This window comes from Symsagittifera roscoffensis, chromosome 4 (genome assembly GCF_963678635.1).
Source record: "Symsagittifera roscoffensis chromosome 4, txSymRosc1.1, whole genome shotgun sequence".
NCBI lineage: Eukaryota > Metazoa > Xenacoelomorpha > Acoela > Convolutidae > Symsagittifera > Symsagittifera roscoffensis.
This window is the reverse complement of record NC_087065.1, coordinates 77972237-78044325: the sequence shown is the minus strand read 5'-3', so window position 1 is coordinate 78044325 and position 72089 is coordinate 77972237. Positions and strand designations below refer to the sequence as shown.

The window sequence follows — 72089 nt, the reverse complement described above, 5'->3', positions numbered from 1 at the left end:
TGACTTCCGCGTACCAAAAGTTTAATAATCTGGAGCCACAGACCCCTGTTTTTCAAATTGAGTTTTGAGTTGGTTATTTCAAAAAGATTTTAAAATTTGTTAAATATAATTAATTTTCTCTGATTGAACACAATGAGCTGACAATGAAAAGGACTTCCTCGTAACGAAAGCTTAATAATCTGGAGCCACAGACCCCTGTTTTTCAAGTTAATTCAAAAGATTTTAAAATTTTGTTCAACATTAATAAATTTTCCGAATGAACACAATGAGCGGACAATGAGTATGATTCCGCGTATCAAAATTTTTTTAATCTAGAGCCACAAACACCTATTTTTAAATTGAGTTAATAAAGTCAAAAAGATTTTAAATTTGCAAAAACTGAAAAACGAACTTCATCCTAAAACGATGTTTTTTAGATTATATATAATCTATTATAATTGCGGAAAACATCGAGGTTTTTGGACTGCTTGAGAAACAAAAAATGCTCAATTTTTGAATGCTATTTATTTACCACAACCAGCAAACAACTCATTTCTCAAATTTTTCAAAAGCCTACATTTCACTATACAAATGCTTTAAATTACAAATAGAGGCAGGTAACTACAGACCAATTTAATTCACAAATACTTGCCCTGAATGATTAGAACGATTTTCTTAAAACCAAATTTTAGCTAGCTAGAATAAATTGCCTCAGTTGTATTTCTATCGAAGAATTAAAATCAAGTCTCATTGCTATGTTTCTCTTCCTTGCGAAAACATTCACTGCAGTTTTTCATGTTTTTCATCAAATGATTCGGGATCGTAAAATTCGGTTGATATAACGAATTGAAAATTACAAAGCTTATAAAAGAATTGATTACCGTAAAGTTATGAACTTATGGACTATTTCCAACTAAATAAAGTTAGCCGGTTACGGTGCATTCCGTCTTAAAACAATACGTCAAATTTTTTTTTCCAATTTTTTTTTTCGGCGTGGTATAATAAAAAGAGCTGAACAAAAAACTGGAGATTAGTTATATTCGACATTTATAATAAAATAAGCAAATTTAAAAACATTTTTCCGGAAAAGTTACTTGAAACAAAAAATTTTTTTAAAAAAGTTTTGCAGTTTTTTGAATTTTTGAAAATTTTGATTTCAAATAGGCGCTAAATAACTCGAGGTAAACTAACTTTTCTCAAGTAAAACTAATATTTTACGTTTTAATTTAAGCTTTTAAAAACTTTTAAGCAGTTAAAATAAGACTGCTCGCTCGTTTCATTTCCGGTTTTTTTTCGATACGGGTAAAACTTTTTTGAATTTTTTGAATGTGGTTCGAATCACGGCTGTAAGGGCGTTAATAGGATAAATCACTTAAACAGCCCTATGATTGTTTGTGGTACTTGATTTTGTACCAGTTCAAAGTTCTTCCCCTCTTTCAATGGCCGGCACAAAAAGTAATTGTTGGTGTTATAATGCGAGTTCTTTTTTTGACCTAATTTGGGCTCAACTCTTGCGCTCTAGTCCATTAGCAAGCCATATATTAGCAATTTTTATTCGCTGCTAAACTGTTTCGGGATTTGCCGTGAGATGATATGTAAAATCGACTTAATAGCGTAGACAGCTACTTTAATTATGATGACAATTGCTTCTGAATCCGAAGGTTCGTGTTTGAAACCCTGTTGCCAGCTTATTTTTTTCCGAAGCTTCTTGTTAGTTTGTTTCATAGTTTTTTTCTTGGTTTGGTAAGTCTCTGTTTGCCATTTAATTTTGCTTGTGTTTGTGAAGTGTAGGTTTGCTTATCTAAATGTAACTATGCAAAACAAAGGACAAGTCAATTTAATCTTTTTCCTTTTTTTTCTGTTTGTTTGTCGGAAAATATCAATTGACTTTATGTAATCTATGCTTCGATATTTTTCGGTATAATTTATTTTTAAAGCAAGTAAACTCAATTGAGTGTTTAATTTTCTATCTTCTATGTACTAATAAGCTCCCGTGGCTGAGTGGTAAGTGTTTGTTACCCTACATCTCGAGGTCGCAGTTTTGAATTACAGACGTAGCCGAATTTTTGTTAATTCGAGACTTATTTATACTTTTTGTTGATGCATCGTATGAAACTGCTTTTTGTCGTGTTCTCGCTAGTGTTTACAAAACGAAACTTCGCTGCTGTGTATAAACTACAATTTTGCAAAATCCGCTGAAAATTGCGGATTTCACCTACAATTTGCTGAATTGCTTTTAGTTACACAATCTTGAACATTAGCTATCTTCGCTCGTTTCGGAATCCGTAAAGAACTAATATGCCGACAAATTTTACGCTGCAAGCTTTTGCAGGCGGAATCCACGGAAAATTTCTAAGTGGATTCCACTTGCAATTAGGAACATGTTTAAAGACTTGTCTCTGGATTGCAGTGACCTACAGACACGACTTTTTGCCACTATAAGTAATAAATGATTCTATGCATTAGGGATCAGATTTGCTTGGAAATGTAAACGTCAAACTTTTGATTTGATTTTTTAAATAGAAACCCAAGATAGTGTAATCAAATCAAATGTGGTTTTGTAGTGCCGATTAAAAAGTATAAATTATTGATAGTCGGTTTTGATAATAAAGCTTTAGCACTGCCGGGGTATCAACAAAATGGTGAAGGCCGGCAGTTAATTATGGAGAACAGTTTTCAGTTTTAGAGATTAGTTCATTTTATCCATTTTACTAAGAAGATTTGATTTTGAAAACTTTCAGGAAAAGGATTTATTTCTCAATTTACGTCACAAAATTACATGATGGCTCTATTGAAGTTAAAAGTGGTTTTGCTTTTCGATTGACTTTTGAAGTATCAAAATATGAGGGAAATCTGTTAATTTTGTCAAATCCCGATGTAATCCGACGTAGCATTGTGTTGGCATGAAATGTGATTGTAAAGGGAGGAAGCCGTTTGATAGATTGCGCCCTGCTAGTTGTTGATTTAATCTGTTAAGTAGATCTAATAACTTTGCGTCTCTCAATCCTCTTTCCTGTTCCCCTTCCTTTCAGTCCAGTCTGCTTCCCACCAAATGCACCCACCTGTCCGCCGCCACCGCCAACCCCGCCCTTTTTGTCTGCTCTCCATTCATCCGCATCACAAGCAAACCGCCTGAGACGTCAAAGCTGCCTTGAACACATTCAATTTTGCAATGATAGTGATCGAGTTTAAGAAGCGGTTTTAAGCAGTTCTATAAACACAGGAAAAAAGTTTTAATTACTTGATTTTATAAGCCAGATTGTTCAAAGAAATGAACAACCAGAGCTCATTGTCTCAAAAAATAATTCCAGAGCAAAAAAAAATTTGCACAGAACGTTGCGCTGTTAAGTTTGCAAACAAAATATTCCATGAAATGAATAACCATTATCATTTGCACAAGTTTCCAATAGTAATGACCACTACAAAAAAACCTCTGGAAAAATTCATAAATAATTCGAGAATGATCAGAATAGTTTTTAAATGAATTTTAAGGGGTAGACGCTGAAGTAAAAAACGTGTGTCTTGTCTTCATAGAAGGGCGTAGAAGCAGGGGCGGATTAGGAAGGGGGGGGTAGGGTGGACGCTTTCCTTAAGAAATTCGACCCCCTGCCGACCAAAAGAATCCCCCTTTGTACTATTTTGAGATGTCAAATTTTGGCTGACTGACCCTAAACTTTTTCTAAAGACACACTCGGCACCAAAATATTCTTAATTTGTAAGGGGACCGCGCGCCGAAAAAATGCAAAATTTTTTTGTCAAAGTTATGCGAAAAATGCCTAAAAACATCTCTTTTGGACAGTTTTTTCAAAATAAGGAATTATTTGTTATTTGACAGAGCTCAGAAACTCAAAATTAAGGTCCACAAAAACGTTTAATTTTTTTTTTGAAGATCCGCCCTCATTTTTAAGCCGCTTTCAGTCACAATTTTGTCGAAAATGAAACATTGCTAACAGTTTTTCCGGTCAGTACGTTTTTTGCTATTGGACTGACTTAAGATTTTCAGATTCTTACTACATGTCAAAAATTTACGTCGCTTGAAGCTCAAAAGAAAAAATTAATGTTAAGTCAGTCCAATAGCAAAAAACGTACTGACCGGAAAAACTTCAAGCGACATAAATTTTTGACATGTAGTACGAGTCTGAAAATCTTATTTCTAAAATAATTAATGCATGATTGTGTTTGTTGAAACTGATGTATTATCTCCCTCCCTTGCAATTTTTGAATAAAAATTGAATTATTTGAAAATTTTATTAATTTTTCGAAAGTTCCTTTTCATTTTTTTTGTGTTATTTATATATTTTCAAAAATCCTTCTCTAACTTAACTTCAAAAAATGCGCAAAATTGTTGGATGTGAAATGGCAGCTTTTAGACTCCCATAGTTTTGAGAAAACGCATGCACTTATTTCGACTTTAAAAGGATATGACGCAATATTTGTTTTCGGGTTATTTGTTCCAATGTTTTCGTGGTCTGACATTTAGACTTGCAGTTTATTATGATTCAATGTGAAATAATTAACGCGCGATATGCTTCGTCCTATAAAAGCGCAGACTACTTAATTTATTCCAAATTGGCATCAAACAAGCAATTTGCTCCTATTAATACATAACCAGACGCAGATGCTCATTTCAGGAGTTCATTTGAATTCAATCTCAAAATCAGTTCTATTCAACTTCAAAAGTTCACTTTGAACGAATCAAAGTAGGTAAACTGGTTGAATTTAAATGTTTTTTTTTGAATTTTTCTCAATTTTCGAGCGTGTTTAGAGAGTTTTTCACTCCAAAAATTCTTTGAACAGTCTGAGAAGACAGTCAGAACTTTTAAAGTTTTGGCCTCATACAAGCATTCTTGCGAACTCTGTAATGTTAAAATTGCTGTCAAGATCATTCTCAAAGAGCAAGAAAAATTATGACTGTTCAAAACAAGCAATTGTTAAAACTGTTATTTAGTTAGACTTGAGTTATCATAGTAAAACGGATGCGTCAAATCACATTCTTTCTAACGATTTCAAAAAATCAGGATTAAGATTGTTCTATTCAAACTCAAAATAAGCAAAAAATGACTGGTAAAGCTGCTTGTTCAAAATTTGCTGCATATAATTTGTTGCCAAGCAAATTTTGAAGCGTTTTATTATCTTCCGGCCTATCAATTCACTTAGAAAAAAATCAAAAAATTTGCAGCTGGTGTCTGGCTTGTTTTGACTTTTTTTTCCAATGAGAACTGGTCAAAACAGACTTTTTTCCAACGAGAACTCCTCAGATGTGCATTTTGCAAACCTTTTACAAAGATAAGCACAAAAACGGCAAACATAATTTTTAAAAAAGTTTAAAATTTGGGGAAAAAATTATAAGAAGACCTGAAACACTTTTCGATAAAAAACTAAATTTCAAAATTTGATTTTTTGGAGGTAATCAAAGAAAATTATAAATCAGAAGATACTATTACGCTTCGAAAATTGCTTGACAGCCATTTATGTCCAGCTATTTTTCATTGGAGAGATGAAAAGTTACTGAGGTTCAATTGTTTTTTGCTAACTTGAATCTGAATTGCAAAATCTTTATCCGATTCTTCGAAGTTTTTGAAGAATTATAAATTTTTAGCAATAGCATTTTTTGTGCTATTGTCCTTTCTACGTTGTCCTTTTGTTCCGACTTTCGATACGAAAGTAACGGAATATTTGTGCTCGGGGTGGGCTTATTTTTCTTCAGACAAATTTTGACTTTTTAACTAGCCATTTTTGACGGAATTTTTTTATATCATTCGAAAAGTATTGTTGTCCTGAGCTCAAATTTGAAAAGATATTTCACCTCTGATCTTTTTTCGTAAAGTTACGGGGGTTTAAAGATTGGCATTTTGGCCAATTTGGGACAATTAACGCGCGAAATATTTCGCGCTATTAACGCGTAAGCGGAGAGTTAATCCGTCTTAGAAATCGTTCCAAATTGGTTAAAAGATGTTTATTTGCCATAATTGCTTTGTTACAAAGAGCGAAATCTATCCTTTTGTACTTTATATGGCGTGGGGGTGATGATTTTCATTTAAAAAAATTAAATTTTAGAAAGCAAAAATTTTCATTTTGTTTTATTTCATTGAATTTTTAATGTTATTACTGCTCCATAAACCTTAAAAGGCAGTCGGAACATGCAGAGCTTTGCCCTGATACGAGCAGTCTTGTTATCGTTTGAGAATGTTTTCTAAATCATTCGTAAAAATGTAGAGCAAACAAAGCTACTCGTATTAGGTTGACGCCCGGTGTGTTCCAAGTGTCTTTTAAAGCCGATCAAAAAACTTGATAGAGAAAAGCTTCGAAAATGCTTCAAATAAAAACTTAAATTTCACCCCCCCCCCCCCCCCCCGCACGCTATGTTGATTTAAAAGTGAATAGTTTTCAGTCTGTTAAGGTAACAGTCAGAGAAAACTTCCAGACGTCTGCTTACTGGAATTCACTTAGGAATAATTTAATTCGCCGTTTTTGATTCCATTGAGCAAAGCATATTGCATGTTACTTATCCCAATTCGAAACATAGTTGCCAAAGTAGTTTCAAACTCAATATCATAACTTTTCAAAAACGGATAGTCAAAAGTATTTTTCTTTATTTTGAGCCCTGGATTTTAATATTTTTTAATCTTTAGTAAACTTTTTTCTCAAAAATTGCGAATTAAAAGGTCAAAATGTGTCTGGAGAATAAAACACGCCTATCGAATGAATCCGTCATTTTCAAAAGCCGTTTAACAGCAACACAAATTTGAGGAACCATGTTGCCCCTTCTATCAAGTTTTTAAATATTTACTGCGTGCGTGCTTTCTTCCCAAATTTAGGGGCGTTGAAAGTATGCTTTTCAGAGTTTTTCAATTGGCCTAGTATATAAAGGTAGATTGGGGCAATTTTTGAAATTGCTCAAATTATGTTTTTTTTGGTGCATATACAAAACAATCCCATAAAAAACAGTCCAATACTAAACAGTCCGGTTTAAGGCCGCCGGTGGGCGCGCTATGCGCGCGTCGCCGCTTTGCGGCGATAACTGGCTCTTAATTTTGTATTAAGTCCTACCTCTTGTGGTACATCACATAGTGCGTGTGCAGTAATATTGTTGACCTCGCTGCACACTAACCTTGGGACTCATATTGTTATCTGTAATTATATTGTTAGTAACTTAGTATCAAGGTAATTTGGGTGTTGAACATCAAATCGACTTATTTCAGTTGTTATTGAGCTCTGCGTACAAAGATACGGAACCATGAGCTGGTTCAAGGAACCGATGAAAGTAGAAAAGACAAGAACTTAGTTTCAAAGACTAAATTCACTCTTTCAACTACATCTGTTTTCAACTGAGTGTACAGCATTAGTTACCTTACCACATTGCACAATCAGTAGGATTCACGGCACAGGATAAGCAAACGGATATAGGTATCCCAGTTTTCTGGACATCAGCTAGTTCGGATCCACCGTGGAATTTTAAAATTTGGTTGGACCAATTTATGCTAGCGGTGACAGTGAAGGAAAATATGAATCCTGAGATATTACTAGAAGATCCGAAAGAAAATATTGATGAAATAATGCCTCGCCCAGAAACTCCGGGATCGACCGAAGATGCACAGGCAGTATGGGACCGGGAAGCGAGAGATAGACTAGCAAGAGACAAAGTTATACTCGAAAACCAAGAAAGAAGGGAACGCGGATCTGAAGTCGGACACATTGTGTTCTACAATGAAGTCCAAAAATGTCTTACGTCTCGTCTACTTCTGGCGCTGGGCACGGAGGGAAAAAGGAAATTCGTGCAGAAAAATCTACACATGGAAGTATCAAAACTTGAGTCTAGAGAAATGGTGAATTTGGCCAAAGTATCATTTGAAGAAAAAAAAACGAAAAACATCACGTACGATAGATTATTCACCAGAGTCCACGAAACTGTAGAGACGTTAGAATCGCTCCACGCGGCACTAACTGCACAGGCTGCCACGGCTGAATTGGGCGGATTGGAAGAGGAATTGGTACGAGACTTGTTCATATCCAGAATGAAAAAAATAGCACTACAAGATACCCTAACGTTCGAAAAGTTTACGAAAAACGAAGTACTCAAACGAATTATTAAATTTGAGCAGAGTAAACAAACGACACAAGCGTTTCAGCAATCAGTGACTGGAAACACAAGCGTGGGACAGTTTCCTGGGCCGCAAATTAAAATAAAACAAGAACTGATAATGGCAGTTGGGAATAGAAACTCAAACTACAAAAGACCGAATAGAGATCTATCCAAAAGGAAGTGGAATGACAACAGAAACGAAAATTCTTGAACAGATCAGAAACCATGCACACGATGTGATAGAAAATTCGAAGAAGGTCACTTGAAAAGTTGCCCAGCAATGGGGAAGACCTGCAAGAGCTGTAATAAACAAAACCATTTCGCAAAAATGTGCCGCTCGAATCAAGTAAACGAGATTGCGGAAGAAAACTCTTGCTCAGAGAAAGAATGTAATTTAATTCACAGCTTTGATTCCTGCGACGAGTTCGACATTATGGTTGTTGAACCAAAGTCGAGGAAACCACTCGACAAAAGTTTTGGGAAAAAACATCAGGAATAGACGACAAAAACGAAAATAACGTTACTCAAGATATCAGAAAAATTGATATACGAAGAGACCCAAAATTGCATCAAATAAAAGCATTGAAAGCGCTGGTCAGAGTAAATAATCAAATCATCAATATGACGATAGATACAGGAAGCCCAGTATCGTTTCTGAATTGGACAACAGCAAAGCAATTACTGGAGGGATCATCCGAAATCAATTTCATCCCAGCTGAAAAATTGAACTTGACAACGCAGTTTTTAGACTTCAACAAACATCCAAATCACATATTAGGCGCAGTAGGTGCAAATATCCGTTCAGCGGGATTGGAGGTTCGAGACGTATCCTTGCTTGTCACAGAACGTCGAGCAAGATGTATTCTGGGTCTGGATTTACAAGGGAAAATGGGGATTCTTACATCTCAGAAATCAGCACCCACAAATAGAAAGTAAATATGTAAAGGTGCAAATAGAAGGCAAAATTACCTATTTGTACCTATAGATAGATATTCGAAATTTCCGTCGGTAAAGGTCACAAAGTCGACTGGGGGTAAATCTTCTGTGAAATTTCTACGTACTTACATTGACACACATGAAACCCCAGAATCAATAAGAACTAATCCATTCTCGGGCTTTAAAGGTAAAACGATGAAAAAATTCTGTACCGAGCATAACATCGAACAAAAATTCTGTCCAGGTCTGGTCGAAAGTGGTCGAAAGAACAACACAAACTATCAAACGAAGATTGGGAGATATGTTATTGGACGAAAATTTCAGATCAATAAAACTTGCTCTGAGCTAAATAATTCAGGATCTTAGAGGAGCAAACAAAAGACGATCCAATGTTTGCCATTTGAAGCTCATTTCGGACGCCTTCCAAAAACTGAGTTCAAAATCCTAAGAGATTCGTTTTTTAAAATTTCGTTTAGATAAAGAACATCTGGAGCGTTCAGCATTAACTGCCTCTCAGCTCAAGAAAAAGATTGACCAGTCAAGAGACAACGTAAAGATTGTCAGAAAAGAACAAAGCAGTCGAGAGGTCAGCCCACTATTTAAATCCGAAGTGGAGTCTGCGAAAGATAGGGACCGAGCAAAAGCGGTGGTCACTATTTTGTTCTTTATGTTCGTTGAACAAAGGACAATTCTCGGGCTACCGGCTTGTTAAAACAATTATTGCTTGAGACTGTTTTTCGGCCTGTTTTGTATTGGACTGTTTTTTCTTTCAATTTCTTACTTTTTTGGATTGTTTTGTATCGGTTTGTTTTTTTTCTTCAATTTCTTACTTTTTCGGACTGTTTTGTATCTGACTGTTTTTTCGTTCAATTTCTGACTTTTTGGACCGTTTTGTATTGGACTGTTTTGTATGGGACTGTTTTGCACAGACACAGTTTTTTTTCCGCCCGAATTTTAATTCACACCGGCTGTGATCAAAATAATTCAGAAAAAATTGATAGGTTATCGGAGCAACAACTTTTTAAAAAAGAATGGACATAATAAAAGCACAGTGCGTTTTTTTAGCCTAGTAGCAGGTTTGAGTTACCCGACTAATTTTGTTTGCACATAGCAGTTCTTTTTTAATGGACCTTTATTTCAATGTGAAAAATAAACAATGTGACCTTTATTTCTAAAAAGCTCTATCACACTGTTTTTTTTTCGCTGAAAAAGACTTGAATAGTTTATCTTTTCTCTCTTTTCTGAAAAAATGTACATGGAAAAGGGACATTGAGCCGAGTGACAATGGCTGTGAACATGTTTTAAAATAACTTATTGGTCTTTTTCAGGAATAAGCTCACTTAAATTTTGTCAATTTATCTTTCATGAAATGACTTGAAGCATTAATTACTCAATTTCTAAAAGGGTTCAGGTCTGATGATTGTTAATTTATGATTTAGGGCCAAACTTAGTTTCTGGGTTTCTGGGCGACTATTTATGCCGTAAATGGGGCCATCGTTTTATCCTGATCGACACATTAGCACTCGGTTAATTGGAAGGCGACAGAGTGGCGTCTGAAAGCCTGGGCTAATATCACTAACTAGTTCACCAGGTGTACCAATCTAGCCTCCTGTCAATCAGTGAGGGGAGATCACAAGTGCCAATATCTTTCCCGTGGGCTAATCCCAATTGGGCTAAGTTGAACCAACTACAAAGAGATAAATACGGAATTAAGCCTGCATCTTTCAAACAACCTACAGATCAGATAGTCGATCTTCCATAAATTTAAGTTCAATATTAGTAAGATGAAAGCTTTCGTTTAACACGTATAACTGAGTATAGTTTTCGCAACATGTTTACCTACGAGTTTATTTAGATAGTCTGCTACAAGTTTTTTTTCATCTACTCATTTTATTTGGTTGCTTTTGACTTTTTAAAAGTTTATATGAGCATAAAACTTATCTATAAATCAATTGAAAGAAAATGAAAACCACAAATGAAAATTAGTTTTTGAAAAGAACATAAATCTGTTTCTTTTAAAATTGAAATTTTCTTCCTTTGTTGATTCGGCCTTTTGAGCGTGACGGCTTAGTGAGCTGTGACAGGTGGCTTTGATTGCCATTGAGTAAGTGATCCAAATCCCCTAACTAACCAGTCCTCGTTGCACTTTCTTGCCGGCCAAAATCCCCCCGAGAGGATCTGGTTTTGCGCCACATGGAAGGAATTGATCAATTGATTAAAACAATAAAAATATTGTCGCCGTTAATCCGCAACCTGCCCAAAAAACGTCAAACAATCCCGCCGATACTTCCCCAAACTGGATCCCAGGCTACCGGATCCCTATCCCAATATCCGCAACCCCCCAGACCCAACGGGATCCCCGGACTTACCTGGACTTAATTGACAGCGCTACTAGTAGTGCTCTTTGGCAAATGCCCGCCTAAATTATACCAGCAGTTATACCAGTTTCATTATTAGATTACAGTACATAGGATTAGTGTCATTTGTCATTGGGGTATAATATATCTATAGAACTATCTGTTATAACTTGACAACTGATGAGAAACAGACGCCGATTTAGATTCGCAGCTGCAGGTCGGATTTGGCCGAAATTTGTCTTCCTCTTATGTCATTATACCAAGTGCAAGCCTTAGCTGGCTAGTACCAACGGAAAAAGCCAGCGGTGCCAGACTCTGATTAGCCGAGACTTAATCCAATCGACTTGCTTGTTTATTTTCTGTCCAATTTCAACTTGCGGAGTCAACAATTTTTCGAAACATATTTTGAACTCATATCAAGAATTGTCCTTTTTATTTTCTGTTTTCGGCTTTTTTTTGGCTTCACCTTTAATTATTTTTAATAAAAAATCAAAAAATTGCTCTGAAAACACGAGTTTTTTTCGAAGTTTCAATTGATCGAGTTCCATAAAATTATGGACTTCTATCACGCAACTACCAATTCCATGATAAATTATTCAAAACTTGCCCCGTATGATTGCTTACATCCGAGTTTTTATCTGAACCCTTACGACAATTCGAAGAATATATGTCTGAATAAGCAAACTTACGAGGATAACTTGAGATTATTTCTAGGAAACAATTCAATAAGTTCGATGCTTTGTCAGAAGAAAAACCAGACTGCGATCAGTAACAACATTTACCAATCTGGTAAGTATGCGCATTAGCATATTTTGGTGAAAGTTAAGCCTGTAAGTTTCTATAACCATTTTTGAATTCATTATTTTCTGTTTCAATCGTTTTTTTTTGCTGAGGTTTCTTATGGGTTTTCTAAAAGTTTAGGTTATTTATGTCTTCGGGAAAAAACCAACTTATGACCAGTTGAGTTTTTCACGTGGTCCTGTTTAAGAATTCAAAATAAATGTTAGGCAATTTTTCTGGTTTGAGAATTGTTGCCTCACCCGATATTTCGATTGAAAATAGCTGGATGTTTCTATTTTCTATTGTCTTTGGCCTCTAGAAAAAACGAGTTGTAGAAAAACGGTTAAAATTTTCATTTTTTTTTGTTTTCAAACAAAATATCTACCTTTTACTCGCAGTTGTCTTTTTGTCACTTTCAGGAACTGCATTGCTTTCATCTCCTTTCAGCAGCCAATTTCATAGACATCAATCTAATCCAAACAGCCTACAAAACATACACCACCGTGATCCACTTTTGAACCCACCCCTGGACAAACTCCAGCCAACCACCCTTCACCAGGCCATGCACTTGACCTCTCCCACGGGCTCATTTGCTTCTCTCCCTGCATGGGCATACAAAGCAGAGAGTTGTCCAGGGTCGCGTCAGATTCAACTGTGGCACTTTCTACTGGAACTGCTAAACAACTCCACACCTTCCTCGAGTAGTGAAAAAAGCTACAAACATGTAATCAGGTAAGAAAAAAATTTGTTCCTACTTTCAGTAAAATTTAAGATCTAGCATTTCTCATATAGGGTTAAATTTATAAGAAAAGAATGGGGGAGGGTGGACGCTTTTTCTGAGAAATTTAGCCACTCATCAGCAAAGTGTCGATTGAAAATCCACCCCCCCCCCCCACTCCCCCACTCTTGCAAGCGTCCTAGATCCGACACAGTTTTTTGTTCTAGGATCGGATTGACCCCACGCAAGCAATTGAGACTCTTTTTTATGGTTGATTCCTAAGTTGAAGACACCACTCGATAGCTAATTGGCCTTTTTGATGTTCTTCCAAGAGGTCTTTTTATTTTCATGAGTTGTGTAATTCATAATCGAGTCTGTTTCCTTCTTGAAAATGAAAACAGTATGATTGGTAATTAAAATTTTTGGCAGATGGCAGGGTGACATGGGGGAGTTTGTGATCAAGGACCCTGACGAAGTGGCCCGTCTGTGGGGGGAGAGGAAATGCAAGCCACAGATGAACTACGACAAACTCAGTCGCGCACTCAGGCAAGACAACAGCTCCAAATCCTGTAATTATAAAAGCGGGGCTTCTTTTCTGATTTCGGGATGAGGGAAAGTATTTGGAAAACTTCAGTGACAATTTTAAACAGTACCCACAGTAGGTTTTTCAGAAAAGTACATGAAGTACTATTGAAAAAAATGTTTGTAAAAGTTTGATTATCTTTGAGCCAATATTTCCCCAATTTTGGAGGGTTTTAACAAAAAGAGCTTCTAATTTGACAACAAAAACGTAGCACTTTTGCTATAAATGAATAGAAAAATGAGCTGCAAAAACACCAACACGGGTCTTTTGAATGGGTTTGGTCCTCCATTCCAGAAATTCGTAGTGTTCCAAAACTGAAGATATGACATATTGTGATAAAAAAGCGATGCAAATTTATTTCTGACTAATTCAAATGAAATCGGAGCGAATAAACTGTGTAGAGAAATGAAGTCGGAGCAGTAAAAGTGTTTTTTATTCTAGGTACTACTACAACAAGCAGATTCTCAAGAAAATCAAAGGCAAACGCTTCACTTACAAGTTCAATTTCACGAAAATGGTGCTTTTAACGCAACAACTACCTCATCCATTCACAAACGCCGCATTATTAAAGCCACGTAGCAACCAGCCGATTAACATAACTCGAATGCCGCCGCCTTCCGACTTTCATACGAACATTCCGACAGGGATGCATCTAAACAAGACATTGAACAATTTCTCCAATCACACTATCAATTACTCAATATTGGAGAAACATCCTCACAAATATCAACCGAATGCATCCCAAAAACAGACGTCAATGAACCTAGATGGAAAAGTAGATGATATCAAATTATGTCCGAGCCTAGTACAGACTGTTCCGATGAATGCACCGAAAGTAGCTCCGAAACGCACAATGATGATGAGAGATATTTTGGATCTAAACTGAAACCTGACAATACAACACATCGCTTATAATTATTTGTCGCTCTGTTATTTGTTTGGTCAGGGAAAAGTATTTACAGCACATAATTTCTAGAAAAATAGATAAAAGTTAAAGAAATAAACATCAAAAAGTTAGCTGTTTATTAGAAGTTTTTCCATATAAAATCAAATTCCACAAGTAAAATGTCAGCTGTGTTTGACTGATACGTCAGACAATTAATTCTGCTTCAGTCGTATTTCGGATTCCAAAATGCAGAGACGGGAAATTAATTTCAATAAATCAGTCACATCAAATTTTTAATTTAGAAGACTTTTGAAGTTAAATTCAGGTCAGTTTTTGTTCCGCCTTTCGATATGAAAGTAACGGAATATTTGTGCTCGGGGTGGGTTTTTTTTTCTTCAGACAAATTTTGATTTTTTAACTAGCCATTTTTGACGGATTTTTTTAAATATCATTCAAAAGATATTGTTGTCCTGAGCTTAAATTTGAAGAATTTAATCCGTCTTTGAAATCGTTCCAAAATGCTTGAAAGAAGCATAACTGCCATAATTGATATGTTACAATGAGCAAAATGTATTCTTTTGTACTTTATATGGCGTGTGGGGGGATGATTTCATAAAAAAGTTCAAATTTTAGATTTTTTTAAAAAATTTATTACATTTAACTTTTTGATGTTACTACTGCTCCATAAACCTGAAAAGGCAGTCGGAACATTCAGGGATTCGCCCTGATACGAGCATTCTTACATCTATTTGGTAGCTAATCTCAGTTCAATTTGACTAGCCGAGAAAAGAGCTCAAGATAAGTTTTTGTAAGAAAAAATGCAACAGTTTTTGGAAAAAGCTGAAGGCTGCCGGATACTCTTTAATTGTTCTGAAAAAAACAAAGAATACATACAAATTCATTACTCAAATCAAATTTACTTTTTTTAATCGAAGATTAAGGCAGCCGTTAAAGATCTGCTTTATTGTTCCGACTTTCGATACGAAAGTAACGGAATATTTGTGCTCGGGGTGGGTTTTTTATTTCTTCAGACAAATTTCGACTTTTTAACTAGCCATTTTTGACGGAATTTTTTTACATCATTCGAAAGGTATTGTTGTTCTGAGTTGAAAAGATATTTCACCTGTTATCATTTTTCGTAAAGTTATGGGGGTTTAAAGATTGCCATTTTGGCCAATTTGGGACAATTAACGCGCGATATATTTAGCGCTATTAACGCGTGAGCGGAGAGTTGATCGGTCTAAAAATCGTTCCAAATTGGTTGAAAGAAGCTTATTTGCCATAATTGATTTGATGCAAGGAGCAAAATCTATCGTTTTATTCTTTGTATGGCGTGTGGGGCAATGATTTTCACAAAAAAAATTCAATTTTTGGAAAAAAAAATTTCATTTTATTTTTTCTTACATTTAATTTTTTAATGTTATTACTGCTCCATAAAACCTTAAAAGGCAGTCGGAACATTGAGGGCTTTGCCCTCATACGAGTAGTCTTGTTGAACTTGTTGCTAATCTTTATTTTGATAACACACACAAAAAAAAACGAAATTACTCGGGTTTTTCAAAATCGACCGGGTTTTTGTGCTATAAGAAATCTAAAACGCAAAAATATTGTTCCGCAGTTTCTGCCTTAGTTCAAAAGCCTTTTTTAACGGAAAATATTTGAGTTTGGTACTTTTTTCTGTAAACCAGTTTTGGTAATTACAGTTGCATTTTTGCTAGCATAGATCATTTTTTGAACATAAACCGTACATCTTAGTGCCATGTTTTGCGCAAAATTCGTGAGTTAATTGCGTAGTTTTCTATATAGCTATCTGAACTATGCTACCTGGTTTGTAAAAATGATGATTTTTTAATAGTTTAAGTCAAGAAACCACGGCCAAGGAGTTAAGACAATGACTAAAATGTATTGAAAAAACATGACCAAATTTCGAGCGCACAATTAATTATTCTGAAAAATCTCGCAAAATTGTCAAGGAACTAAAAGCAGGGTTCTAAAAAGCAGAAGTGGAACTAAAATAGAACTAAAAAGCAGAAATTTTGCCTAGGGTTCTAATTATCGCTCATGCTTGTTTTTGTAAAACAAAAATTTGCTTTTTCGTCAAAAAAAAGTTCTTTTTTGCTGGATTATTTGAAGTGTCTTGAATAGTGAATGCTTTGAGCTCAAGATCGAAACAATTTTTCATCTACAAGTCTGCTGTAATCTTTTTTTGTTTGTAAATTGCAAATTTCTTATCTGTTTTTCACAGTTTTGTTTTACCAATAATCTGCTATTGAACACGCACTCATTACTACTACACCCCTATAAACTGTTTATATCAATTTGTAAAAATTCAATGCTACAAACTGGGTGCTGAACATCAAGCCGACGGAATTTCAAGCCGAATTGTAAAAATCGCGATTTCAAACCAAACTCTTCCTCAAAAAATCATAAACTTTCTATACAATTTCTAAATTTCATGATCTTTTTCCACCGTTTTTGGCTTTTTAACAAAATTTCAGCCTCTAATTGATTTTAAGCAATGTTATAAATTTAAAACATTTTTGAAGGCATTTTGCTCATTAATAATGAATGCATTTCAAAGTCCGGCTGGTGTTAAAATCGGATATTATTCGTAATTGGTGGATAGACATGAATAACTCTTATTTTGGACTGAAATTGCCTAATTATTTGAAACAAAAATATGTTACAGAAGAAAATAGAGAGCTTGTAAAAATTAAATTTCGGCCTGAAGTCTCTTCTTCTTGAAGTCCCGTCTGAGTTTTGTCCTAGACTTTTATAAAGGATATAATCATAATTGTTTTAAAACTACAGGCTCAACCCAAAACCTTGCTTTGATTGCGAGGGCTTAAGCTATCAAAAGCACAACATAATACCCAGTAAGAAATTAAAAATTTTTACAGGAACATCAAAAATATTCAAACTTCAACCATTTAAATACTTAGCAAACACAACTGACTCAATGCTTTGTGCTTGAATATGCCAACTCATTGAACAAAGAAACAAGATCAATGGTTTTTCAGCTTTTTAAAATTATTTTCTTAAGTAATTGTACAAATTCAAAATTTCAGCTGTACAAATTCAAATTTTCAGCCTTTTGGACAATATCCAGATTTTGGACAATAACAAAGTGAAAAATGTTGAGTCGCTGGATCTTAATACGAGCAATTAGTTGGCCTCAGTTCAATTTGGAACGATTTTGTTGCGCGGGAGGATTCGCCACGCATAAATAATTCGCGAAATAGACTGAATAAAAAAACCACACCGAGCATAAATATTTGATTTTTTTTCGAAAGTCCGAACAACAACACAAGATTTGAGACCGCCGAGAATATGAAAAGATTGGACAGAGTCAGCAAAACAATTGTCAATGGAAAGTTTCATCTGTGAATCTCAAAAACAAAAATCTGCTTGTTTCAAGGCAAAACCTTGATTTCTCCGGCTGTCCTTTAGCTTGTCTCGAATAACTTTTGGTAAAAAATTTTTGACAAATTATGAACTTTACGCTAATAATTTTTAACTTAAGGTGGAAAAACTTGAGTTGAAACAGTTAGCTTGCTCAATTCCATCCGGAACGGTTTTTGCGGTAAAAGATAATTAGCCACGCGTAAATAATTTGCGTTATCTTTTTAGCGGGTCTAGAAATCTGAATCAACAAGCCGACAGAAATTTGTGCCGAAGAGACTTCAGCCCGAAATTAAATTGTGTTCCAGTGTTTTAAAGACACTAAAACTCACTCGTTGCAATGGATGAATTCATCAAAGCTAAGTTAAATTTATTTCAATTAAGTGGTTTTCCATTTTTTTTTGCTTGAAGTCGCTAATTTTACGAACTCGGCTTACAGTCCCGTCGGCCTGGTGCCCGGCACTAGCTCTCAGCAGTGAAAAAATAAAACAAACAACTTGACCTCATAGCCAGGATAATTTCGAGGTGTGAGCGCCCGGCCCCACCAAGATGGAAGAACGGATACTCAAGCGACCAAATTTACTTTTAGATTTTGGTCTGAATAAAAATACCCCGCATTGGAAATCCATGAATAAAAATTGATTATAATTGAGTTTCATTTTCATTGCCCACTAAAGTGAAAAAAAATTGATCATAATCAATTGAAAATGGACTATAATGTTACCATTTTTTGAGGCAACAAAATCAATTTTTACTCCATTAGGATCGATTTTTTCATTTTTGTTAATTTTTGTTTCTCTCTAAAAATAATTTACGCTTAATCAATCAAAATCCATTATATTTCTCAGTTCATTATATCGATGGTGGTGCAGCTTTTAGTATTATCTTGATAATTTTTTGTTTTTGTAAGCTGGTGAAAAAACTTTTTAAACTTTTTTTTACAACTTTTCGAAAATAGAACCTTGAAAACATTCGATCTCAAAAAAGGCTTAAAATGCAGAAACATGATAATAAATGTCTTGTTATTATTGTTAACTAGGTTGAATCAGCGTCTGTCCAGGGTACCAGCCGTCTAGCCGACAAAACATAGGCCGAATCAAAAACAAGGCCAGGCCGAATTTATGTTACTTAACTGAACTGAAATTTACTCAGGCTCCTAATTTAAATATAATATCCTCCTTACTCAAAATATTTACTCAATATTTGTTTACTCAGAAATATTTACAAGCTTAAACATTAACAGCGTACCCCAAGCATATATATTCTTCAATTTTTTTAAAGTCTACAAAAGCTTAGAAAACGGATGAAAATCTTAACCTGTCACTGGCTTACACTTTTTTTACTTTGACGCAAAATAAATTGTTAAATTGCAATAAAAATCATTCGAAAAAGTATATATTTTGTCTTTTGGGTGTATAGTTTATGTTGCGGAAAATTTACTCGAGATATCAAATTAAAAGTATCGAAAGCTCTAGTTCTTTGTGGATGTAGTTACTCAAATCTTCACTATAAATTTTTTCGTTGATTATAAAGCAACTTTCTATGCTGCTTCTCGCGTTTGGACAAGTTTTTTTTACTAACTTTTCAAGAAAATTGTTGTGCGGGATCTTTTTCTTTTAAAACCTTAGTTTATTCATCCCTATCAATCTCATTTTTTTTTCAAAGTGCTTTGTTAGTCAATTTCAGTGGTACAAAGTATCAATTATAAATCCTTGAACTCAATAAAACTGCATCTCGACTTGGTAAAACAATTAGAAAAACTGAAAAGGCACTGTGTGAACAATGTCTGATTCTTCCTTCACACGTGACCGCCAAATGTGGTTTCAGGAGAACAATTTAAATCAATGGGCAACATTTACAAAGGAGAGTTAGCTTCTTTTTTGAAGTGGTTGCCACCTTACGGAATTCATGTCGCAGTGTTTATACTATTGGACAAAATTACGCGCATACTCAGTTTTTACACTCTGAATGCATTTTTTCATATCCATTTTCTTTTTGGGCGACATTTTCTGCGAATATCAGCGACAGTTTTACATCGACCAAGAGCCAATGCTCAGAGTTATGCTCAAAAACACTATCCAAAATTGGTTTTAAAAAACTTACCAGTGGAATCCGGGACTGAAAATGCCAGATTTTCTCATCTGCACAAATTTTGCAGCCTAGCGAACTCTTTCTCAAATAAGAGGAGTAAAAACGTTTTTCATGCCTTGCGAAACATCCTGAGCTAGAAAATTGAAATAAAATTTATGAAATTTTTACTAAAATTGGCTGTTACAATTTTGGTCAAAACTAAACGCAAGTTCTTGTCTTTTTTCTAAAATTACAGTTTTCATGGCTGATTTTGGACAACTTTCTCGTAGAATTTAAACAAACTTTTACCTAGATCAAGAGCAAGTAATCAAAGCAGCCCCTTATGAAATTATCAAAAATTAGAAATTTGGTTTTAGAAAACTGCCAGTTATTTCCGGGTCTGAAAAAGCCAGTTTTCGCCACCTGCACTAAGTTTTGCGTCGATGTGAAGTCTTTCTCAAAATACAGAGAAAAATGTTGTTCATGCTGCGTGAAACGTTTTGAGCAATTTTATTGAAATGTTCGAGCTGATAACTTTACTAAACTTGGCTGGTTATTACAATTTCACGCGCTTTGAACAACTAAGTGCACATGAAGAAGACAGGCATTTTCAGACCCGGGTAGCCTTTGAAGCCAAATTTTGATAGTTTCATAGAGGATAGCTCTGATTATTGGCTCTTGGTCTATATAAAAGTTTTACTGAAAATCGTTTTAAACGTTGTCCAAAATGATCGACATTGAAAACAGGCTTTGCACAGTAAGAAAAAAGAATTTGCGCTTAGTTTTGTCTGTACTTTGTAGTCTTAATGTACTAAGGGGTGGATTTTTAATTCAAAAAATTGTTTTCTAGACCGACCACATTGACTTTTGTCACTCAAAAAATGAAGAAAAAAACGACTTCGCACGTTCTAGGAAACTTTTCAGACGGTTTTGACAAAAGATATAAGTTTTCGGCGCACTTCACCCCCACAAAATCACCGTAAATTTAGGTTGATCAAAATGGGTTCCAGGGGGAAGTTTTTCCTTTGTGTGGTGATAGGGTTGAATCTTCTGATCCCATCGCCCAAATCAAATCCTTCGTATAACGGCAGCTTAGATAAACAGCTCTTTGTGCTTAACAATTTTCAGAACTGATGTTTACTTGAAACCTTTCAATCAATTGCTCAAACAGCTTTTATTATGTCGTCAAATGGACATCGTGTTGATTCTTCCGATATGATAACCGAGTCTTCTTACACAATCGACGAACCAGCCGAAAGCGTAAACTTCGGCCTTACTTTCTCGGATTCCGACAGCGGGAATGTTCGGGATCCTGAGGCGCTGTTGGACCTCTTGGCGCGCAGATACCGAGCAAAGAAAAACATGTTCAGAAGAGCTTCGAGAATTTATTTCAGACTCAATAGTTATTTGTTTTTCCTTCCCATTCTGATTCTTACAGGTAAATACATTCAATTTTTTGCTCACGTGAAGTAGAAAAATGAATTTCATTTCAGGTACTTCATCCTTAAATCCGTTTTTCTCTTTACAGCTTTTTCAAAACTCGACCTTAACTTTATTATTTTTGTATCGAAAAAGCGAGGGCAATTGCCTTTTCTTTTTTAAGTGATCTTCAAATAAGACTGTAGAAGGGCTAGCATAATCTATTCAGAAATTCATGGTTTTTATCGTCTTTAATTATATACAAAATCTGTAGTGATGGCATCGTGTTTTCAGGAGTTGCTTCTGTTCTGACACACCTGTACGCATTGGACTCCAGTGGCGAAGAAAGGAGTGGGAGTCGATCTAGAATGGCCGCTGCAGTTTCCTTCATAGAGGCATTTTGCATCATATGGCAGAGCGCACAGCTCAAGTTCGGGTGTGTTGAACACCACTTTCATAAGTTTCAAGATCCATGTGCTCCAGTTTAGCTTAAAATTATCTAGCTTTGAAGTTTTAAATCACCCCATAAGGAAAGAATTGAACCCCCAGTAATTTTAATTTAATGCTGTTCCGAAGGAGCATTTAAAGGGCTTTTAGTGGGAGCATAGGTCAAAACTTATGATACCAAGCAGGGGCGGATCTAGGATTTTCTCGAGGGGGGGGGGGCGGATTTTCAAAAAAAATTCGAAAATTTTGACGACCTTTTTTTAGGTCGACCAAATTGATTTTTCGAGCTCTCCCAAAGCACTGTTTTGCCCCTATTTTGGCTAAAATTTCTGCGCCGCAAGCAAATATTTGAAAAAACAGTCAAAAAAGCCGTTTTTGGGCACTTTTTGAAAAATTATGACAAAAATTTTGACAGTTTTTTTGGCGCGCGCTACCCCTCCAAGTTAGTATATATTGGCGCCAAAGGCGCCTGTTAATTGTAAACAATTAAGGTCACCTTTCTCTCAACTTGACTTTTGACATTACAGCCAAGCTGACTCACTCGTTTCTCTCAACTTTTCAAAAACAGCATGACTTACAAGGAAATGACAAACTTTCAGGTAAAATAATGTTTCAATTTATACGAAAACTCGGGATTAATATCAACTTTTCTGAATAACCCCCTTATTAACAGTTCCCCTTTTTCTAACGTTCGCCTTTTAGTATTCCCCGTACCATGTAATATAATATCCCTATTTATGATATTATATTTACCTTAGTTTTATCCCTGATTTACTATTGTATTATTTTTCATGTACTTACTCAACTGATGCCCAACTGCATGGAACTCCTTTGACTCAACCCTTAAAACTACCCTTACTAACAATTGGTGTACTACTCTCCTAAGGTATTTTACCCAATTATTATATTGGCGCCCCGAAAAAGTTTTGATTAGCTCGTTACACTGTGTTTTTTATTCCCCCACAACCAAGAATTTATGGTTAGTTACTGTTTTTCCTCCCCAGTTTTTACGTCTGCGGTTTATTATATCTTGTTATAATACTTCCCCATTACAATATTATTTCATTTATTTTCAGTTAATCGCAGTTTATTTGATTTACATTTTTAAAAAAAAAAAAGATCAATTATTGCTCTTGATTTCTAACCCATGTAAACTTTAAACGTTTCAATTGTTCATAGCTTCATTTACTTTGAATAATGTATTAAGTTATTTTCATCAATTTTCCCCTTTCAATTCGTTTTTTGTTGCTTTGCTATTCCGAGTCTTTTGTGACTCATTTATGAAAAAACTTCAGTTTTCCCGACTCATTTTTCATTCCGTTCAGAGTCTTTATTGCCTTTTGCGTTCCTTTCCGAGTCTTTTCTGACTCAATGTTTCATTCCTTTCCGAGTCTTTCTCGACCCATTTGTTGTTCGTTTCCGAGTCTTTCCCTACTCATTCATTCATTCCTTCCGAGTCTTATCTGACGCCTTGTATATTCCTTCCGAGCCTTTCTTGGCCCTTTGCTTCCTTCATTGCTTCCTTCCTTCAAGTGTTTTCTGACACTTTTGCTTTCTTATTGCCCGACTCCTTGGTTACCTGATTCGAGTTCTTTTTGGACTCTCAATTTTCGTCATTGTTCTTCGACATGACATTTGTTTGAGCTTTATCTGAGCTCACTTATTCCGCTTGCTTCGAGCCTCACTGGGTTCGTGGCTACATTCGAGCTTCGTCTTAGCTCACCTTATTTTCTGCTTTGAGCCTCTCGGTTCTTGGCTGCTTCCTGTCGAGCTTTACCTGAGCTCATTTCCTCTGCTGCTTCGAGCCTCACTGGGTTCGTGGCTACATTCCAGCTTCGTCTTAGCTCACCTTATTTTCTGCTTTGAGCCTCTCGGTTCTTGGCTGCTTCCTGTCGAGCTTTACCTGAGCTCATTTCCTCTGCTGCTTCGAGCCTCACTGGGTTCGTGGCTACATTCCAGCTTCGTCTTAGCTCACCTTATTTTCTGCTTTGAGCCTCTCGGTTCTTGGCTGCTTCCTGTCGAGCTTTACCTGAGCTCATTTCCTCTGCTGCTTCGAGCCTCACTGGGTTCGTGGCTACATTCGAGCTTCGTCTTAGCTCACCTTATTTTCTGCTTTGAGCCTCTCGGTTCTTGGCTGCTTCCTGTCGAGCTTTACCTGAGCTCATTCCTCTGCTGCTTCGAGCCTCACTGGGTTCGTGGCTACATTCGAGCTTCGTCTTAGCTCACCTTATTTTCTGCTTTGAGCCTCTCGGTTCTTGGCTGCTTCCTGTCGAGCTTTACCTGAGCTCATTTCCTCTGCTGCTTCGAGCCTCACTGGGTTCGTGGCTACATTCGAGCTTCGTTTAGCTCATCAACTGCTTCGAACAACTCTAGTTCGTCTCATTCGCTACGCTACAGCGATAAAGGCAAGTTGTCCTCTGGGAGGTCAACTGGTAAAAGTGCAAATTTTATTGCACAGGGATAAATCTACGGTATTAGGACAGGTAGGTAAACAGGTACATCAACTTTAGTTGTCCTCTGGGAGGTCAGCAATCACAATTCGGTCGTCTGCTAAATAGCGACAGGTAGGTAGGTAAATACGTCATCCTCAGTTGTCCTCTGGGAGGTCAACACTCATTGGTGCTAATCTTTGCACCCGGTTTTTTTTTGCCGTTTATACTGGTAATTGGTAGGTAGGTAGGGTCGGTAGGCTGGTAGGACCAGGTAGGTTCTTGGACTAGCTTTAAAATCGCAGTTAATTGTTAATACCGAGGACACTTTGAACGACCGCTCAATTTTCCCTCGGAGGTAGGTACAAGTGGTAAGGTACAGTGGTAATTGGTTAAACTTTATCCATTATTTCGCTCCTTCTTACGAGCATCGGTGGTATTCGGTATAAGTTGGTAGGTTGGTAAAGGTAAATTCATATACTGGTATAAGTTGGTAGGTATTGGTTTACGTCTCCTGGTTCAAGGTATGGCCCTAAACCTAAAACGACGCAAAACAATGACAGCGATCCTTCGGAACAAAATGGTACCCAAACGCAAGATACCAATCAAAACGTTCAAGAGACTGGCGTTCGAAAACTGGTTTTGCTTCGACGTCATCACGAAATGGAGATCAATACTTTGATCGACATGCTCGAAAACAACATCTACGAGGAAGAAGATGATCTTGAACTCATCAATGAAACGTTCACTGAATTGTCTCAATTCCAACAAAAACTTGATACCCTGAACGATCAAATGTTACAGGCTGGTTCTGAACACGATTTTGAAGAACATTCTCACTGGACAGTACAGTTGAAACAGAAAATCCGAGTATTTTCAATGAAAGTGAAAAAATATTTGAAAAAACAAGTATCAAATCCTGCTACTTCTACAATTCCAAATAACAGCGCTCAAGAAAATGCTACTTCAATTTTCCCACAGGAAACCGCAACCTCCATGCCGACTGCAAACATAATGGATATACCAAACAACAACCTTATAACCATGAGCAACAATACTCAAGGCAATGCAAGAACAGCTGCCGCTGACGACAACCTTTCGGCGCCATTTCAAGGCGACCAATCATTTTCAAATCCATTTGCTAGTGATGTTCCTAACCACAGCTCACAACAAGCTAGTGCTGCAAACCCTCCTAACAACAACAATCGAGCTTTGGCAACTAATTCAAGCGACACTTCTACTACATTCAGTCGATCAGTGCCAAAACTGAAGCCTACAATTTTCAATGGCAATCCCAACTATTGGTTGCACTGGTATGGGGTATTCGTATCATCGATTCATAATTCTAAAATGTCTCCAACTGAAAAGATGATCCATCTTCAATCATTGGTAACTGGCCCAGCTAAACTAATGATAGCTGGTTATGGTGCAAACGGCGACACATACGAACTAGCACTACAACGTCTTCGTGAAAACTTTGGCAATACCAATAGAATTGTCAACTCTTTTTTGCAACGTCTTGCAAATTTCAAACCTCCAAATCTGGCTCAACCAGAATCTTACATGCAGTTTTCTGCTTTTCTCCTAACTTTAGTGGACACTTTTGAGCAACTTGGTTTTGTTCACGATATTTGTTCTACAACAAACTTGAACACTGCTCTGGCAAAGCTTCCCGACCCTGTGAGATTAGAATGGAATCGCTTCGTCATCGACAAAGACTACGATCAACCCTCCTTGAGACATCTAGCACAATGGTTTCAACGGTACGCACAGGCGTGTCGCGACATGCCTCCGACAGGTTTCCGAAACCAAAACAATAACAATTTTAACAATTCTTCTGGAAACGCTAAACACCCTAGTGGTTCCCGTTTCAATGGTTTTACTACAAATGGTGTAGGAAATCAAAATCAGCGCTTTAACCATCAGGGAGATCAACAAAACTCTCGTGCTCAGAATAATGTAAACTCGAATGCTTGTCCTAGTGGAGACACCTGTGGACCTCTCTACAAATGCGAGCACTTCAAAGCTTTAGATCCTAAGCAACGAAAAGAGCATGCCCGAAAAATGCACTTATGCTTTAACTGTCTAGGGAATCATAGGTTTACTGACTGCAATTCGAAATCGCTCTGTCGAACCGATAATTGTGGTAAAAAACACCACACTCTACTCCACGATCCTTCTGATACTTATGGAAAAAACCCTAGTAAAGCTGCAGTGAATCGCGCAATAGCTTGTCAGAGATCAGGTCAATCAGCTTTTGTACCAATCGAATTATCAAATGGTGATAAAACACTTTGTACCTACGCTTTCTTAGATAGTGGTAGCTGCGTAACTCTACTACTGGACTCAGTGGCAACTCAACTAGGCTTGGACGTCAACAAGAAGCACTCACTTCCCATATCTGGATATCATGAGACCAAGTCAGTTCAAGTTACATCTGTGGATGTACAAATTAGACCATACAAAAGCACATCGACTCCAATGACGCTCGATGACGTACTCACGGTAGATGAAAATAATTTGGCCCCAGTTGATATTTTTCAACTAAACGCAATGTGCAACAATTTTCCACATTTAAAGCATGTTAAATACCCGGACTTAAACGACAATAGCATATCGCTAGTCATCGGAAACAACAATCCAGAATATCATGAGATCAAAAATACCGTTTATGGCCCCAAGAATGTTCCCTGGGCTATCGAAACCCTTTTGGGATGGACATGCACAGGTCGGAACAAAACGCAATGTAATTCCGTTCCATCTGTTCCGGTGAACTTCACACAAGTTCATTCACACAATAACTTAGATGAAAAATTATACCAGAAAGTTCTCAACTGGATGAAAATAGAAAACACAGGCATCGCTTCTTCAAAACGCTCGCACTCCAAATCGGATAAAAGAGCAATCGATATTCTCGAAAACTCTTGTACTTTAGTAGATGGTCACTATCAAATTGACCTTCTTTGGAAAGAGGATACTGATCTTCCAAATAACCGTTGGCTAGCTGAAAAGCAACTCAACAGCCTCGAATTTCGCCTTAAAAGTAAACCTGATTTAAGGGAGAAATACCGCGCAACAGTCATCACTGACTTAGAAAAAGGCTTTGTCACCAAAATAGATGCAAAACATGACACTGCAATCAAATCTTGGTATTTGCCGCATCATCCAGTGACAAATGTCAACAAACCAGACAAAGTTAGACGAGTCTCAAATGCTTCCAGCATTTTTCAGGGTAAATCCCTCAACTCGAGTTTGCTCAAAGGGCCCGATCTTTTGTGCAACTTAACAGGTCTCATAATTCGCTTTCGACAAAATAAAATAGCAATATCTGCTGACATAGATGCTATGTTTATGCAAGTGCTAGTCAGCCCAAAGGATAGACCTTTTCTAAGATACCTTTGGAAAGAAAATGGTAAATTATAAACTCACGAATATACACGACACATTTTCGGTGCCACAGACTCACCATGCGTGGCTTGCTACGCAGTACGACGATGTGCATCAGACAGTAAAAACGACTTTCCTCTGGCTTCTGAAATCATTCAACGGAATATCTACATGGATGATTTGTATGTCACTTCGTCAACGGTAGAAGAAGCCCTCCAACAAATGACACAACTACGAGGATCTTTATCTCGAGGTGGGTTCAACTTGAATAAATGGAACTCAAACAGTAAACCATTCCTGGATTCAATTGATCCAAATATTTTAGTCAGCCCTAATGATCCAACGCCTAAACATCAACAAGTTCTCGGTGTTCACTGGAATACCAACACTGACTGCTACTTCATCGATAACAAAAAGTTTGTAAAAATTCTACGTATTGGCATTGCTACGCAACGGAAACTCCTGAAGTATACCGCTTCTTTATTTGACCCACTCGGAATAGTGGCTCCATTGACAATTCGGATTCGAAAAGTTCTCCAATCTGTTTGGTCACAAGGTGTTAAGTGGGATACTCCATTAGACACGGATAAACTTCCCGATTTCAAACTTTGGGTAGACGAAATGGAAAATTTCGAAACTGTTTCATTCCAGAGGAACTTCTTTGATAAAGAAAACCCTGCTTCAATCCAGCTTCACACGTTTTGTGATGCATCAGAATTCGCTCTCGCTGCTGTTTGCTACCTAAGAATAGTCTACAGCGACGGCTCCACATCTTTGAAGTTTATAATAGGAAAGACAAGAGTCGCTCCTATGAAACGTGTTACAATTCCCAATCTCGAGTTGCAAGCTGCAGTATATGCTGCCCAACTATCGCTCTTTGTTTCAGAGGAAATTGACCTCAAAGTTGAAAAAACTTATTTCTGGTCTGACAGTACTACTGTTTTGTATTGGCTGCGAACACCTGAAATACGACACAAAATTTTCGTCGCTAATCGGCTTCAGAAAATTTTAGACGTTTCTAAACCTGAACAGTGGTTTCACGTTCCAACTCTGCTAAATCCTGCTGACGACGGTACCAGAGGATACATTGCTTTAGAAATGACCTCAAGCTGTCGGTGGCTACTAGGACCGGAATTTCTGTTGAACGATTCTTCTCAATGGCCTTCACAGGAAAACATTCGGCTTGAGAACATTCCTGTATTCGTTACTTCATTAGAGGCTAAATTTGAGCCTATATTTGACATCAAACGCTTCAGCAACTGGAAAAGACTAATACGGACAGTTGCATACTGCTTCTTATTCGCAGAAAATCTCAAACGGAAGATCAACAAACAGTCGAAGGTCGATCTTCAACTCTTGCATCTAACGAAATCGCACCTTCTCATAATTAAAACTGCCCAAAGGACAGATTTTGTCTCTGAAATTTCAGACATCAAAAAAGAAAAACCAATTGAAGGCAAAAGTAGACTTCGAACATTAGCACCGTTTGTGGACAACTTCGGTATCCTGCGTTCTCGTGGACGTCTCACGCGTGCCCCTATCATGCTATCAGCTAGATATCCAATCATTCTCGCTGGTGAAAACCCCAATGTTCGCCTGCTGTTAGCTAACATCCATGTTCTACATTCCCACTGCGGAAAGGAACAAGCAATGGCCATAGCACAGGAAAACTACTGGATTCTTCGCTGCCGCGTCCTGCTGAAAAGTATCATACACAGTTGTATACCCTGCAGAAGAATGCAACAACAAGTCGACTACCCTCAGATGTCAGATCTTCCAATTGATCGACTGCCATCAAAAAATCATTTTCCTTTTGCAACGACTGGATTGGACTACGTTGGACCTTTTCCCATCATCCTTCAAGGAAAACAATACCAAGCGTATATTTTACTGTTCACATGCTTAGTGATCAGAGCTGTGCATCTTGAAATCTCATTAGGACTATCGACAGACAGCACTCTTCTTTGTATCAGACGCTTTTTTGCCCGGCGAGGAAAACCATCGAAAATGGTTTCTGACTGTGGGACAAGTTTTGTGGGCTCCAATTCTGAGCTGAAGAAATGTCTAGACAACTTGGAAAAGAACAAAGAATTTGTGGAAAGCATCAATCAGCTGGACGTATCACTCGAATGGAAATTCAACCCTCCTGCGGCCCCTCATTTTGGTGGTTCTTGGGAACGACTAGTTCAGATATTTAAACTTTCCCTGTACAAAGTCATCGGATCAAGAACACTCTCCTATGAAACACTGGCTACTTTCACGACCGAAATTGAATCAACCATGAATTCACGACCTTTAACCAATGTGTCTGACGACATCAAAGATGATCTGCCTCTCACTCCCAACCATTTCCTTCTTGGTCGTGGAACTCCAAATTTACCGCCTGGTATCTTCAAGGACAAGGATTTATCTCTGTCAAAATCATGGAAAGCATCCCAACTACTCGCAGATCACTTCTGGAATCGCTTTCTTCGAGAGTACTTACCAGGTCAGCAGAAACGATCAAAGTGGACTTCTGCGACTTCCAATTTGCAACCCGACGACATGGTCTGGATGTTGGAGGATTTTACACCTCGTGTACTGTGGCCTCTTGCTAAAGTGGTGGAAACCTTTCCTGGACAAGATGGAATAGTCCGCTCAGTGAAGCTGAAAACGCCAACTGGATTCAAAGTTCGACCTGTGGTCAAATTGAGCCGCGTTTTCCCAGTTTCGCAGTAACCAAGCTTCAAATAGCTAACCAACCAAATAATCACGCAACTCAGCCTTCAACATATCAACTCGACAAAGATGAACAAATCTACGACTCGTCAATTCAACTAAGACAATCAGCTCAACGATAGACAAACCAAGATGAAGATGAAAAAGAACAATTTCTGGTTCCCTTATCTACTGGTTCCCTTATCTTTGTATTTTACCGTATCCTTACTATTTTATTCAATACTTTATTTGCAAGCTCTGCAAATGTGGGCGGGTGTTAATTGTAAACAATTAAGGTCACCTTTCTCTCAACTTGACTTTTGACATTACAGCCAAGCTGACTCACTCGTTTCTCTCAACTTTTCAAAAACAGCATGACTTACAAGGAAATGACAAACTTTCAGGTAAAATAATGTTTCAATTTATACGAAAACTCGGGATTAATATCAACTTTTCTGAATAACCCCCTTATTAACAGTTCCCCTTTTTCTAACGTTCGCCTTTTAGTATTCCCCGTACCATGTAATATAATATCCCTATTTATGATATTATATTTACCTTAGTTTTATCCCTGATTTACTATTGTATTATTTTTCATGTACTTACTCAACTGATGCCCAACTGCATGGAACTCCTTTGACTCAACCCTTAAAACTACCCTTACTAACAATTGGTGTACTACTCTCCTAAGGTATTTTACCCAATTATTATAGCGCCTTTAGAAAAATTTTAGGGTCGGTCGGCCAACAATGGATTTCTGAAAAAGTATCAAAGGGGGGACGCTTTGGGTCGGCAGGGGGTCGAATCCCTGATGAGTTAGGACCGATGTGGTTAACTCATAGAGTAATTTCGGATAGGGTACACCGTCTGCTCGTCACGCTATCTTATTTTCGGCCGGATAGATTCGTGCAACTTCTTAGTCTAATACCGATCCTAATCTTACTCTTATACTTATCTAGTCTCAGGTTGTTTAACTAGTCTCTGCTAGGCTCAATAGATCTAGGGTATACTGGTTTATTGCGGCTGCTGAAGTACTCGGGAGAGTTCAACTAACTTCTAAGTTAAATTCAAATCTCTCTGGTGCTGAAATTACAAGTAATTTCAGCACTTTCAAATAAGTGGGTTGTTAGTTAGATGGATCATGATTGGTTAATATTACATACTTTACAGTGGTAAAATATCTAATTTATCCAATCATAAAATGTAGTTTAGATCAGGTTCCACCCATCCGGGTTTTACAGAGTTTTTTAGAATAGTTTTTCTGCAATTTGAAGGATGGATGATGGACGTTGGTATTTGGCGAACATCATATTTCTTTTCCGGTTTCCCTTGTTAGAGAAGTTCCAGGACGTTGGAATTAGGGACATCAAACGTTGTGTCTTCTTGTGACAACGACTGTGTTTTCGCAACAAACTCAAATCTGATTTCAGAATGGTTGGCTATGTCAGGTTTTTCTGTTTCATGTAGAGAACTTCTTGTGTTTGACCTTGTCTGGGAATGGCGTGGAGATTGTGCATGGAGGGGATGCCTGGTTACTCGGATCTGTACGTATACTTGAACATCGAGGTGGTCATTGGTCTAGTTCAATGAAGTCCTTTTCTGCGAAGTCAAGTCGTACTCTAAATCCTTTGAGTTGTGATTGTGAGCGGCATATCGATTGTGGTTGGCCATTCTTTTTCGAGTGTAGTGGGGTCGTTTTGTCTTTGGATGTTCGTCCTTGGTGTTGTATGCTGATCTATATATTGCATAATATAATTTACATTTTATAAAACTTTTATTAGTTTAATGTTTTTTAATTATGATTTTGGTTAGTTGTTTTCACAAAAGCTTTTTGTTTTAGTTCAGTTATTTTGAAGAGTTACTCACCCTTGAGTAGCTCTTATTAAACATAGGAGTGTGGTCACAAAGCGTGGATGTAGCACGGTGGGTTAGGCCGGCTATAGAGCATGCTCAGGACGTCCTCTTCTGGTGGGTTAGGCCAGGAGTGGGAGTATGATTGCATGCGGTGTTTGTGAGACGTCCTGTTATGTGATAACGTTTTATGTTGGGTTTGTTGTGGTTTTTCTTATGTTTTGTTGGTTGTGTCCTCTTTTCAAAAATCAAATTGTTTGTGGTATGGGTTTATCTTTCGACTTTTTTGTGTTTTATTATTTCTTTCTTAGACTTTATAATAGTCTTCAAAAGAATAAATTATCCAGTTTTAAACTGGGTTATTCCGGTTTGGGTACCGTTGGTTTCCTTTTCTTAGTCATGCTGTTATTCTATGATTTGTGGTGTTTAGTAAGCTGCGTTGGTTAGTGTTGTTTAGTATATAATTCCTTTCCAACCGGGTTAAAGGAAAGTTTGAAACGTGTTATCTTGTGTTAGAGTTGAGTGTGAAAGCTTGAAACTGAAATTCATTATTTTAAACAATTCTTCGTGGGCGAGCTGTGCGAGTGTGGATAGAATTTTTGTGCGAATGAATGGAAATATCAAAAGGTTAGTACTGCATTTTCGTTTTATCAATTTATTACATAGAAATTCAAATTTACTGTTAGTTGTTGGGGAAAATTAAGTTACAAATTTTCATCATTATTAGATTTACTGCTTGTGGGGAAAAAATTTATAAATTAAATTACTGCATTTTTATTTAATTGTTTGGTGCAAAAAATTAATAAAGTTTTAAACAGTTTGAAGAAGTTTTCTATTTTTTATTTTTCTTTTGTGAATTTTTCAGATGATCGTTGGATGAAGGCTAAAATTCTAAAGAAGACATGGATAAAGAATGGTTAGTTTCTAATTTTAATTTAATTAGTTAATAATATGTATAATTCATACTTACCTGTTAGTCGTCGGGGAAGAAACCGTGGGGAAAGATGTCGTGGATGAGGTCGGAAGTTGTTAGTAATTTTGCTAAGATGAGGATGATATTTTTAATTTGAAGCAGTGGCCAAAGCAATTGAAGTGCTTTAATGGTTGTTAGTTCTTCTGTGCCAACTGCAAACTCATAAGGTGTGTTTTGGATGAGATTATATAATTTGTGATTGAATTTAGTGTTGTGGATGAATTCTAATATGGGGATTTCTATAGGTTGAACAAATTCGTGTGGGATAAGGAAGGGTCGGGATTCTTCTGCGTTGAAGGTCTTCGTGATGGGACAAAAAATATACATTTGGGTTATGGGGTCGTAATTTCGAGGAATACCATGAAGGTTAGTATCTTTAATGCAATATGTAAAGTTAAGAAAGAATGGTGAGGTGTATTTGGAATTGATGAATTGAAAACGGTGGTGTGGTTGCCTGGAGGGAGTGTGTAGGTCGAAGTGATTTTGTATAAAACGATAATATGTATATGTGTGAGTTTGTTTAGTGCGTAACATAATATCGTGTGAGCAGTGCAAATCTCGTTCATGTGGTGCAAGGAAATGAAAGGTTAGTGAAAATAATTGAAAGCGTTCTTTAAAACTTTCGTAGGCTTGTGTGTCTGTTAGTGCTTCTGAAATGATGTGGTCAAATTTGCGATCAAAGATATTGAGTGTAAATACATATGGTGTTTTAATGAAAAATTTTTCTGTGATTTGTGGGTTAGCGAAGCGATCATCGTCTAAAAATTGATCTTGGTTAGTTCGGATGATGTTATGATCATAATATTCTAGCGTATATTCGTTAGCTCGGGGTGCAGTGTATGTTTTTAGTGACTTTTTATATCCGATGTAAGTAAGTTGTCTAGGTGTTAGTGGTGTAGTGAGTCGATATAGCATGTCTTTATTTCGTTCTATATCGATGTGAGTGTTAGATAAAGGTAGGCAAAGGGAATTAGTAAAATGATAATATGAGGTCCAAGGAAGGGTAGGCATTAAAACGTGTTCGTCTACAAAACTACGTGTATCGTTAGTGTCGTGAGGGGTGTTTAAGGTATATTGTGGAAATGAGGGTAAGGTGATAGCTAAAAATTCTTTCGTGTTAGTGTGATTTGGATGATGTATATATTCACGGGCTGTTCCTGGTTTTGCTGGGAAAGGATGGTTTGGGAACTTTCTTTTAAAAGTGCGATAAGCTCTATTAGTGCTGAGTGAAGATTCAGTAGATGTGGATGATGGTGCTAATGATTCGGTATAAACTGAAGAGGGTGTAGGGGTAGGTGGGTTGGATGAATCTATTGTGGATGAAATTTGGTTTATAGTGGGGGTGTCAAGGTGGTAGGGTTGTTGTTGTAGGGTAATAAAATTATCTAGTTCTGGGGAGATTTGGGGGGTATCTGGAGAATTGGATGATCGGTCTGAATGAAGTGAAGAGTAGGTTGGAGTGACTTGGGAGGCATAAGAGGGTGTAGAATTGGTTGGGACAGGGTTATTTGGTAGTATTGGTTGAAAAGGGGGTTGGGAAAAAATTGAGGGGTTGGTGTGAAAATGATTGGATGGAGATGGTTCAGAATCGGCAAATTCATCGGGGGTTTCAATATTCGGGTTATTGAGTTGTGAAGTGGAGTATAAAACTGAGATTTGTGAATTAGTATCTGAATTCATGCCTGATGTTACATTAATAGTTGGAAAATTGGGTGGCGGGAAAGCAAAAAGTGGAATTATTGTAATTGGAGTGTTGAGGTTGGTTGGGTGGGAATTTGAGCGGTGTAGGGATCCAAGTTGTCGGCTCATCGTGGGCTAAAAAAATTATTATTTTGAGACTGAAAAGCGGTGGTATGGGGTTGTTCTATAATTTGTTCATAAGTATTTTCATCTTGTGAATGGTGTGTCCTTATATGTTGGATGGGACTTTGTGATATGGTTGGTCTAAAATTTGGATTATGTGTTATTGCTAAACTTCGAAAATTTTGTGGGACTAGGGATAGTGGATGGTTATGTGGTAGAGGTGGTAACTGTGGTGCTGTGGGCGTTGTGTCTACATTGTTATGTTCTTCGTCGTATGTGTTCTGTCTTGTTGCTATTTTGGTGTTGTATTCTTTTATTTGTGCGTCTAAAAGAATTTTGTTTATTGATGTAGAAAAAATTCCGAAAAATCCTGCAAATAGTATGCGTGCTACACTTGCTTGTCTGTTTACTTGTGTTTGTATAGCACATGTGTTGTAGATTCCTTTTAAAAGTGAAAAAAGAAATCCTATAAAGTTAAACATTGCGTATAAAATAGTTAATTTTTCTAAGATGTAGTAGGGCCATCCTAGAAAATCAAGAATTTCATTTTTGAGTGTAACAAAGCTAAAAATATTTATAGGTGAGATATCTTGTGGTCGGTATTTTTCACCGTTTAGATATATATAGTCTTTAATGTCTTTAAAATATCCGCTATAGTCTTGTGTATAAATATCTGCAAATCCTGCGGTCTCGGCAAGTTTGCGTAAGTTTTGGTCAATTGATTGTCTTTGTATAGTGTCCATTTGTGTTATTAATTCTTGGAATTGTTGTGTTCTAATGTGATGTTGAATATCTGATTTTGAATATATTCCTATTGATTGTAAGTCGATATTTGGGTTTCGAGCGATAGCTCTAATGCTTTCAGGTGAAAATTTTTTGAGTGATTGCATTAATGTGGGATATGGGGTAAGAAGGTAATTTTTATCTTCATCAGGGTTTAGTTGTACTACATTGTGGCTATTTTCTGATCCAAATGGGACTGCGGTATCCCAGAAATAGGTTCTTCTTGAAAGTGTGTCAACGAAATGTACTTTATTCTTATAAAAGATAGGGATTCTTTTATAGCATCGTTTGTCTTCAAAAACGTATAGTGGTGATACTTTTTTTGGTACAAGTATAAAACCATAAAATGTTTCCTTCGTAGTCTAAAAAATTTGATCTATTTCCTGATAGTAAATATCCTGCGTAGGGTATTTTTAATACTGCTAGTGCAAGTGATTGTAATATTTGTGTTCTTTCTAATTCGCATAATTGGTGAAGTGTTTCTAATTCGGAGAGTGACATTTCTTGAAAAATTCGGCTAATCGTGTAGTCTAATTTCATATCTAAGTAAAAATCATAGTGGATATTACCGAAATTTGTACTATTCATTAGTGATAGTTCTTGTAAACGTGTGCTTTGATCGTCTTGGGGCTTTAGATGTCCACCAGGTTGACCTGTATTTTTTTTGAAAATTAACTGGTATATATGATGTTCCTTCATTTGGAGGATGACTTGTGGCGTATGGGTCGACTTTTATTTTTCCAGTGGTCATGTCGAATCCTTTTTCGTATTCAACTAGTATTTCGGAGCATTGTGTTTTGTGAAGTGGGTTTTTATATATACATGCAAGTTCTGTTTCTTGATATACTTGAAAACGTGTTAATTTATTTTCTATATTGTGAATGTTTCTAAAATTAGAACTTATTTTCGTAATGGATTTACTTGTTCATATGGTATTGATTGTATAAAATATTTTTCGTGAAATTTTATCATACGAGCGTGTATTTTTGCTACTTGAAATGTTGTACATGTGTCTTCGGGGAACCAAACAATTGTTGCTTGTGTTCGTGTTGTAGGGTCGCAATAACCTTGATCATTTTTACAAGGTAATCTAATTCTTTGATAGATCATTGTGTTGTCTGATAAATCTCGTGTGAGTTGTATTTTTTCGAGTTGTTTTTTCCAATCGAAAAACATTATTTCTTGGTATCCTTTATTTTTTGTGTCTGCTTTGCAGTTTGGTGGGTTATTTATACCAATGTGTGGTATCCAGTGTTTATCGTGTATGTCATAGGTTAATCGTCCGTGTGCGCCAATATATGGGTATTTTTCATCTAATTTTATATGTCCTTGATATCTTTCAAGTTCTGCTTGATGTACAGAGTCTGAAAAAACTTGGAAGTATACTAACTTTCTATCTGAGTTTTTATTTTGTGTGATATTTAGTCGGAGTAACTCGTTTTTACAATCTTCGGGATTTAGGTGTAAAAGTCGTTCGATATTACTTTGGTAGAATGATTCATGGTCAAGTCGGTTTTTTTTTCCGTTTGAGACTTGTGAACAATGTACTTTTTTCTCAGAGAATGTTGCTGTGAATTTATATCCTATAACTGTTGTTGCTCGGGCTTTTGAGTAAAGTGTTGCTATTACATTTGTTGTTTCTATGGCTTGTGGTTCTGTTTCGCATTGTGATACTTGATTTATTGCATATTTGTTTAGTGTTTTTTGTTCGTTTTCTTCACAATCGTAATGTGTTACTAATAAATCTTGGGGTCCTGTGCGGGGGGAAGGGTTTATGTTTTGATTTGAGATTACTAGAAAAAAGAGTTGGAGAAAAATTAATAATTTTGGAATATACATGTGTATGATAATCCTGAGTATGGGTTATAAAATGTAATGTAACCAATTGTCTTTTTGGTGTATCTGTCGTATTTATATATTACTTCAGTTGTTATAAATGGTGGTGTAGTGATTGAGCTGTTATGTTTGGTAGGTTTAAAGGGTAGGGATGTTGAGTAATGTTGTTTAATTTAACTGTGATTTCAAACTTTAATTGTAAACTATTTTGTTGGAGTATTTGTATATTGTGGTCACGAATATCGTCGTGAATGTCTTGTCGATATTGTAGTCTATTGAGTGCCCAGTTGTGAAGGCGATTACTTTCTAAGTGTTGTCCAAATAGTGGTGGAGGTGCTGTAAATGTATTCCAATCTAGTCTTAAAGGAATAGTTGTTGATGATTGTTCTCGATATCTTGCGTCGAGATTATTTGGAAAATTTAAGTTAAAAGGCGTCGGTGAAATTTGGCTAATTGATGGTGTTGATGGTAGTGATAATGTTTCCGGTAGTGATGAGGATGTTGTATCTGAAGAAATATCTATTGGGTCATTGGTTAAATTTGGTTCACCTTGTGTGAATGAATGTGTTGTCCAATATGGTAGTTGTGATGTTTGGTTTGGGGGATTAAAGGGATTTTCACGTATTTGTTTGGATGTTGGTGTTGAACCTAAGTAATCCGAGGGTAGGCTTGAGGTGCTACGTTGTGAAAGAAGTGTAGGGGTTTCTGGTAAGATACCAGTGGGGTTTTCTGGAGTGCTTTGTGATGGGGATTGAGGTATTTCAAAATGAACTCGGGGAGTTTGAAAATTTCTATTTCGTCGAGGAGGTATAATTTGTCTATTTATTTCGGTTGTGTTTTGGTTTTGGCTAGGATGTCGTATTCTACTTAGTTCTGGTGGTAGTGTTGGGTATAAGTTATATGTTGGTTCACTTAAAGGTGCTTGCCGTTGAACGGGTTCTAGTGGTTCAGATAAGCGTGCGTGTCGTTCTTCAAAAGTATATGGGTTATCTTGAAAGGAAATTCGTGTAGATGTTTGAGGATTTTGGGTAGTTGAAGGTGTTGTTGGGTTATATTGGGATGATGTCGGTGAAGACTGACTGTGTGACTATTGGTTAGCAATTTTTGATAGTTTTTGGTTTATTCTTTTAGTGAAAAAATTTATGTTTATTATAGTATTCTTCTAGAAAAAGAATTAGGAGGATTGTTGCTAGGGCGAATGTGATGATTGCTTTCTTTATACATTTGCATATTGTCAAAATGAGGGATGATAGAAATGTTATGAAAATTACAAATAGTAAAAAAATATCAGTTCTACTGAAAATGGTTCGTATCATTTAGACAAGTTTTATGAATCGTACCTGTGGATATAATCAAGGGCTTTTGAAAGTTGGAGGAATAGTTCAAATATGGAATAGAAAATTAAAAAAATATTGCAAAAAATGATTAAGATTATTACAAAAGATTCAAAGATATCAAAAAGAAATATTATAAAAGTTTTAAGTATCGTAAAAAATTGTATGAGAATTGTTAGAATTATTTTGACTGATTGGGAGAAGAGCATTTAAGAAATGACTTCTTGATCGAATATTTTTTGTTGTTTGGGGCAATTTTCAAGTGTGGTCAGATTATTTATTGGTTTTTTGACAAGTGGGTTGAGTTTTGTGAAAAATTGTTGGGGGCAATTTTTATGGTGATCGGGAGGTCGTCTTTTTCTTTATTTTTATTTGTCAAATGATCCGGGGTATGGTGAGATTTTTGTACTTTAGGCTAATTAAAATGTTCGTTCTGTTACTTTAGGCTAAGTTAACAGATTTGTTTGGGGGGTACTTGAGGTCTGAGTTGGGGAAATATTGTTGATCTTTGGGTTATTAGATAAGGGAGGGTTATGATATTATGGTGATATTTATGTTAGTTGTCAAGTTGGAGTGGTTTGCTTATTTTTGACCTGGAGGTCGTAAAGTTATAGTTATAGATATGCCTGGAGTTTTTTATGGTTCGTCTAATTGATCTGAGTTTAAGTTAGAGAAGGTGACGGATTAGATGAATCCTATTGGTTTAAATTTGAACTAGAATCATTGCGTGTCTGTCAGCATGTTATTTTGAAAAATGAAAACTCAAAATGTTTCAAAGGTTTCAAGATTGTGAAATATAAAATTAAAGTTGTTTTTGAAATTCGACTTTCTTTAATATTTTAGATTGTGGGATGAATATTTTATAATTTTTACGTGGTTGATTTCTAAGTCGTGATGACTCTCTATGTTCTGATTTGTCGATTTGCTCTTGGGGTATTATTTGTTCTGTCATTTTTCTATTTCTCCTTTCTTTTGGAGATGTATTTTGATCTAGATTTTTTGTATTGCTTTTTGTGGTGGTTGATTTTGTATTTTGGTTTTTGAGGTGAAAATCTTTTTGTTCCTTTGTTGTATTTTCCGTATGTGGGTTATTTTGAATAACTTTTAAACCTGTAAAAGAATATAATTGAGTTAGTTCGCGGAGTGCGTATTCTTTTGGATAATAAGGTAATAGGTTATTTCGATGTTGAACGATTTCTTTTTTGTCTGAGTCGGTGATTTTATATGTGACATCAGTGGGTTTTGCAATTATTTGGTATGGTCCTTTACGAAGGGGTTGTAATGTTTTAGAAATTCCTGTTTGAGTATTAAAATTGGGTATTAAAACAAATGTTCCAATTTTTAAATCGGAGGCTGGTGTAAAGCGTGAATTTATTTGTTAATTAATGTTTTGCCTTTGTAACAACTTTTTTGTTACTTTTTGGTAAATTTCATTGTGTTTTTTATCTCTGTTTAAAATCCATTCGGTGTGTGTACCGGAGGCTAATTTAAGAATTTGTGGGTGATGAAAATGATCTTCATCGTGTGTATGTAAAGGTAGGTTATAACAAATTGAATGTTTATTCGGTTGACAATAACTTTGTGCGTTTTTATGAGAGTTTGCTGTAAACATTATTGGTTTGCGTGGCTTTTGGTTAAAAACCATTTCATATGGTGACATTCCTAGAGTTGTCGTAATTTGTGAATTATATGCTAAGGGAAATAATTTTACATCTGCTGACCATTCGGTGTATCTTGTATCATTTCCATTGATGATACATCTAAGATATTCTAGTAGTGAACGGTTCATGCCTTCGACTAAGCCGTTTGTCCAAGGTGCGTAAGATGTACGTGGTTTGTGTTTGATGTTATATAAATGACATAGTGTGATGATTTCTTTATTTATGAATTCTGTACCGTTGTCTGTAACTAAAATTTCTGGTAGTCCAAATTTGGCTATCCAGTGTTCATAAAGCGTTGTGTAAGCGTAATAAGCGTTACAATGTGGTACTGGGTTAAGTGCTACATAATGTGTAAATGCGTCAACAATTACCATAATGTAGGAGTTTCCTTCAGATGAGGGTGAAATTGGTCCTTTTGTATCAAAGGAGATACGGTGGTTAAAGTACAAACTTTGTCCTTTAAAATCTTGTTTTTGTGCTATTTGTTTTTGATTTGGATAAGGTTTATTTAGTTGACATACTATACAATCATTGCATAGTACTTTTATCCAAATTGGTGCATTTGGGAAATAAAAGTTTTGTATGAAATTTGAATATGTTTTCTCTGATCCAGAGTGTCCTTTAATATTTTGTGTATGTGAAATATTAAAAGCTATGAGAATCATACTCAAAGGGAGACAGGGAACTGTAGATTCATTTAATTTATATTCTAAAAGGTCTGTATTTTCGTTAATTGTTGTATTATTAAATTTTCGAAAGTATCGGAGGAGTGTTTTGTTTCCTAAAATAGTTGTATCTGCCTTGACGGGTTTAGTTTTATATTTGTGCCATGATTTTAGTTGTCTAATTACTGGGTCAAGATTTTGATATTGTTTCAATGTTGAAATTGTAATTGTTTCTGTTGGGGCGAGAAAAATGTTTTCAATTTCTAATTTAGATAAGGGTATTGTATCAAGTGGGTCATGGAGGTCAAAAACTTGATTTATTGTGTATTTTGAATCGTTTGTTTGTGGTCCTGATAAATTTATTTTATCAGTTAAGTTTTCTTTTTCAATTAGTGGAAAAAGATCTTTTTTAGGCGGGCGTTGCTTTATTCTTTTTTGTTGGGTGTTATTTTTTATCCATTGTGAATATGGAATTGGTTTAAAAGTTGATGTTCCAAGTAGATCAACTTCATAGTGATTATTTTGGCAATCTAAATAAAGTTGAAAATGTTGTAAACTATTTATCTGTGATTGTTCAACGTCAGTTTTTACTGCATATTTGCATTCCAATCGGGGTGATGTTTCGTTTTCTGCAAGGTAGAATTTTATATTTTTGGGTATTTCAACTGTGGTTTTACGTGTAAGTAATTCAGGTGGCGTATTTCGACTTAAAGTGTCTGGTAATGCAAGATTTTTTCCTGCGGTCCAATCTATATGTAGGTTTGGGAATTTCATTAAAATTAGTTGAAATCTATAAACTCGGTGGTTTGGATTAGATTTTTGTGTAAAGAGAAAGATGATTGGTTTATGGTCTGTGAAAAGAACTGTTGGATGTTTTGATCCAAGTATCAGAAATTCATATTCTGTGAGTGTATATATTATGGCTGTACATTCTCTCATTAGGGTTGAGAGTCGTAGCTCTGCTTGAGTGAATAATCGAGAATTTGCTGATATAAGGTTCATTTTATTTGTACCATTATGTGATTGTAATAATGCTGCGCCGATGCCAAAGTTCGAAGCATCGCACATTGCATAGAATGGTTGATTTGGATCTGGAATTGTGTTCGAAATTTGTTCAGTTAAGAGTTTCTTAATTTCTTCAAATCGTGCTTGATGTTCTGTATTCCATTCAAAATTATTTTGTTGTCTAAGTATATTATAGAATGGTCTTAGGTATAATTGCATTTTATAAACATATTTGCTTAAAAAGTTTAACATTCCAAGCAATTCTTGAATTTTCTTTTTATTTGTTGGTGGTTGGAGTTTCTGAATAGCATCAATGCGTGATTTCAATGGAGTGATTGTTTTTCTTTCTATATTATGTCCCAAGAATTTAACTCTTGTCAAAAAGAAGTGTGATTTATCGGGGGCGGCCTTCAGATTTTCGTTCTGAAGTATTTGGTGATAATGTTCTAAAACATTGAACATTTCTTCTTTAGTCTGTGATTGCATAAAAACATCGTCTAAATAGGTGATTGCGTTTTTCTTGAGTATTAGTGGTCTAAAAATTTTGCTCATAAAAGCTGAAAATGCTGCTGGTCCTATGGATATTCCATAGAATAGGCGGTTGAATTCATACTGTTGGTTTCCAATAACAAATTGTGTTAAACGTCGCGATTGTTCATCTAATGGCATTTGATTATATGCACTGTTCATATCTGCGGTTGTAGAGTATTTTCCGTTTATTTTTGTTAAAATAACTTGTATTGGTTCAATAGGCCAATTGCACTTTGATTCATCTATGAGTGAGTTGAGGTATCTAGCGTCGAGAACGATTTCTAATGATTCTCCTTTGGCTAGAATGATAACAGGGTTGATAAATGTGTTACCTTTTGGTTGTTCTTCTTTATTTACTGGTGATATAATGTTGTATTGTTCTAAAATGTCGAGTAATCTGTTCACTTTATCGTGTAAGTGAATTGGTACTTTACTTGCTCTTTGTTTTTTGAAAACTGCGTCTGGTTTTAATGGGAGATGTAGTGATGAGCTGATTTTGCCAACATCAAATTTGGATGTTGCATAGACTGATGAATATTTGATTAGCTGTTTGGCTAATTTATCAAATTCGTCTTGTGTTATTTGTGAATGTTGGAAGTTAAACATTGTTAAAAATTTCTGTTGATTCTCTGTGTAGTTACTTATATTGAATGTAGGTTTGAAATATGGGGTTTTTGTGAAATAATCCGTATTTCTTTTTTCGTTACTTATTATATTATTTATGGATAATTCTTCATTAAGAATTGTGGATTGACAAATATCTAATAATTGGAGTATATTATTTACGCGATATGCTTTTTCGTGTATTGGTGATATTGTAGCGTTGGTTTCGCAATAGCCTAAAAGTCCTAAAGGTAATGTTACTTGGTAGGGTGTATTGTTGTATACATGTAAAGAAATAATATCTGAATTCGAGTTTTTCAAATATTTTATTGATGAGATTGTAACTTTGAAAAATTTATGGATAGGTTTGAATTCAAAATCTGACATATAAAATTGTTGTTTGTTTTGTTTTTTATCATATTGGTGAACTTGTTTTATTGAAAAACTGTATATGTTTCCTGATAGTGGTTTCAAGTGTTTTCTTTGTTGGTTATATATTGGATAGAATTTTGAAATGAATGGTGGTTTTTTATTTAATCTTTGAAAAAATGTTAGGGATGTGTCTTTTGTTTTTGTATATTTATCTTTGATTAGTATTTTACTGTTCAAGATGTTGATTGTTGGTAAATATTTAGAGATAAATGGTATTCCAATGATATTGTGTTTAATATCAATGATATGGAATATTTTTTTAAATGGTTTATTTAAAATTTTATTTTGCTCTATTGTTCTTGTGGGGAGAAGAAATAATTGAATTTTTCCGTAGTTTATTAATGTTGATCCTTGTGCTGTTGCTAGCTTACTGGAGGTTTCAAGAGGTGTTAGATTTGGGTGTAAGGTTTTTATTTCATTCCATGTGGGAATGTTTATTATATTTGATTCTGCTCCTGAATCAATTAGAAAATCAATTTCAAGATCTGGTGGTTGAAATTCTTTGTTTTTTGGACTTTCTAAGAGAAATGGTATTTTTAAAATTTTCTCTTTAGGTTGTTCTTTTTGTATATTTTGATAGATGTGGTTTGTATTCAAGCATTTTGTTTTGTCATTCTCATTGGATTGATTTGTAGCGTTAATTCCATTAATTTCTTGCGTCGTTGGTGTGGAATGGATGGGTTCAATATAATAATTGTGAAGGAGTTCTGATTGATTTTCATATATGTGTGATGAAAATGGTTGTTCATATATAATAGGTTCATAGTCATTTTCGACTGCTATCATATTGATGGAGAGAGTGTTTTCTGTATCACTTTCTGAGTCTGATGATCCACAGTTTATTTGATTGAGTTGTAACGTATCATTTACTGTGTCATCAATACCTGGGGGGTCTGATGTTGTTTCTGGATTTGATTGTACTTGATTAATATGTCTTTGATGTTTAGGGGTACTACTTCTGTGGCGATTATTAGAATTATTATAATGATTATTATTCCGGTGTGGTGATTGGGAATAATTTCTATAACGATTATTATAACTTGAATGTCGATTTTGTGAACTATTTCGTGATCTATTTTGATAATTACCGTTTGATCGGTTATATGAGTTATTTCTTGATCGATTGTTTGGGTAATACTGATTTCGGTTGTTTGAATAGCTTCTATTTCGATTATTGGAATAGTTTCTATTTCTATTATATGATGAGTTTCGTGACTGATTGTTTGGATAGTATTTATTTCTTGATTGGGAATTAGATCTAGAAACAAATTGTGTTGTGTTTGAATTAGATCTGGAGTAGTTATTTCGACTATTTGGTCTATTGTAGTGATTTTGTGACGGATTTTGTGTATGTCTTCGTTCTGGCGATCTTCCTCTATAACTTGAGTTATGTGGTGATTGAGTTCTTGTATAATTTGTATTGTTCGGGAGTGGTTTTCCTGAACTGTTGTTGCTGTATACATTTTTGTTCAGTAGATTTTGATCTTTCTTCATGTATTGATAGAATGATTTATTTGGTTCTTTATATTTTTGAGGTTTATTTTGATTGTCTTGCTGTTTTTGTCTACATTCAGAAATACTATGTCCATATCGTCGGCAATAGTTACACCATTTTTTGAAAGATGGTTTGCCTTTAAAGTTTGGGTGTTTTTCATAAATATTAAGTATTTCAGTGATTTTTTCAACGAGGTCTGTATCTGATTCCTGTATATTGTTGATATTTGTAGAATTTGTTTCAATTCGGTTAACATATTGTAATTTCAGATTTTCTGTTTCTTCGAGTTTCATTGTGATTTCCGCTTGTTCTAGTTTGTCTACTAGTTTTCGAAAATCTAAATCGGGTTCTCGAATTGAGGAGGGATGGGATGCTCTTTTTTTATTGCTATTTTCCTTAATTGCGGTGTTAAGGTCATCATTAAGATTTCTGTCATTTTTGTGTTTTTATAGTCGTGTGTATTTAATGAATATGCTTTTCGAACTAGTGTTTCGATGCGTACTGCTAATTGCTTGATGGTTTCATTTGGTAATCTGCGAATTTCATTACATAAAACTCTTTGTTGTTGTTTGTTTCTTTCGGAGTCAAACATTTTTGAAAATTCTTGTGTAAACCTTTTCCAATTTGATTTTATTTCTATAGGCAATACTGAAAACCATTTTTGGGCTGCGCCATCTAAGGTTGTCTGTATCAACGCTGTGCGTCGATGTATCCAGTTTTGATGTAGTGGCGTATTAATTGGTTCAGGTCCTATATTTAAAATCAAATTTGCTGTTACTGCATTTAAATAATCTTCTACAGAATATTCAGGGTCTGTTCCTGTAAATACCATTAAAGGTTTGTTTGATGTTATTGATGATCCACCCATAAGGTATGGATTCATTGTCATTTGTAATGATTCTGCTGCATTTGGCATTTGAGAAAAATTTGAAAGTTGATTTCTTGTTATTTCGTGTTGTTGAAGATAATATGGGAGTGGTATTTCATTTTGCATTTGTGTTGGTTGATACGAGTGTGCGATCATTGGGTTTTGTTGTTGAAAAGATTGTGTATTAATTGGGTTTTGTGTTTGGATTGGTTGTTGATTTTGTGTATCTATCGGTTGTGGAGAAAAAATTCTATGATTTGTATGTGGTTTCTGTACTCCTTGTCCACGATATTCTTGATTATATGGTGCAAATATATCTGGTTGTAAAAAATCATCATCTGAGGATAAGTAATCCATTTGATAAGATGTTTGTTTTTTATTCTTATTTTGTTGAAAAAATGGATAATTTTCTCTACGATCCTGTGGAGGATGTGAATTTGTTTGAAAATTTACTGAATTGGTTGATGCCATTGGGTTATCCCAGTTTCGAGGTCTTATATGATTATTAGTATTTTTTCGTGGGGGATAGTTTGTTTTTGATGGATGTGTGTAATTATAATTATGTTCTGCAAAATTGTTTCTAGTGAACGTTTTACGTGTTTTTGACGGTATTGTCGTGGGTCTGTATGTTTGATAATCCATGTGTGAATATTTTGGGGCAACCGAAGGTTTAACGGTTGATTGCAAGGTTACCTGTGTTTGTGAAGGGTTTGTATTTCTTGGTGTTGTTAAATTTGGACGTATCGGTGAAATGCTTTGTTGTGTAGTTGTTGTGTGTACGATTTCTTCATTTATGAAGTGTGATGGTGTCTGGATATCTTGTTGAGTGAGATTCCTAGTTCCATTGAGGTTTTCATTGTGTATGACTGTGGAGTTTAAACTATTATTTTGCATATCAGGTAAAAATGTATTATAGTTTAATGGTGTTGCATCAATGGTTAATGGTATTACTCTTACATAATCTCTTACATAAGATATCGTACTTATTGCTTGACTTGAGATTGATTGTGGGAAGTTTATGAATGCGGGATGAGACCATTCGGGGTCCCAAACATAGTCTGACTGTTCTGTGATGGCAGTATCATCGTTTGAGTTTTGAGGTCTAAAATTTTTTCTTGCTTGTGAAATTAAATCAATATTATGTGTGAAATAATCTATTATAAACCATGCCAAAATTTTTTGTAAGTCATGTTTTGTATGTGGTGAAACTTCATCTTTAGTGAAATTTTCTTGAATTATATTTAGAAAACTAGAGAGTAGTGTGATTTCATGTCGTACTCTTATATGTTTAGATGTTTCTGTCGGTGAGACATTTGGGATTGGGATTTCGTTTTCTAATATCGAGATATAACTATATATTATTGCAAAAACTTCATTGGTGAATATGGAGTTTGCTCTTTGTGAGTTATGATATTGTATGCTTTTTATATATTCTGAGAATACTTTTGAAAATTCTAAATCAAGGTCGTCTGTTTGAATTACATATTTGCTGTGATTCTGGTTTGGTGAGCTGAATTCTATGGAGTAGATTCCGTATTGTTGTGTTAAGTTACATATATCTTTCAGATAGTGATCGATAATTTGTCTTTTGATTTTTACATCTGGGAACTCTGTTTTACATGGGCTGATTCCGGGTTCAAACAAATTTAAGAGTAAATTCTTGCAAAATATATGCTGTCCTCTATCATTGGTTGCATCTACAATGAAGGGGAAGATATCATCATCATCTGGACTTTCTTCACCTGGGGTGTGCGTTGAGCTCATTTTTTCGTTTGATGACTGTTAATATGTAATTATCGATGTGTCTAATTGGTTGATTCCAATTGTATAAGTGTACTGGTTTGTGTTTATATTGCTTTTTTATTCTTCTTTTTCCTCTTTTTGATGAATTTGAAGTTGTTTCTGAGTCGGAAAAATATAATTGATCGTGAATTGGGCAATTTTTATCTATTGATTCTTTTAATTTATAAAGTTCGTCTAAACTGCTGGTTTCTGATTCTGAAAATGCGTTTCGGTTTTTGGAAAATCTTTTTCGTGTTATTTGTCTTTGTTTGGTTATTATTTTTCTTTTTAGTGTTTGTCGTTTTGTTCTAATATATCCAACTGTTTGTGTATGAGGTGTGATTACAAGGTCGTATTTTTTGTTATCTATCTCACAATTGTGTAAAACGATTGTTTGTTTATTTCCTAGGTTTTTAAATGACATAAGGTTTAGGATGACGGATGCAAAAGGTTGTTAAATGATTTTTATTTTCTTAGGCTGTTAGTCCTTACGATTTTTTGGTTAGCTTAACCTGGGTCTATTTGTTCAGGGTTGGAGAGAAAAGTATATCGATTCCAAAGAATGATTTTTTACTTTCTCGTGGCTAGTATAAGCTAAGGTGTTAACTTACTTAATCTTACTTAAGGGTAGTGATTGTGTTCAAGGGTTGGAGAATAGTAAATCGATCCACAAGGTTCAGGTATAATTAGAACGCGAGTAGTTCGTTAGATACTATTTTAAACTTACTAAGTCTAAGATTTATCCTGGGTCTGGTAAGAGGGGGGATCAAGTGAAGGATGAATAACCGAAGTTCTTCACTGTTTATCCTAATTTGAATGATTCGTTTTGTTCAAAAATTTCTATTAGTCCTGGGTTTGTAGAAAGGGTTGGATAGTGAATCGACGTTTGAGGTCGTTAGACACTAGCTAAGTGGGTGGGGAGAACAAAATTGTTCTTTTTGATCCAAGGATAGGCCTTGATGATCAAGTTTTAAATTTAATTAAATAGAAAATGATTTAAGATCCAAGGATAAGCCTTGATGATCTGGTTTTAAAATTAAGTGAATTTAAGTTTAAAATGATTTAAATTTGTGTAAAGAAAAGATTTAGTGTTTTTATGATATTAGTGAGTTTATGAATGCTGTTATGTTTAGGTGATGAAGCTGGAACAACAGGATGATTTATGATTACTAACCGTTTATTGTCATGCTACTAATTTTTATTTTGATTTTTCAATAAATATTTTTCAAACATGTTTTGTATATTACTGCAGAATTTAGGAAAACGATCTGAGATCTTTTTATCAATCGTTATTGTATATTAATAATTTTGTTTAGCGCCTGAAATGATTATGAAGATTGACTTCAAGATTTTATGTTTGCAAATGAAAATCTAAATTCATTGCTAATAAAATTCTAAATACAAAAGTTTGTGTTGGCTTTTGCCGAACTATCATATAACTATATGGTAAGTTTCTACTTTGTCGTATGTCGTCTCTGGTTCGAGGTCTTCTTCCAATTCCGGGTAGTTCTGTTATCGTTCGGAATATTGGCTCTGATCTATTGAGTCGTAGAGACATTTCGATTAAATTATCATCGTATAACATTTTGTAAATGTTTTGTCTAATTTCTAATCTATTATTGGTTAATTCTAAGCTACTAAGGTCTTGTTCGAGACTTATGGTCGCACCAGATGAGTTAGGACCGATGTGGTTAACTCATAGAGTAATTTCGGATAGGGTACACCGTCTGCTCGTCACGCTATCTTATTTTCGGCCGGATAGATTCGTGCAACTTCTTAGTCTAATACCGATCCTAATCTTACTCTTATACTTATCTAGTCTCAGGTTGTTTAACTAGTCTCTGCTAGGCTCAATAGATCTAGGGTATACTGGTTTATTGCGGCTGCTGAAGTTCTCGGGAGAGTCCAACTAATTTCTAAGTTAAATTCAAATCTCTCTGGTGCTGAAATTACAAGTAATTTCAGCACTTATAAATAAGTGGATTGTTAGTCAGATGGATCATGATTGGTTAATATTAAATACTTTACATTGGTAAAATATCTAATTTATCCAATCATAAAATGTAGTTTAGATCAGGTTCCACTGAGTGGAAAAGCGTCAGCCCCCCGCCCCCCCTCCCCTAAATCCGCCCCTGATAACAAGGATCAAGGGGCGGATTTAAAGAAGACCCCCCCCCCCCTCAGAGATTCGACCCCCTGCCGACCCAAAGGGTCCCCCCTTTGGTACTTTTTAAGAAATCCATTTTCGGCCGACCGACCTTAAAATTTTTCTAAAGGCGCCTTTGGCGCCAGTTTATACTAGCTTTGAGGGGGAACGCGCGCCAAAAAGCGCGATTTTTTTGTCAAAATTTTCCAAAGAGTGCCCAAAAACGGCTTTTTGGTCTGTTTTTTGCAAAAATTTTCCCGCGGCGCAGAAATTTTGGCCAGAACAGCGTCTATTTAGGGTTTTAGGAGAGCGAGTAAAATCCATTTGGGCGACCTAAAATTAACAGAAAGGTGGTCTAAATATAGTTCAAATCACGTCAAAATTGAAGCCGAAGCAAGCTTTAGGGTTCGGGCCTTTGATCAACTTTTCGTCTAATTTCGTCTCAAAAAATGAAGAAAAAAAATCAGACAAGTTTTTCTCGACACTGAGACAACCCTTTCAATATTTGTTAGAAACCCAATGAAGATCATTAGGGCTTTAATATGATACCACACTTGACTCCACACGTGTTTTATTTGAAGCTGTAGAAATTGGCTGGAACAAAACGGTAAAAGTTCCATCAAGTCACTTCCATTGACGAGGTTGGAACAAAACTTTGTTGAAAAACAGTTTTGTGTTTGTTTGCTCAGGTGGGCAGTCAAGTCCAAATTGGCCCAGGGTGCGAACATCAACTACAGGTCAATTCTGCTGCAGGTGGACCACTTCAAACTCCTGCTCAACATGCAATCTGCCAACAGTTAGCCTATGCCATGAACGCTCAATTGAGTTCGTGCAATGGAATTCGAGCATTATCAATTCCTAAACAAAAATTGATATTACTCCTAACGTTCTAACGGATGGCTTATTAATCAACAAGTGAAAGCTTTTAATGATAGATGAAATGGATTTTCAATTTCAGTCGAAATTTAGAAAATTGTCAGGAATCACTCGAGATTTTCTGATGTCTCGTTCAAGGTCATCATTTGGTTTTCGCTGTTAACTTGGAAAGTAACTGAAAAAGTTTTGAGCACAAATAAAGGAGACAAATTGATTAATTGGATATTGTTTAGCTAAGAACTCTTATCGGTAACAATTACAAAACTAACTTTTTTCGCTGAGAAAGTATATCAAACATGATTTCAGCAAAAGATTCATCTGGAATTCTGAAGATAGTGAAAAAGTGTTACTCGGAGGAGAATAAAGTGCTGAAAAATGACGCCTCAGTTCCAGCGTGTATCTACAAGGACTACACGAAAGAACGGAGAAAATTTGATCTACTCCCCGATGCAAAATCAGGTCATCTTTAAAACTTAAAGTTATTTACGCGAGAAAAATCTGTAGTTTTTATCTCCAAAAAAGTTTCAATATTGCATCAACATAAAGGAGTAATAGTCGGTTAAGGGGAAGTGTGAGAAGATATTTTTTCTTTAATTTTACTTTTTCCAGCTTGTGCTCGTCCTCCAGATGTAGTATCTGCTTGTGTTGAAGAATGTACCACTGATCGGGGGGACATCCAATCAATCAACTGAGCCTCAATGCACCTGTCTTGACACACTTAACTTTTGTTGCCAATCACAACTAATATTTAAGCAACATGTTACAAATACGGAATAATCTAAGCACCACACGAACTAATTGCTTCAAACTGGTCAGGATAGCAATCAAAAAGTATTTATCAAAACAACACAATTGGTTTGCGATCACCCAAACTACTCAATTTTGCGGGTCCACTATTGCTTTTCTTGCATGCAAACGAAAAACCAAAAACGAAGATTTTTATACAGATGACAAACAAAAGCGCCTTAAAAACTTTAGGGTCAATCAGCCAAAATTGGGTTTCTCCAACTAGTACAAAAAGCCGCCCCCTCTCCTTAAACCCGTTACTGGTTGACGCAGCTATTCATAAAAATGATAATAATTTTGGTGAAAGCAAAAAATTGTTATTAGCAAAAATAAATTTAAAAAAATTAAAATAGTTGAAATTAATAAAGGGGACAAAAGAATAACAATTAAAATTAAAGAAAATTTTTTAAACTAACCTCATTAAAATAATTGAGTTTTGATCCAGACAAAAACGGAACTCACTGACTACTTTATTTAATTAAGATTTGCCTTGGTCTTAATAAATTGACATGGAGAAAAATTAAGAAGACGTTTTGGCGCAGGAGAAAATGGAACTTCATTTATGTTAAATATTTTCCCTGGTTCAAAATCTTAACCCCCCACTTTGAATTTTCTATACACATGTGAATCTGAGACAATTGGGAATGTAGTTAAATATTGCCAACGGTTCTAAAAGCACAAAAAGTTTAGAAAAGTTTTTTTTTGATTTTCCAAAAACTGTAATCATGCGCCATAGTTAGCTGATTAACTTATGCCTTTATTGTTCCGACTTTTGATACGAAAGTAACGGAATATTTGTGCTCGGGGTGGGTTTTTTCTTCAGAAAAATTTCGGCTTTTCAACTAGCCGTTTTTGACGGATTTTTTAAAATATCATTCGAGAGCTATTGTTGTCCTGAGCTTGAATTTGACAAGATATATCACCTGTGATCATTTTTCGTAAAGTTATGGGGGTTTAAAGATTGCCATTTTGGCCAATTTGGGACAATTAACGCGCGATAAATTTCGCGCTATTAACGCGTAAGCGAGATTTAATCCGTCTTAGAAATCGTTCCAAATTGGTTGAAAGAAGCTTATTTGCCATAATTGATTTGTTAATAGAAGCAGAACCTATCACTTTGTACTTAATATGACGTGTGGGGGGATGTTTTGGCTCTTTTTCCTTACCCCCCCCCCACCTACAAATTTTTATATTTAAAGTTACTGTTCAGTTTGTCCGATTGTCATAAAAATTGGCATGTAGACTGATTAGGCCATGACAAACTTATTTAGTCTCCATAATTAACCTTGTAAAACCACTCGTTAGACCTTAAAATTCATGTTTGAGTGAGGTGGGGGGGGGAAAGGAAAAAGAGCCGATCTTTTTACAAAAAATCTCAAAATTTTTTTTCAAATTTTTTTTTATGTTTATTACTTTGAAATTTTTCATCTTATTAATGCTCCATAGACCTTAAAAAGCAGTCGGAATTTTCAGGGCTTTGCCCTGATACGAGCAGTCTTGTCTCTTTTTATAGTTAGCCGGCTTTCTTCGCTGTTTTTTTTTCTGCACATAAGCCAAAAACATTTTCAAACTCTTTTTCGAATGAAGTTTTGAAATTTTGAAAAACATCAATTAGCTGCTCAAGAGTTTCACAACTGTAACTACAAAAATTTTCTTGATTTTAGAAATTTTGAAAATGAGTTTATTCTTGATACAATTTTCATACTTTTTTAGTGTTCAGTCTTTCTAAGAAAGTGAGAAATATTTATACTCGGGATTGTTTTCATGTTCAGAGACCAATTTCCAGAAGAGTCTGCTCACTGTATTAAAGGACCACGAGTCTATCTATAATGCTTGCTTTAAAATTCGATGCTGAAAATGCAACGTGAAATTTTTAAGTGGCCAAATACCGCGCACTACACAATCGTTCCATATTGCATTGAGGCAATAAGCTAATTGGGCTTAATAATTCTTTTGACAACTCATTTTTTAACAATTAAAAATTGATCTTATCAACCAAAATCTCATGAAAGCTGAATGTTCTCATTCATCAAAAACTATTTTTGACTAGTCTTCTCGTAAAGATCGTGATGTTTCTAAATTTGTTCAGGCTCAAATTTTTTTTCATCATGATTTTTGATTGGTGTTTTAGTCTAGTTTTTTTTGTTAAAAGGAAGGCAATTTCAACCAACGAACATTGAAAGTCTAAAGGTCACAAAAAAGTGATTGAAAAAGTTTAAAACGGAATTTACTGTCAGATTTCAAATCGAAGTGAAAATTTTACCTATTGATATAACTTTTTTGAATAAGAATAAACTTATCAAATAAATTTCAAAAAATAGTTTGTTGTAGAATTTCAAAGAGCTTTAATGACATCCATTTTCTTACTTGATGTTTTAAAATGATTCTTTTTTCGAAATTATCAGTTTTTTTTATGTTTGATCTAAGCAAATTGATCACATTATCTTGTTTTGTTCAAGCCTACACTTCTAGGATTACTTTAATGACTTCATTTTAATTAAAGTTGGAGTATAAAATCATTTTGTTACGTTATTGTTCCAACTTTCGATACGAAAGTAACGGAATATTTGTGCTTGGGGTGGGTTTTTTTCTTCAGACAAATTTCGACTTTTTATCTAGCTATTTTTGACGGATTTTTTTAATATCATTCGAAAGCTATTGTTGTCCTGAGCTCAATTTTGAAAAGATATTTCACCTGTGATCATTTTTCATAAAGTTACTGGGGTTTAAAGATTGCCATTTTAGCCAATTAACGCGCGATATATTTCGCGCTATTAACTCGTAAGCGAGATTTAATCCGTCTTAGAAATCGTTCCAAATTGGTTTAACGAAGCTTATTTGCATTAATTGATTTGTTACAAGTAGCGAAATCTATCCTTTTGTACTTTATATGGCGTGTGGGGGGATGACTTTCATAAAAAATTTCAAATGTGGTTTTTTTAGTCAAAGCCACGGCAGAAAACACAAAAAACAGCTCTGTTACCTGAAAAAAGATGCACAACGGCCAACATCCTCAAGAAAAAAAAACGTTTATGGAAATGAAAACTCAAGCCAAATTTATTCGAATAGAAGCAAAATCCTTCCATGTCAGTTCAGTCGAAAAGCAATGTTCAGAAGAAAGTGAACCGAGCCGCCCTTGGCACCACCAGAAATCAGAACCGCAGAAACTCTTAATGTCCAGATCGGAAATTAGGAACTTTGCATATTTTGAGGCAAAAAATTCAGACGTGAATGTAAGGACAAGTGTGCAGCTCGAAACGCTGATTACAATCGATCTAGAAAAAAGGAAACTTTGAAAATTGCTACCACTCAGCAAGAACGGATGTGGATAATGTCATGTCAGACAAAGAAGACGGAGAGACAATATATTTTATCGACTATTACAGCAAACATGAGTATTCAGTCGTCAAAATTGAAGAAATCCCCTTAGAAGATTGTTCAATTAAAAGCGTAGAAGTTCAAAGCGCAGCAATTTGCGGAGCCCAGATTTTGAGAATAAACAGCGAATCAAAGAATTCAGTATTTAGCGCAATTTTTAAATGTGGAAGCCCTGCTACTTTTGTGAACAAGAAAATGACAGACAGGTTAAATCACACAGACCGTAATGCGAAGTTGTTGTCTATCCAGGAGAAGCCAATTGTCACCAACGCACCCAGAAGCCAATAAGTTTATTTGGTACGTTGATAAAAACATAAAAACACCAATAGCTAGTATAAGGAAGGTGACAAATTCCTGTTATCAGTAAACAGAACACGTTGTTTTCTAGATTTGCAACCAGACTGTTAAAAGGCATTTCAAGACTCCCCGTACTGTGGTTGGAGTCAACAAGCCAGAAGAAAAATTGAAACTTGAAGTTTGAAAGAACTAGCCGGAATTTTTGTCAGGAAATAAAAAGCAATTTTTAACAGACTCTGCAGATCGAAGAGCACAATAAAGCGTTGCAGCAAAACTGAGCAAATGCAATTTTCAAAAATTATCTACCATGGCTAGGATTCAAGATTGATTTAATTGAAGTGATGCCAAAATTCTCAAAATTGGAAGAAGAGCTAAATTTATTACCTCGTAAGACATTAAAGCAAGTATGATCTTTCATGGAAGTATTTAATTATCTCTCCCAATTTTTTTTCGAAATTTACAAATGGCTACTGAATCATTCAGACCATCTATGAAATTGAACATCAAACTGAAATTCGCGAGGGGGAAACCTAGGAAGAAGTAGCGTTTAAAAAGTTACTATAATTGATCGCGAATATCTTCACAACATAACAATAAATCCTGAAAAAAATTTGCGAGTAAAATTAGGTAGTAGTCACAGGTTTTTGGCTGCCGTGTTAACAAAAAGTGAACCAGGATTTTGGGAACCAATCGCCTTGACCTTTTCCAAAAAATGCAGCGGAACAGAAGTATACTACAAACAAGTAGTCGACGAAGTAGTCGACAGCGACGCGATTCGATGGGAACAAAAAAACGAAGAGATTGCGACAATGCAGGAAGAAGACGAAGTGATTGCGCAAGTATTCTACTGGACAGGAACAGCAGATGAAATGAACGATATGCCTTCATTGGGAACGAAACTTATTCCGAAGGAGCAGGCAATTCAGTACGGACCTGAGGCACTGGCCTACTGGTCAAGATGGGATGAGTTGAGTATTCGTTGAGGAATACTTTACAAGAAATGGTTCCAGAGAGATGGGTCGAAGCCGACACTTTTGACGGTTGTTCCAGCAGCAGGACGAAAGGAAATCCTCGGACAGTTTGATTCAATGGAGACCAGAGGGGGACAGCTTGCAACCGAGAAGATGTTGGCGAAGGTACGACGACGATATTGGTGGCCGACGATGAGGACGGATGTCGAAAGGAAAGTCCAGTGGTGCTTAAGACAAGCAGCACAGAGTGCCAGTGGGAAAAGGAAGCGAGCTGCGGTTCAGGCCCCAATTGATCAGATTCAGTACGATGGCAGTGGACATATTGGGTCCAATGACGATGGTGACGCGGACAAGAGCGAAGCATGTATTGGTGATGACGGACATGTTCACAATGTATGCGATTGCAGTGCCTCTTGTATCAACAGATGCATCAGACGTGGCTTAGTTAATTGTGGAACACAGGGTGCTGAAGTTTGGAACTCCCAATGCTTTGCGTACGGACCAGGGGAAAGTCTTTGGCAGTAAACTGATCAAGGAGATGTGCCGACTCCTGGCAATTGACGTAACTCCGACTTTGCCATACAAACCCGAAGGTAGAGAGCTGACAGGGCGATATAACGATAAGATGACGAAGGTGATTTCAAAGTACTGTGCGGAGAACCCAAAGACGTGGGATACAATGTTGCCGTATTTGAGTTTTGTAAACAACACGACTATTCATCGGACGACGGGAGCGACGCCATTCAGTCTGATTTATGGCCAGGAATGCCAGTACCCCATTGAACTGTTCTACGCGAAACCTCACGACGAAGTGCTGACGAGGATGGTTTTGCAGAGGAACTAGATGAGCTCTTCTGAGATGCTCATAGCAGTGCCAGAGAAATCGTTGGGATGGATCAACGACGACAGAAGGACCAGTACTGGAAGAAAGTTCAAGGAGAACCATACGCAGCTGGAGATAAAATCTGGGTGTGGGCGAAGGAAAATTTCAAGTCGAGGAAGCACTTTGATCCATGGGGAGGACCTTATGTTGTACTGGCGAGAATGTCTGAAGTGAACTACAAGATGGCAAAGGAGTCAACTCCTAGCAAAGTCAAGTTATTGCACTTCAACATGCTGAAGCGATTCAAAAAAGAGACGGCACAGTCAGATGAAGCTACAAGCAGCAAGTGACAGACGCCCTATCGGTCGGTTAACTTCTTCGATGACCCGATGTATGATGAAGATGAGTTGTTGTCGGCGAACAACGGGGAGGGTTTTAGCCATGATCCAGGCCCACGAGATGTCGCAGTGAGATTGTTGCCTGTGAGAGATCGAGCAGTCAAGCCACAATTTAATCCGCCCGGGACAAATGTGCAAATTCGGGTGATGCCCGAACACTTCGCTGATCCACCATGAATGATGCGAGAAGTGCCGAGGAGTGGAGAAGATGCGATTGAGGCATACGATGCGACGGAGCTGGAGGCCAGAAGGGAAGAGGAGCCATCGAATCAACCCTGTAAGGCGGACGACAGACCATCTGACGAGGTGATGGCTGCCGAACCGGTGATAGAAATGGGAACTGCAGATGATGGCGGTCGACCAACTCGAGTAAGGAGACCACCTGTACGGTTTGGAATCGACGAGTTTGTGAGTTAAAACTTACAATAGTAAACTGTCTCTTTTTTTAATCTCATTAGTTGGTGCTTAGTTACATTGAGTGCGATCCCACCTGAACTGTTGTGCAGACAATTGATAGTGATGATTATGAATGTGAAAGGGTTGGATCGTACCATGAAGAGTAAAATTAATTCAGTTACGTCCCCTCTTAGATTACTCTTTGTGCTATATCATTTTTTATTTAACGGGGACTAATTGTTGGGTCCGCGAGGTTTTAAGGGTAAATTTTTAAAGGGAGGGAAAACGACTAAGTGTTAGTGAGCACGGCGAATCGAAGAGTTATGTAACTTATCATTAGGCCTTGTTAAGAGGTACTTTTTAGCATTATTCGGGAGAATAATAGACTAGAAGGGAAGACTGTAGAATTGGTGATTCTACTGTATTACATGCTATAGTAACCTGAGCGTAAGGCTGATTCGTCATTAAGTTAAGATTGAATTAAACTTGTATTTGCTTAAGTTCATGGAATTAATCCCCCTCCTTAGTGAAAATAGGCAATGAAATAGCTCCCAGTAACTTGCCCCAACTCGGGAGCTACCGGGGCGAACTTTATGAAATTTAGTGGAGTGATACTAGAGATGATTTGCCCGGGGCATGCAAAGGGCCGGACCCGCCCGACCCCCCGGGGCCGAGTGATAACGGTTCCCGGAAGTGCAAATGGCCCCACCGGAAATTCTTAGCTACTGGTCCGATTGAGCTCATTTTTATGTATGTGGTAGCCCTAGGCGAAGGAAGCTTAAGTTTGAAGTTTCGGAACCCCAAGGTCACCCCGGCCCGATTTATGCCCCAAACAAACAAACCCCCACCCGACTTCCGGAGGCTATTTCTCAACTCCCAATGACCCTAGGGAGCTGAAATTTTGAGGGATGATAGATAAGGACATGGTCTATCGCATGTTAGGATAATGACCGATTGGGTGATAAGGGCAGGGGCTATTAGCACTTGGTAGAATCACCCCCTGGAGGTGTTAATGGGCAAATTATGAAAAATAATGCACGAGGGCATATTGATTTTAGGGTACTTATGTGTGGTAGGACCCGCCCCATTAAAAAGGATCCCTGTAAGTCTTAGTTCCCAGTTGACCTTTCCGGTGCTAATTGACCTTTTCCAGGAAAAGTGATAATGGACCTTAAAAATGGGATAATTCGGGAAGTATTTGTCGGATATGGATGAAACTTGGTAGGTATGACCCTAATGTGACCTGAAACCGATTATGGGAGATTTGACCCCGGGTGACCCCGTGATAACTTTTATTTGACCTTATACGTTTTTAGCCCCAAAACCCTTAGATATAGCACCGGAAAATAGCCCAAATCATGTATTTTGTAATTAGGGAGGTTAAATGACTATTTGATGGATCCGGGATTAGCGATTTGCATGCATGAGGAATTGTTTAGGCATTTCTCCGAAATTGATGGAATATCTTGGCTTAATGTATAATGATATATTGCTGGAATTATTAGGAGTTAGCCAAACAAACATTTGGTTCAATTTGACTTGGTGAAAGAACTATAAATAGAAATGCGTCAATGGCACAGAAAAGTAGTCGCATATTAATTTGGCAATATAAATGAGAGAATGGGGAAATAATTAGTCTAAACGTTAGGAATGTACAGGATATTCCATTGGCTTCTGGGGATTGTTTAAGTGTCTCAACTGGACCCCGGTTAAGGGAACGGCTTACCCTGAAGGTCGATTAGGTTTAAATTTCAATAGGTTATGTATGTGAATTTTTGGATTATGATGAACGGGAAATCAAGTTCACTAGGAATTTATCCTAGGCTTGGAAAAAGGGAAAAGATACGGGAAAATTAAATAAAGTCCTTGGGTCTTTTGATATGTAAACATAGCTTGGATTAAGTTGAAGTTGCATTTGTTATTTGTTTAGCATAGCTTTGATTGGCATTTTGAAATTGGCATTTAAATTATTGTGATCATGCTGGGCTTAACAACTGAAACGCTGCGTAGGAGGCACATCAGTAAATGTTAAAACTTATACGGACTGTCAAAACTCTAACTATAACTAAAACTCAAATAGACAAATATTATAGAGAATAGCAAGCAGCTTATCCTTAAGCAGAACAGAGTGAGCTACTATTAAGAGTAGTTGGTTCTCCGTTAGTTAGAGAACAATCTGGGCTACAAGCTAGGGTAGTCGCTTGATTCTCAAAGTAAACAGAGAACAAAAGTGGACGAAGATTAAGTAAGTCGTTTGGAAATAGTTACAAAAAGACTTAGAGGAACAACTTCGTGAAAGTTGTTAATTTATCGGGTGAGGTGATTTTTTTCTTTCTAAAGTACTTCAGGGATTAACGTGTAGTTCAAAAAAGATAGCTCTGAAGATAATTAGGGTTGGAAAATAAGTAAATGTTGAATGCAGTTAGTTAGTTAATATAAATCGCAGACCCTTTTCTTTAATTGAACGATTAATTTATATTCCAGCCAATTATAGGCTACTCTGTATTTGGTTATATTCATTTCCTAATTCATTCTTATTATTGTAATTGTTGTTGCGATCGATTATTGATTGACGGTCGAGATACAGTCGAAAGAGCACGAATCACGGGGCGAGCAACAAAATAAGGTACAGAGCGGCCAACCACCAACTCAACCCTTTTGGGATTGTAAACAATACTGGGATTTAGTCGCCTTACTGACCCCAGTATTAAAGGAAACATATGGCGGCGGTGTGAACTAGCGAGAGAGACCGGCCTAAAGATATTGTGAATTTTCCCCTCGTTTACATAGAATATAGCAGTAGTATGGGCATGTCATTTATTTTGGAAATACGTGTTGGGCAACAAACTTCAAATTCGTACCAATCATAAATCCATTTATTTCACCCTAATCAAAAGTTGAAAGACTCGCATATACCAATTGAGATTAACCAGATGGGTTGCCAGAGTGACAACGTTCAATTACACCACTTTCCGATTTGCCGATCCTTCAACGTCGAATTTTGATTAACAATTTAAAATCGGTTCAAGTTTTTACTGAAAAGAAACATTTATCAACTAATTGAAATCACAAAGCTGATACAGTTCTCGGATAAAAATGAATTGCTTCAAAATAAAAAAAAATCGCGAAAATAGAATTTTTCATTTTTGACTAATAGAACGGTTCCGCCAATTAGGCAAAACGCCCCGCGAAGGCGGCATGTGTGATTCTATTTTTGTAGACCAAATTTTTAGACGAACAAAGGAAGAGGCAAAAAAAATTTTTTCGTAAAAAATTCTTCGAGCAAGAAGTGGTTGATGAACAACAACTAGTCTAAATTTCTCGCATCAATGAGACTGAAGAGGTACCAAACAACGGCAAGGCAAAAAGGTTTCAAAAACGACAATTAAAACTTTCAAAAGTCAAGCCGGACTCTTTTACTACCGGATCACCAGATCTATTAGACGCCGTCTTGTTAGGAAGGTTAACTTCAGAAAATTATCTCCCCGTCGCAAACTTTTTCTTTCGAAACATACAGAAGGCTTTCTACATTTGAGAAGTACCTATGGGGATTTTGGGACAATGCTACAGTGAATAATTTTTGTTTTATAATTGAAAACAGAATTTTAATCCCTTTTGTGTGCATTATACCCATTAGGAACAGGAGTGGATGTTTGAAGAGGCCGTGTATGTGTGGTGGCCCAGAACGCAACGGAGGATAACCGGCCGATGCCTGAAATGTTGATGTGATGGTGTTCCCTCTATGCTGAGAATCCATCAGTGAAGCCATTCAACTCATCAAAACTTTTACTAATGAATCATTAAATAAGGGTTCTAATGAAGAATGTCAATTCAGTTTTACGATTGCGATGTTGGATAAAAAGTGTGATATCTGCCAATGTTAATGATTAGACCCGCAGCAAAAGAAAATGATCCAATTTTTAACAGAACATTTTCAACACAATGGTGTTCAAATAGTCTACTATGATATATCATTTTCCGGACTAAAAAGTTGTAGGGTTATGAATTTTTGAATCTAAATAGTTATTAGTCGTATAATCGTTTTGTTAGGGGACCACCGAGGGGATGACTTAAATAAACGTGGTAATCAGACGAACAAAAGAAAACTGGGCACGATGCAATATGATCCGAAACTTTCAGATAGTCAGACGACGGTTGGGTTAACATTTGAGAAATTTTGCTGTGCCAAAAAAAATACAAGTATCAAAAAATCACCCTTCGAACCTCATTTTGGACGGAAACCAAAAGTTCTTTTTCAATAACTAGAGATTAATTGGTCAAATTAGATTGTCAATGGTTGGCTAGAGACATGTTAGCACCGGAGGAAAAGCGTGAAAAACCAAACTCCAGAAGTGGGGTGAAAATAATCCTCAAAGCAGAGAAAAATGCCAGGCTAAATTTTGGGCAGAACCGACCAGTCGACAAGAATAACATGGACATGATTGCAAATTTTGCAAGGCAACCTTTGATTGGCGCCAGCTGAGAAGGCAATTATGGAGTTGAGAAATCTCGGAAAATTTGCGCCGACTGATTGATAGGGTTCCCTTTTTAAGCAGCTATCCCGAGTAACGAATTGAACCAGGTTATATTGAGGCACAGAACTAAATTAACAATCGTCCCATAAACCCTAAAAAAATGCAGAGATCGATTTTATCCATCATTCGGGTCAAGCTTTAGTTGTTCGTAAAGTATTACATCCAAAAATAACATTGTTTTATTCAGTTTACTCGAAGATAAAATTGTCAAGCTGTTGGATGATACACATCATTACATCACATTCAAGCGCAAAGTGATAAGTAAAAATCACAAGAAAGGAAATTGAAATTTTAAGGTCTAAATTATCTGATTTATATTCATCATTCAAAAAAAGAAATCAGTTAACATCGGCAGCCGACTATCCCAAGTTAGCGACATCAAGCATGGGATAGAGTCAGTCAAAGTCAAAAAAAGAAAACAGCCTTCACTCTGCCGAGGGATAACCTTTTGTCAGTATCTGGTCCACCAAACTTATTAAGTAATCGTTGAACAAATTTACTTCCTGTTTTTTTTTCTTCAGAAATATGAGCCAGGAACATAAGAATAAATTTACTCAATACAAAACCCCGTCGTTCCTAGCTTTGACGGGTGAAGACGACTATCTTATTCCCATTCAATACATTATTCTCATGAGCTGCTGACAACATTCATGAACTTAAGCCAATCACTATCATCATATTTGTCTATTTTCTCAAAACGGTTCTGTCCCTTGATGATTGGAAAGCAATGAGCAATGAAATGGCCTATAAACTCTACGTCGACTTGCATCAGAAGACCACAGAAAAGGACGCCTTTATCCAATAGGTGGTCAGCATGCTGAGTAACAAGTTAGACACGGTGATGTGCAAAGATTGAAACCGCCTCTTCATCTAAGGGTTTGTGGATTGAAAAGTTGAGAGAGTTTTCTGCAAATGAATTGAAAATAGGGCGAAACAATTTGGTTTTGTGTTGCAGTATTGTACATAAGTTAACCTTGGATGACACCGTTCCCCTTGTTCGTGCAAATCAAGCTTTCGTGAATCTAGCAGGAAGGAAAAACTAAAAGTATTGGAAAAACACGAAAGCTGAAAACACGAACTTTTGATCAACAGGATGGTACTAAAAGTATTATGAAATTCTATAGAACGATGCACGAAACTTTTCACGAAAATGTGGCTCTGGTTAACAAGTATGACAAGTGTAACAAGTGTCTTTCAAACCGGATTTTTTCTTTATATGTGAGATGATACCAAAGTCGCGAAAGCTCATAAAATGAAACTAACAACAAAATGGTCAATAAACTCAATGAACTCATCAACTGTAAAAATGGCAATAAAGACGGGAAACTCGTCGTGTTGGAACTAAACACTATGATTCGCAATGCTCCGAATTTTCTCCATATCAAGCACTACAACCAACAGTGCCATGACAACTTACATCTGAATTGTATAACTGAGTTGCCAACACTGCCAAATTCCCTTTTGTCGGTCCTGATGAAAACCTCGAATAAGTTCACAGATGCATTAAAGATTTCAATGAAATCTCACAAAAAAATCAGAGCTACTAGGGCCGATTCCAAACTATAAAAGGCCCAGCAAACTGTTCACACTTGAGAAAACAACCCTAATTCAAAGCATAGTCTCCGTCCAAATACTTGCAACTACCAAAGCTCTTACTGAGATTGTTACGTAAAAGTAACCGGCTATTTTTGTAAAAATAGTTAATTTTTATTTCCAATCTACGTTTTTTTTGTAGTGTCACTTATTGGACAAATAAAGGTTTTAAGTGTTCCCACACCATTGGTCTCAATTTCTCTGATGACAGTACAACTTAAGTCTCCAAGCAAAAAGAACTTTAGAATAAGATTTAGCCTGAAATGCAAAATGAGTTTCATTTTTGAAGGACTAATTAGCCTTTTACTTTTTAATTTAATACTTCTTTCAAGTGACATAGAAATTAATCCCGGTCCCAATGCTGTTTGCAAAAGTTTGGAACGGTGTAATGTCCTAAATGAAAATCTAAGACTAATTCATTTATTTTGCAGAAGCATTGCAAATAAACAACATAAGTTCAAAAACCTAGTCAGTGATATCGGGAAATTTTGTAAAACGGTTTAACAGAAAGCTGGTTAATTGATAAGAACAGTTCAAAGCTTCTTAATCATGATGAAAACAGTTTTGACCTAGTACGTAGAGAGAGAGAATTACCTCAAAAGATGGGGACCTTGCTTTTCTGATTCCGAAATCTTTCAAAGTGAGAGTGAGAGTTGGTCTAATTCCGTTGAAAATTGATGGATCGAAATAAACCGTAAATTGATCAAAGAGCCCCTCTTATTTAACTTATCATACTGTTCTGCATAAAAAGATGTACAATAGTTTTATTCAAGATTTTGCAAAGTCGATTGACCTGGCACTAATTTCGAAATCCAAACTAATCGTAAGGTAAAAGGAGACTTTAACTTAATTTGTTTTATCAAATCAGAGAAACAGATTTTAGATAAAAGTTTTTGCGCTTTCGGAGTTGAAGTGGTCAATAAGTCATTTCGTACTCGCCACTGCAACAACAACATGAGTCGAATTGACCAAATTACTAAAAAAAAATTCACCCTTACTGTCTTCCCATGTCTTTGATTGTCCATGACATAGTGGCCATTTCCCAGCTTCTGCATGTTTTTTACGTTAAATGTTAAACAGAAATCCAAAATAAACTTTGTTTTCGATAAAATGCATTAATGTCAAAAGAACTGCAGATAGGACGTGAACAACAAAATTGGTCGTTTATGAACGGAATAACCTGTCCCAATGATATGTATTCGCAATTTGAAAAAAAACCTTTGCTGCATTAAAAAGATTCACTCTTCAATGAAACAATTTTTTTAAGTCATGAAGAACCTTTTTTTCCCTGGCATTTAAATGGATGTGGAAATCTACCAAAAACTTGAATATAATAAAAGGTAATTTCTTGAATTGTATGAGCAGTAAAAAGTTTCAGGAAATGAAAACGGCTTCGAACAAGATCATTGTCAATGACTGGGAAAAGTTTCACAAAAAGTCAATTGACTCAGCATCGTTCGTTATGTCCAAGTGGAATCTTATCATTGAAATATGGAACAACAAAAGAATATCAATCAATGTAGATTGTCTCAGGAAATCTTTTAGTGATATCGTAGATGAACCTAAAAAAACTGCAAAACTGCTCAGACATTCAGTAAACTTGGCGAATTTGTTTTCCCACTAAGTTCTTTTCTTTAACCTTATTCCCACACCGGTAACGTTAAAACGTTCTCCTTTTTTACCGTTTTGTTACCTCCTAAGATTGTAAGAAAAGTTCTTCTGGCTTCGAATAAAATGAAACCTATGTGTCCTTCTTCAATTCCAGCTCGGACACTCAAAGATGCCGCTTACGAGCTTTCGCAACCAGTTAGTCTTTTAATCATTATAAACACAAGAACAAATGTTTTTCCACGTCAGCTTAAGCTGACAAACATTACCCCCTTACATAAAATTGAATGCATTGATTCACTTGTCACAAATTGAATGAAGATCCACCAAATTATAGAACAATATCAATTACTCCAGTCATGTCAAAAACATTTGAAAAAATAATAAACATTTAAATTACGGATTATATTAGTCGAAATAACATTCATATTCCAGCTCAATTTGCTTTCAGGTAAAAGTTTTCAACCACGCATGCTCAATTATTTTTGACTGAAACAATACAAGCTAAAGTTGATGAAGATGAGTTTGAAAGCGGCGCACTACTAGGCTTATCGGAAGCCTTTGATTCAACAAATCATCATTTTTTCATTAAAAACTACAAAATTTATGCTTCGAGAGGTCTTCACTTGATCTTATAATTAGGTACCTAACTGATAGGTATCAAAAGATGATAACAGAAGCTGAATCCGATTGGATTGTAGAAAATACAGGCCTGCCACAAGGAACCATTTTACTGCCTCTTCTTTTTAACTTATTTGTTAATGACATAAAAACCAACTCAAACTGCCAGATTTTGCAATACGCAGATGTTACATTTTCACTCTCGAATGGAGAAAAAATCTAGAATTATGCTTTAGAAAACTTGAAAATTCAGCTAGAAACTTACTCGATTTCTTTTGTTTTCACAATCTGAAAATTGAATCGGACAAAACTGAATTTATAGTTTTTGGTAACTAAAATAAAAGTCCAAAAAAGTTAGCTCCATATTGATGATGAGCTAACAGAAGAAAGAAAGGAATCAAATATTTAGTTGTAATTTTTGACAAAAATCTGACTTATCAAGAACATGTCAAACAGTTGCTTTTGAAAAAGTCACACGGTATCAAAGCCCTATATACTGTCAGAGGCTGTTGACCCAACAAAATGAGAACCATGCCAATTAATGGTCTGGTCTTAAGTCATACAGAATATTCGGCGGTGATCCTTGTGGCAATAGATCAAACTCTTATCAAAACACTTGAAAAGCAAAATATCTGCGGAACTTAAAGCGAAATATGGCATTTTACCAATTATAATTATTCTTGACAAAAGAATATCAACATATTGTAAATAAATTAATTCTCATCAGAAACCCACTTTCAAATCGGAAAAAGGTCTATGCTTACCAAAATCGGAATTTTACTACCCTATTCGAACTGAGAAGCTCTTCTGCATCAAACGCTCTCACAGTAAGATACTTGATAATAGTGTTATTAGGAAAGGCATTCTGCTACTATAAATGTGTAAGCGATACTGGTTCTACGATTAGTACAACAACTAAGATGGGATTGGTAAAGTATGATGAAAATAATTTAGATTCATCTGTACAATTTTGCTTAAACTTATTAGAAACAACACTACAATTGTAAACTGCCTGCTTTTGTGTCATTTGTATAATGGTAACACACTAAAGAGAAATTCAGTGTTTTTTTAAAGGTAACTCTTCGAGGATAAAGTGCGACATATTGGTCAAAGCCAAGTTTTTTGAAAAATAAATTATCAAAAGCCATTTGGGAGTGAAATCCTTGACCTCACTCTCACTTCGGAAAATCTTTGGGAGAAGAAGTCGAGGAATCGCCAGATACGAATTGCCAGATATAGATATCCAAGGAGCCGAGTCTTGACCGGTTCCAAGGAAGTAAGAATGAGAATTTCCACAAAAATCTTATTTAAGTCCAATTATTCCGCCAAGGCCATCAGCAAAAGAAGTTAAAGCAAGCATGTCAACCAGAGCATCATCGTCACAAAAGCAGCCGAAGAATCTTCAGTTATCCTGCGAGGATTTATTCTCAATTAGCGACATCTCCAGAGGTAGTCCAGTCAACTCAGTAACGCAACGATCTGAGCCGCAAGTAAAATTTGTGAACAAAAGCAACACGTCGCAGCAAGAAGCAGATGAGATTCCTCTTTGTCCTGGTTGACATGAAAACCAATCTGGTGTCGTTTGGAGATCTGGCTCAGCCAGAACTGATGTCACCAGTGCACCAACCATTGGACATGGGGAGGAGCTTTGTATTGGGGTGTGTTTTAAACTTTTTTAGGTTTTCCACGTTGTTTTGTTTATTTGAGCGACCGACAACAAAAATCAAATTGTTGTCCCAGTGTTGAGAAAACTGGTTTGAAATTTTTGAAAACTAGCACATATTCGAACGAGTAACGCAATCGAGTAAACTTTCATTACGTGGAAATTGAAAAAGTAAGCTTAAAAACATGTTTTTTAGCTTAAAATTTTATTCAAAACCAATTTTAATTTAGCCTTTCATTGGCCATAAAATTTTCCGGAAAAAAATGAAAGATTATTTTGCCTAAAAATTTGAAAAATTGTATGAAAGTTTTAAAAGAAATTTTTTAAAAATACTTTCTTGTGTAATTTTTCATTTTTTTTAAAACTAATCATTCACGACTTCGCCTATGTGGCTAATTTTCCGCGTGTTTCTGTAGTTCACTCATTATACCATGAGCAGAAAACGACTCTATAAAGAAGAAAAAACACTGTTTTTGGTATTTTTGTATAATATGGATGGAATAGTCTGTGGTACTTGCATACATAGCAACCGGCTGTTCTTGTTTTTAGGCCACCCATTTTAATCGGCCTTAAAAAGCAGTCGTTATTTCAGCCGATATTTTAGTCGACATCCTATGGCCCCATAATAAAGCCAACCTGAGATGTTTAAGAGGTTTTAATAGGATGAATGTCTATTAAGACATACTTCATGGTTATAAAAAATTGTTTGCAACGCAGAAAGTTTTTACAATTTAGGGTTGTCCGTGTTCCAGGAAAGCTTGAAAAGTCAAAATAAGATCTACCTAACAATCTCCCCCCTTTCTTGAATGGGGGATTGTTCTCGTAGATTAAGATAGTCGAAATGTCGACCAATCAGATGCAGCAAAACAGAATTCTCAATATGAATCTTTAGTGCTAATTATTGTTTTTAAATCTAGGAGTGGGAATTCTTTAGTAGATACCATAAGGGGTAAAGGAATTATTTGTTAAGTAGACCGAAAATTAACATTTGTCATTATGCGATTTTCAAAATGTTCCATTATCATGTGATTTTCAGACTTCACAAGTTCTGAAGCGTCTTCAAACAAATTATTGTCTCTAAGAGCTCCTAACTAAAATCATAGTTGCCCAAACTCCTTTTTTCAATAATTCATCACTTCTTAAACATAGAAAATCATCACTCAAAAACTGGGCAAACGGTGAAAACAGCTTCATTTCTTTTCTTGATTGCTTTTTTTTCAGGAGTTCGGTCTGTGCCAACTTATGCAACGCCTCAATTAGCAAAGCCTCAATTAGCAAAGCCACAAATTGGCAAAGCCACAAATATGGATCAGAAACCCTCCAAAATCAAGTCCATTTCAACTAACGACTTTCAAAGTTGTTTGCCCGATGAATCCGTTGACATAGAAAAGCTACTGACTCATATGCAACTACAGGTTCAAAATTAACCATTTCCTTTTATCTGTGATCTTTTTTAGGCACATAAAAATGGAAAGAAAAAACCTTTTAAACCGAAATGTATTAAAACAGTTAAATAATTTTGAGAATTTTCTGCGGTTTTCAATCTACGCTCAAACTGCTCAAAACTGTCAACTAGCTCTAAAATTGCTCTTTAGCGTTATGTTGAGGTTTTAAAAAAGTGTTAACCGTGTTTGTTACCACACGTGTTCAGTACTGGCGCAAGAAACACATGTTCTACAGTGCCTCGCGATGGTTCCGCCTCCTCTCCCTCCTCCTCTTCTTCCTGCCTGTGCTTCTCTGCCACCTGGTGGCCTGTGTGATGCCTCTAGTGGCCCAACTCCACCCTCAGCCCCAACTGAACAGGATGTCCACAGTGGTGATGGTGGCAAATGCAGTGGCTGCTACACTCACTGGTACCTCTTCACCACAACGTCATAATCAACTCAGCCACTTCTCACTTTTTGTGCTCTTTTTAAGTGTCTATGAACGAAGCGAACACACGTACTTCTGTTCATCTTTTACCCTGTTTTTTAAAATTTGCTGTTTTTGTGCTGTTTGACTTCTGAGTTCTTGTTAAGATTAGTTCAAACTAAATTGCTAAAACGAAGGCAAATTAAGATCGCTAAAAAATCAAAACTAGCGCAAAAAACATTTATAAACTGTTTTCAAGTCAAGGTTTTACAGTGAACTTACCGAAAAATTTGACTTTTCCGCAAATGAAACAATGACTACACCAATTAACAAAATGTCTCCCGATTATGGTTTAAACTCAAGTAAATCCATTAGAAAATTGAAATAAAGTAAAAATAACACTAAAAACTTGATCACTCAGGCAATCATTTTAAGAGCAATGAACGTAGTGAAGACTCTTATATAGGTCTTGCTAATTTTTTTTCAGCAAGTCTTAAAATATTGAAATATTGATGCACTTAGGTATAATGCACTTTTTGAGTTCAATTGAAATTCATCTGCTGAAAGTGACGTAAATAGCACTCTCCAAATACGAACTTGGAAATGGTGCAAAAAACGTGAACAATTTCTAGTTTTGAAAGTGGAATTTTTTTCTAAGATTTCCCAGCGGAATAAAACTTTTACCCATTGATCTACACTAGTGGACCAATGAAGCGCATATTCAAAATTTAACTCTGTAAAATGCCTGTTTCCAATGTTCATTTTGGACAACATTTCATTCGAAATTCAGTAAGTTTTCTACATAGACCAGGAGCAAGTGATCAGAGCTGCCCTCTAAGAAACTATCAAAATTTGCTTTCAATGACTATCAAGGTAACCCGGGTCTAAAAATGCCAGTTTTCTTCATCCGCACTAAGTTTTTTATCTGCGTGAAAAACTAAGAAACTGTCGAGTTCAAAAAAAATTCATACTGACTATTTCATTTTTCTCGCTGAGAGTGTTCAATGTCGCATGAACAACTTTCGTACTCCGCATATTCAAAACAGAGTTCAATACGATGCAAAACTTAGTGCGGATGAAGTAATCTGGTATTTTCAGAATCAGATTACCTTGGTAATTCATTGAATCCAAATATTGATAGTTTCATAAAGGGTAGCTCTGATCATTTGCTCCTGGTTTATGTAAATTTTTTTCTGAATTTCGAAGAAAATGTTGTCTAAAATGGACATTTAAAGCAGTCACATTAGAGAGTTTCTTACGGAGTTTGCGCTTAGTTTTGACCACTAGTGTACTTTTCTCAAATTGGGTTCATGTTATCAAAAAAGCGCCAGTCATAAATTGTTCTAGAAATTCAAAGAGCTTACAAGGCATCTTTTTTTTTCTGTGAAACTCAAAAGTTGAGATTTTTTCAAGACCGCAAGTGGTTTTTTATGTTAACTTGCGTTCATTACTCTTTTCCAATCTTCGATTGGCTTTGTTTTCAAGTTTGCGGCCTTCTTGATGTTCGGCACTTTTGATCGTCTAAGTGCGCGCCGTTTATCGCTAATGCCCAATTTTCAGGGTTCTAAACCGTAGATCCCACGCTAAAATTAATTGAAGGATCTACTGAAAAATTTACATTAAAAATTTTTGTACAATTGGCCACTCTTTTGCGTAGTAATGGTTAATAATTGTCAATAATTGTAGTGTAGTGAGTGATCAAATTACGCTCTCTAATTTAAAAAGAGAAAAAAAACGTGAATCAATTTTTGAATCGAAAGTACACCCTAATTTTTAGGTTGCTCAGCTGAATAAAAAAGTTATTTATTGATACGGTTTTTTCCAATTGAGATAATTTATTTGAAGAGCAGAGATCACAAAATATTATAAAAATTAAGGAGCTTCAACACTAAATGTGTTTTGCTGCCTATTTCAAAAGTTTCAGACGGTAATTTTTTTTGTTTTTGTTTTTTTTTGTTTTTCTGTTCACATACACGTTCTCAACTGATTATTGGTTATGTTTCTAGTAAAAATCCCAGCTGAAGAAAATTTTTTTCTATTGATCCATATTTGGGCTTGGTTCATGAAAAAAATCAATTATAATAGACTCCTGAAATTCAAAGAGCTTGTGTTTTTTCAAATTTCCGAACACATTTTTTTTGTTTTACAAATTTGGAATGATCATGTTGAAATTCTTTCAATTTCTCAAACTGTAAATAAAAAACGAAAAAACATCATTTTTTAATTCTCTGATCTGGTTTTACTAAATGGGATTGATTTGATCAAATTAAGTTCGAGGAAAGAAATTAGTTGAAATTTCTTAGAATAAATGGGAATTATTTAACGAACGAAATTCAAAAATTAAGAAAATTT

General features: G+C 35.9%; 3 protein-coding genes across 3 annotated transcripts; all 3 read left to right on the top strand.

Moving 5' to 3' along the window:
- Positions 1-11876: 11876 nt before the first annotated feature.
- Positions 11877-14324, top strand: LOC134844584 (uncharacterized). Its single transcript, XM_063861330.1, has 4 exons — positions 11877-12144; positions 12555-12867; positions 13283-13399; positions 13878-14324. Exons 1-4 carry the CDS (start codon positions 11910-11912, stop codon positions 14320-14322), a joined length of 1110 nt encoding a protein of 369 aa, XP_063717400.1. The 5' UTR covers positions 11877-11909; the 3' UTR covers positions 14323-14324.
- Positions 14325-24752: 10428 nt separating this feature from the next.
- Positions 24753-27512, top strand: LOC134845035 (uncharacterized). The gene has a single exon (XM_063861865.1). The coding sequence runs from the start codon at positions 24753-24755 to the stop codon at positions 27510-27512; it is 2760 nt and encodes a 919-aa protein (XP_063717935.1).
- Positions 27513-27647: 135 nt separating this feature from the next.
- LOC134845034 (uncharacterized) lies at positions 27648-56261 on the top strand. The gene is made up of 4 exons (XM_063861864.1): positions 27648-30190; positions 50631-50737; positions 51124-51276; positions 55906-56261. The coding sequence occupies exons 1-4, from the start codon at positions 27648-27650 to the stop codon at positions 56259-56261; spliced, it is 3159 nt and encodes a 1052-aa protein (XP_063717934.1).
- The last annotated feature ends 15828 nt before the right edge of the window (positions 56262-72089 follow it).

Bases quoted from the DNA above. Each gene is read 5' to 3' on its own strand.
- LOC134844584 (XM_063861330.1), top strand. From the start codon at position 11,910: ATGGACTTCTATCACGCAACTACCAATTCCATGATAAATTATTCAAAA. The intron at 12,145-12,554 runs GTAAGTATGCGC...TGTCACTTTCAG, and splicing joins TAACAACATTTACCAATCTG to GAACTGCATTGCTTTCATCT. The intron at 12,868-13,282 runs GTAAGAAAAAAA...AATTTTTGGCAG, and splicing joins AGCTACAAACATGTAATCAG to ATGGCAGGGTGACATGGGGG.
- LOC134845035 (XM_063861865.1), top strand. From the start codon at position 24,753: ATGGAGATCAATACTTTGATCGACATGCTCGAAAACAACATCTACGAG.
- LOC134845034 (XM_063861864.1), top strand. From the start codon at position 27,648: ATGGATGATTTGTATGTCACTTCGTCAACGGTAGAAGAAGCCCTCCAA. The intron at 30,191-50,630 runs GTAACCAAGCTT...TTGTTTGCTCAG, and splicing joins CGCGTTTTCCCAGTTTCGCA to GTGGGCAGTCAAGTCCAAAT. The intron at 50,738-51,123 runs GTTAGCCTATGC...ACATGATTTCAG, and splicing joins CAACATGCAATCTGCCAACA to CAAAAGATTCATCTGGAATT.